At 39.9% G+C, this 72,089-nt stretch overlaps 3 protein-coding genes across 3 annotated transcripts; all 3 read left to right on the forward strand.

Moving 5' to 3' along the window:
• The first annotated feature begins 16,360 nt into the window (after positions 1–16,360).
• On the forward strand, positions 16,361–17,305 carry LOC101671241 (olfactory receptor 2W1-like). Its single transcript, XM_004779991.2, has one exon. The coding sequence runs from the start codon at positions 16,361–16,363 to the stop codon at positions 17,303–17,305; it is 945 nt and encodes a 314-aa protein (XP_004780048.2).
• Positions 17,306–42,028: 24,723 nt separating this feature from the next.
• Positions 42,029–42,973, forward strand: LOC101671538 (olfactory receptor 2W1-like). Its single transcript, XM_004779992.1, has one exon. The coding sequence runs from the start codon at positions 42,029–42,031 to the stop codon at positions 42,971–42,973; it is 945 nt and encodes a 314-aa protein (XP_004780049.1).
• A 13,014-nt stretch (positions 42,974–55,987) lies between these two features.
• LOC101671847 (olfactory receptor 2W1-like) lies at positions 55,988–56,970 on the forward strand. The gene has a single exon (XM_004779993.2). The coding sequence runs from the start codon at positions 56,026–56,028 to the stop codon at positions 56,968–56,970; it is 945 nt and encodes a 314-aa protein (XP_004780050.1). The 5' UTR covers positions 55,988–56,025.
• The last annotated feature ends 15,119 nt before the right edge of the window (positions 56,971–72,089 follow it).

Consider the following 72,089-nt stretch of genomic DNA (forward strand, 5'->3'; position numbering starts at 1 on the left):
CCTCCATGTTATTTGTTATGCTCCACAAATAAGTGAAACCATATGATACTTGACTCTCTGCTTGACTTATTTCACTCAGCATAATCTCTTCCAGTCCCGTCCATGTTTCTACAAAAGTTGGGGATTCATCCTTTCTGATGGAGGCTTAATACTCCATAGTGTATATGGACCACATCTTCCTTATCCATTCGTCCATGGAAGGGTATCTTGGTTCTTTCCACAGTTTGGCGACTATGGCCATTGCTGCTATAAACACTGGGGTACAGATGGCCCTTCTTTTCACTACGTCTGTATCTTTGGGGTAAAAACCCAGTAGCGCAATTGCAGGGTCATAGGTAAGCTCTATTTTTAATTTCTTGAGGAATCTCCACACTGTTCTCCAAAGAGGCTGAACCAACTTACATTCCCACCAGCAGTGGAAGAGGGTTCCCCTTTCTCCACATCCTCTCCTATACACGTTGTTTCCTGTCTTGCTAATTTTGGCCATTCTAACTGGTGTAAGGTGATATCTCAATGTGGTTTTAATTTGAATCTCCCTGATGGCTAGTGATCATGAACATTTTTTTATGTGTCTGATAGTCATTTGTATGTCTTCATTGGAGAAGTGTCTGTTGATGTTTTCTGCCCATTTTTTGACATGATTATCTGTTTTGTGTGTGTTGAGTTTGAGAAGTTCTTTATAGATCCTGGATACCAGCCTTTTGTCTGTACTGTCATTTGCAAATATCTTCTCCCATTCCATGGGTTGCCTCTTTGTTTTGACTGTTTCCTTTGCTGTGCAGAAGCTTCTGACCTATATTTTTAGATATATGCTTTACTATAGTCATAGAGCACATTAATAAAAGAAAAGGACAAGAACAATATGATCCTCTCAACTGATGCAGAAAAAGCATTCGACAAAATACAGCATTCTTTCCTGATTAAAACTATTCAAAATATAGGGATAGAGGTAACATACCTCAATATCATAAAAGCCATCCATGAAAAGCTCACATGAGTATAATTCTCAATGGGGAAAAGCTGAAAGCTTTTCCCTTAAGATCAGGAACACAACAAGGATGCCCACTCTCACCACTATTGCTCAACCTAGTACTAGAAGTCCTAGCCTCAGCAATCAGACAACAAAAAGAAATAAAAGGTATTCAAATTGGCAAAGAAGAAGTCAAACAATCTCTCTACACAGATAACATGATACTTTATGTGAAAAACCAAATGAATCCACCCCCAAATTACTAGAACTCATACAGCTATTTAGCAACATGGCAGGATACAAAATCAATGCACAGAAATCAGTTGCATTTCTATACACAAACAATATGACTGAAGAAAGAGAAATTAAGGAACCCATTCCATTTACAATAGCACAAAAACTATAAGATACCTAGGAATAAACCTAACCAAAGTGGTAAAGGATCTATACTCTACAAACTACGAACACTTATGAAAGAAATAGAGGAAGACACAAAGAGATGGTAAAACATTCCATATTCATGGACTGGAAGAATAAACTATATTCATGTATATTCATACAATTGTGAAAATGTCTATGCCACCCAGAGCTATTTACACTTTCAGTGCCATCAATATGAAAATACCATTGGCATTTTTCACAAAGCTATAACAAATAATCCTAAAACTTGTATGGAACCAGAACAAAACCTGAATCACTAGGGGAATGTTGAAAAAAGAGAAACAAAGCTGGAGGCATCATAATGCCTGACTTCATGTTCTATTACAAAGCTGTGGTCATCAAGACACTATGGTATTCACACAAAAATAAACACACAGACCAATGTAACAGAATAGAAAGCCCATATAGGTACCCCCAACTCTATGGTCAACTAATCTTTGACAAATCAGGAAAGAATACCCAATGGAAAAAAGTCTCTTCAGTAAATGGTGCTGGGGAAAATTGGAAACCCACATGCAGAAGAATGAAACTGGACTATTCTCTGACGCCATACATAAAAATAAACTCAAAATGGATGGAAGACCTCAATGTGAGACAAGAATCCATCAAAATCCTAGGGGAGAACACAGGCAGTAACTTCTTCAACATCGGCCACAGAAACTTCTTCCAAGACATGTCTCTAGAAGTGAGGGAAATGAAAGCAAAAATGAACTACTGTGTCATCACACACAGAAATAAGGTTCTCAGACAGCAATTTGAGTGGCCATGCAGAGCTGCCTCTGAAAGGGAGAGCAGCCACAGCTGAATCCTGCACATAGATTTTATTTTCTTTTTTATCAGAAAAACAAGGACAGATGCTTCCAAGTGTGGACAAGGAGTACAAAGGGATGGCAAATATCTTAAAGCAGGCTTGCATTATCCCCTACACATAGGCATGCAGGGAGTTAGTCATGGATAAGGGAGGAGCAGGATGTTTAGGCTAGTAATCACCAGGTTCAGAGAGGGAAGACTGAGGGTGCCTGGGTGGCTCAGTGGTTAAAGCCTCTGCCTTTGGCTCGGGTCATGATCACAGGGTACTGGGATTGAGCCCCTCATTGGGCTCTCTGCCCAGTGGAGACCCTGCTTCCCCACCCTCCCCCACTTCCACCTACTTGTGATCTTTGTCTGTCAAATAAATAAATAAAATCTTTAAAAAAGAGAGAGAGAAAAAGAAAGAAAGGGAAGACTGAGGGTTACATTCTTTCATACATACTAACATGTGCCCTGCCCCTGGGGATCGTGGGATTCTGTTCCTGCCAGCGCCATTGCATTCAACAGCCTGAGAAGAAGAACACTGCTGACATTTCAGCTGCTTCCACAGACAGTCCCTAGGGATTATGATATATTTCTAAGACTAACTTCACACTATTGAGACTTCATCAAGATAAAAAGCTTTGCACAGCAAAGGGAACAGTTAACAACACTAAGAGACAACCTATGGAATGGGAGAAGTTACTTGCAAAAAATTCATGGAAACAAATGAAAATGAAAGCACAACTGTTCAAAATCTTTGGGACACAGCAAAGGCCGTCCTGACAGAAAAGTATATAGCAATACAAACCCTTCCCAAGAAACAAGAAAGGTCTCAAGAATACAACCTAACCCTACACCTAAACGAGCTAGATAAAGAACAGCAAAGAAACCCTAAATCCAGCAGAAGAAGAGAAATCATAAAGATCAGAGCAAAAATCAATGAAATAGAAACCAAAAGAACAGTAGAACAAATCAATGAAACTAGGAGCTGGTTCTTTGAAGGAATTAATAAAATTGATAAACCCCTGGCCAGGCTTATCAAAAAGAAAAAAGGACCCAAATAAATAAAATCATGAATGAAAGAGGAGAGATCACAACCAACATCAAAGAAATACAAACAATTATAAGAACATATTACAAGCAACTATACGCCAGCAAATTTGACAATCTTGAAGAGATGGATGTATTCCTAGAGACATATAAGCTACCAAAACTGAACCAGGAAGAAAGAGAAAACCTGAACAGATCCATAACTAGTAAGGAGATTGAAGCAGTCATCAAAAATCTGCCAACAACTAAGAGCCCAGAGTGAGATGGTTTCCCAGGGGAATTCTACCAAGCATTTAGAGAAGAATTAATTCCTATTCTCCTGAAGCTGTTCCAAAAAAATAAGAATGGCTAATGATGATGAACATTTTTTCATGTGTCTGATAGCCATCTGTATGTCTTGATTGGAGAAGTGTCTGTCCATATCTTCTGTCCATTTTTTGATATGTTTGCCTGTTTTGTGTGTGTTGAGTTTGAGGAGTTCATTATAGATCCTGGATATCAACCTTTTCTCTGTACTGTCATTTGCAAAGATCTTCTCCCATTCTGTGGGTTGCCTCTTTGTTTTTTTTGACTGTTTCCTTTGCTGTGAAGAAGCTTTTGATTTTGATGAAGTCCCAAAAGTTTAATTTCGCTTTTGTTTCCTTTGCCTTTGGAGACATATCTTGAAAGAAGTTGCTGTGGCTGATATAGAAGAGATTACTGCCTATGGTCTCCTCTAGGATTCTGATGGATTCCTGTCTCATGTTGAGGTCTTTTATCCATTTTGAGTTTATCTTTGTGTACGGTGTAAGAGAATGGTCGAGTTTCATTCTTCTACATATAGCTGCCCAGTTTTCCCAGCACCATTTATTGAAGAGACTGTCTTTTTTCCACTGTATATTTTTTCCTGTTTTTTCGAAGATTAATTGACCATAGAGTTGAGGGTCCATATCTGGGCTCTCTACTCTGTTCCACTGGTCTATGTGTCTGTTTTTATGCCAGTACCATGCTGTCTTAGTGATCACAGCTTTGTAATAAAGATGCCCTTCAACGGACGAATGGATAAGGAAGATGTGGTCCATATACACTATGGAGTATTATGCCTCCATCAGAAAGGATGAATACCCAACTTTTGTAGCAACATGGACGGGACAGGAAGAGATTATGCTGAGTGAAATAAGTCAAGCAGAGAGAGTCAATTATCATATGGTTTCACTTATTTGTGGAGCATAACAAATATCATGGAGGACAAGGGGTGTTAGAGAGGAGAAGGGAGTTGGGGTAAATTGGAAGGGGAGGTGAATCACGAGAGACTATGGACTCTGAAAAACAATCTGAGGGGTTTGAAGTGGCAGGGGTTGGGAGTTTGGGGTACCAGGTGGTGTGTATTATAGAGGGCATGGATTGCATGGAGCACTGGGTGGGGAGAAAAAATAATGAATACTGTTTTTCTGAAAATAAATAAATTGAAAATTTAAAAAAAAATAGGAATGGAAGTAAAACTTCCAAACTCATTTTATAAGGCCAGCATCACCTTGATCCCAAAACCAGACAAAGACCCCATCAAAAAGGAGAATTACAAACCAATATCCTTGATGAACACAGATGCAAAATTCTCACCAAGATATTGGCCAATAGAAGCTGGTGCAACCACTCTGGAAAACAACATGGAGGTTCCTCAAAATGTTGAAAATAGAACTGCCCTATGACCCAGCAATTGCACTACTGGGTATTTACCCTAAAGATACAAATGTGGTGATCCAAAGGGGCACGTGCACCCAAATGTTTATAGCAGCAATGTCCACAATAGCCAAACTATGGAAAGAACCTAGATGTCCATCAACAGATGAATGGATCAAGAAGATGTGGTATATATACACAATGGAATACTATGCAGCCATCAAAAGAAATGAAATCTTGCCATTTGCGACAACATGGATGGAACTAGAGCGTATCATGCTTAGCAAAATAAGCCAAGCGGAGAAAGACAACTATCATATGATCTCCCTGATATGAGGAAGTGGTGATGCAACATGGGGGCTTAAGTGGGTAGAAGAATAAATGAAACAAGATGGAATCAGGAGGGAGACAAATCATAAGTGACTCAATCTCACAAAACAAACTGAGGGTTGCTGGGGGGAGGGGTGTTGGGAGAAGGGGGGTGGGGTTATGGACATTGGGGAGGGTATGTGCTTTGGTGAGTGCTGTGAAGTGTGTAAACCTGGCGATTCACAGACCTGTGCCCCTGGGGATAAAAATATATGTTTATAAAAAATAAAAATTTTTTTTAAAAAAGATATTGGCCAATAGGATCCAACAGTACTTTAAAAGGATTATTCACCACAACCAAGTGGGATTTATTCCTGGGCTGCAAGGTTGGTTCAACATCTGCAAATCAATGTGATACAATACATTAATAAAAAAAAGAACCACATGATACTCTCAATAGATGCTGAAAAACCATTTGACAAAGTACAGCATCTTTCTTGATTAAAACTCTTCACAGTGTAGGATAGAGGGTACATACCTCAATATCAAAAAAGCCATCCATGAAAAACCCACAGTGAATATCACCTTCAATGGGGGAAAAACTGAGAGCTTTTCCCTACAGTCAGGAACATGGCAGGGCTGTCCACTATCACCACTGCTATTCAACACAGTACTACAAGTCCTCGCCTCAACAATCAGACAACAAAAAGAAATAAAAGGCATCCAAATTGGCAGAGAAGAAATCAAACTCTGCTCTTTGCAGATGATATGATATTTAACATGGAAAACCCAAAAGACTTCACTCCAAAACTACTAGAACTCATAAAGAAATTCAGTAGTGTCAGGATATAAAATCAATGCACAGAAATCAGTTGCATTTCTCTATACCAACAGCAAGACAGAAGAAAGAGAAATTATGAACTCAATCCCATTTACAATTGCACCCAAAACCATAAGATACCTAGGAATAAACCTAACCAAAGAGGCAAAGAATCTGTACTCAGAAACTGTGAAGTACTCATGAAACAAATTAAGGAAGACAAAAAGAAATGGAAAAAAGTTCCATGTTCATGGATTGGAAGAACAAATATTGTAAAAATGTCTATTATACCTAAAGCAATCTACAAGTTTAATGCAATCCCTATCAAAAGGCCATCAATGTTTTTCAAAGAAATGAGACAAATAATCCTAAAATTTATAAGGAACCAGAAAAAAACCTCAAATAGTCAGAAGAATGTTGAAAAAGAAAGCCAAAGTTAGTAGCATCACAATTCCAGACTTCAAGCTCTATTACAAAGCTGTCATCATCAACACAGTATGGTAGTGGCACAAAAACAGACAAATAGATCAATGGAACAGAATAGAGAGCCCAGAAATAGACCCTCAACTCTATGATCAACTAATCTTTGACAAAGCAGGAAAGAATGTCCAATGGAAAAAAGACAGTCTCTTCAACAAGTGGTGTTGGGAAAATTGGACAGCCACATGCAGAAAAAATGAAACTGGATCATTTCCTTACACCACACACAAAAACAGACTCAAAATGGATGAAATACCTCAATGTGAGAAAGGAATCCATCAAAATTCTTGAGGAGAACACAGGCAGCAACCCCTTTGACCTCAACCACAGGAACTTCTTCCTAGAAACATCGCCAAAGGCAAGGGAAGCAAGAGCAAAAATGAACTACTGGGACTTCATCAAGATCAAAAGCTTTTACACAGCAAAGGAAACAGTCAACAAAACCAAAGACAACCAACATAATGGGAGAAGATATTTGCAAATAACATATCAGATAAAAGGCTAGTATCCAAAAACTACAAAGAATTTACCAAATTTAACACCCAAAGAACAAATAATCCAATCAAGAAATAGGCAGAAGGCATGAACAGATATTTTGGTAAAGAAGACAATCAAATGGCCAATAGACACATGAAAAAGTTCTCCAAAGCACTGAGCATCAGAGAAATACAAATCAAACCACAGTGAGAAACCACCTCACACTAGTCAGAATGGCTAAAATAAGCAAGTCAGGAAATCACAGACATTGGCAAGGATGCAGAGAAAGGGGAACCCACCTACACTGTTGGTGGGAATGCAAGCTGGTGTGGCCACTCTAGAAAACAGCCTGGAGGTTCCTCAAAAAGTTGAAAATAGAGCTACCCTATGACCCAGCAATGGCACTACCCAGTATTTACCTTAAAGATACAAACGTAGTGATCTGAAGGGACACATGCCCCCAAATGTTTATAGCAGCAATGTCCACAATAGCCAAACTATGGAAAGAACCTAGATCTCCATCAACAGATGAATGGATAGGAAGATGTGGTAATATATATACAATGGAATACTATGCAGCCATCAAAACAAATGAAATCTTGCCATTTGCAACGATGTCCATGGAACTAGAGGGTATTATACTAACCAAAATAAGTCAATCAGAAAAGACAATTATCATATGATCTCTCTGATATGAGGAACTTGAAATGCAGTCAGAGGTGAGGGGGTCAGGATGGAAAAAATGAAACAAGATGGGACCTGGGAGGGAGACAAACCATAAGAGACTCTTAATCTCAGGAAACAAACTGAGAGTTGCTGGGGGGTGGGAAAGGAGGGTTAGGGTGGCTGGGTTATGGACACTGGGAAGGGTAAGTGCTATGATGAGTGCTGTGAACTGTGTAAAATTGATTATTCACAGACCTGTGAAGCAAATAATACATTATATGTTAATTTAAAAAGAAAAGGGAAAGTATGGCCATTTGCGAGTGGAGAGATAAAATAATTGTAATATAGTCACACAAAAGAACATTATACAGCGGGAGGAATAAAGGAACCACACACACCTAGGCAAACAATATTGGATAATCTGACAAAATGTTAGGTGAAAAAAGGAAAGTCCCCAAAGCACATATAAGATATGATATCTTTTATGGGAGTTCAAATAAATTAAATTTTAAAATACATGGTATTTAGGCATTGACATATGTAGGTGAGTATGTTGATACAGAAATTATATTCTAATGTAAGTGTGTGATGAACACCAAATTCAAGATCACAAATTCCCTGGAGGTCAGGTAGGAACAAAAGAGAGTATAAAAGCATAGAGGTAGCTATAGGCTGGTAGTAAGATCCCAGTTCTTATGACAAGGATGCCCATTCTGGTCACTGTTGTTCAACACAGTACTAGAAGTCCCAGCAACAGCAATAAGAAAACAAAAAGAAATAAAAGGTATTCAAATTGTCAAAGAAGAAGTCAAACTCTCTCTCTTCACAGATGACATGATACCTTATATGAAAAACCCAAAAGTCTCCACCCCCAAACTACTAGAACTCATACAGTTCAGTAATGTGACAAGATACAAAATCAATGTACAGAAATCAGTTGCTTTCTTATACACTATCAATAAAAATACAGAAAGGAAATTTAGGGAAATTAGAAAATCAATTCCATTTACTATACCATCAAGAACCAGAAGATACCTGGGAATAAACCTAACCAAAGAGGTAAATGATCTGTACTTAAGGAAATACAGAACACTCATGAAAGAAATTGAAGAAGACACAAAAAGATGAAAAAGCATCTCCTGCTCATGGATCAGAAGAATAAACATTGTTAAAACGTTTATACTGCCTAGAGCAATCTATACTTTCAATGCCATCCCAATCAAAATTCCACCAGCATTTTTTCAAAGTGCTGGAATAAATCCTAAAATTTGTATGGAACCAGAAAAGATGCTGAATTGCTAAGGAACTGTTGAAAGTGGAAAAAGAAAAACAAAACTGGGGGCATCACATTGCCTGATTTCAAGTTTTACCACAAAGCTGTGATCACCATGGTACTGGCACAGACCAATGAAACAGAGAGCCCAGACATGGACCTGCAACTCTATGGTCAATTAATCTTCGCCAAAGCAGGATAAAATATCCAGTAGAAAAAAAGACAGTCTCTTCAATAAATGCTGCTGGGAAAATTGGACGGTTATGTTTAGAAGAATGAAACTTGGCCATTGTCTTATACCATACACAAAGATAAACTCAAAATGGATAAAGAACCTCAACATCAGGCAGGAACCTATCAAAAGCCCAGAGAAGAACATAGGCAGTAACTTCTTTGACATCAGCCACAGCAACTTCTTTCAAGACATGACTCCAAAGGCAAAAGAAACAAAAGCAAAAATGGACTTTTCGGATTTCATCAAGATCAAAAGCTTCTGCACAGCAAAGGAAACAGTCAACAAAATAAAGAGGCAACCCATGGAATGGGAGAAGATACTCAGAAATGACACTACAGACAAAGGGCTGATATTCAAGATCTATAAAGAATTCCTCAAACTCAACACTCAAAAGCATATAATCACATTTTTTAAAATGGGCAGAAGACATGAACAGACACTTCGCCAAAGAAAACATACAAATGGCTAACAGACACACGAAAAAATATTCATCATCATTAGCTATCAGAGAGATTTAAATCAAAACCACATTGAGATACCACCTTACCCCAGTTAGGATGGCCCAAATCAATAAGACAAGAAACAACAAGTGTTGGGGAGGGAAAGGAGAACCCACTTACACAGTTGGTGGGAATGCAAGTGGTGCAGCCACTTGGAAAAACAGTGTAGAGATTCCTTAAGAAATTAAAAATAGAGCTACCTCTGGAACTGACTACTGGATATTTACCCCAAAGATAGAGATGTAGTGAAAAGAAGGTCCATCTGTATCCCAATGTTTATAGCAGGCAAATGGCCACAGTCACCAAACTGTGGAAAGAGCCAAGATGCCCTTCAACAGATGAATGGATAAAGAAGATATGGATAGGGCGCCTGGGTGGCTCAGTGGGTTGGGCCGCTGCCTTCGGCTCGGGTCATGATCTCAGGGTCCTGGGATCGAGTCCCGCATCGGGCTTTCTGCTCAGCAGGGAGCCTGCTTCCCTCTCTCTCTCTCTCTCTCTCTGCCTGCTTCTCCATCTACTTGTGATTTCTCTCTGTCAAATAAATAAAATCTTTAAAAAAAAAAAAAAAAAAAAAAAAAAAAAAAGAAGATATGGATAAAAATATATGTTTATAAAAAATAAAAAATTAAAAAATAAAAATTAAAAAAAAAAAAGAAGAAGATATGGTCCATATATACAATGGAGTATTATGCCTCCATCAGAAAGGATGAATACCCAACTTTTGTATCAGCACGGATGGAACTGGAGGAGATCATGCTGAGCTAAAGAAGTCAAGCAGAAAGAGTCCATTAACATATGATTTCACCTACTTGTGGAGCATAAGGAATAACATGGAGGACAGTGGGAGAAGGAGAGGAGAAGTGAGTTGGGGGAAATTTGAGGTGAGATGAGAGACTATGGGCTATGAGAAACAAACTGAGGGTTTTGGAGGAGAGGGGTATAGGGAGTTGGGTGAGCCTGGTAGTGGGTATTAAGCACTGGGTGTGGTGCATAAACAATGAATCTTATAACACTGAAAAAATTAAATTACAATTAAAATAAAATAAAAACAAATTCCTAAATTAAAAAAAAAAATTCCCAGCTCTTGAGTTGAATGGTAGGCTAAAATATATCCACGGTACAATTTTTAATTTACTGAAAATGAAACAATGATGATATGGCTCTTAAAATACAAAATTATGATTATTTCATAATCTTTTAAAAAGCAAGTATTTTCTTTCCTGCAAAAATAATACCTACATAATCACCTATATTTCTACAATTTGACTGAAGTCTTACCCACTGGGGAAAAAAAAACAGTTCAATTAAATCTGTTAAATTTATAGACATGACTTAAATCATATTTTTTATCACCAACAACAAATTTAATACATAATAATAGTCATCTCTGAAATTAATTTTCATGGAGGAAAACTTTAAGAAAAATAAAGAATAAAAATCATGATAAAACCCAAAACTTTTTTATTACATTTTATTTTTTCAGTGTTCCAAGATTCATTGTAAAACCCAAATCTTAAGGGAAGCTTTCCTAAAATGGTTGTTTGGATAACCCTCTGACCACAGTGTAGGATCTGTTAATCACCTCTGTGGGGCACCAGTCCCCAGGGTCTGCACCATGTTAACACACTAGCCTTTACAGTCCTACATAAGCACTTCTTGGAGCACACAAAGACCAGGGGAGGGCTCTCCTGGTTTAACTGGGGAGAGACCCACCCACAAATGCGTCTAGCGGGAGTGCACATGAAAAGACTATACATATCCCATCAAAAATACATTTAACAAGCCAAATTCATCAAATTTTCCAACAGTCCCACAAAGAGTTTTTCTCCAGCATCCACGTTTAAACAGAGACGTCCCCGAGTCTTAGTTCAGCTACTGCATTTCAATGCAAATGTCATCGTGGTGTTAGGACAAGACAGCGGTGGCTAATCGCTATTTCCTAGACTCACTAACGAGCCAAACAAGAATCCCTCTGATTACCCACGCAATGAAGGCTCACCATCATGGGAACATGGATACCTCTGGACTACACAGGAACACAACAGCTGTGAATTCTTCCCTCTTGAAACGTAAATATGTTCTAATTTTCTCGTTTCCTCTCCGCATCATTCTGTACATGAAGTTATGTTTAAATATGTCTGCTTCACTTCTCTTACATTTCACTGAACAAAGTAACATGTAACTGGATTCCACATTGTGAAAAATGAAAAACTGTTTCAGTGACAACACTGATGCCGCTTTCTTAACATCTGTTCTTTCTGCTTGTGCTCTGTGGTTTTTATACCATGTCCACGCTTAAATTTAAATCACAATAACAGCTAAAGTTTGAGACCAAGGAAGTCCTATATTTGAATTCACAACATAAAATTACACAAAGTGTAATTTCAGGCTTCACCCTTCCAATAAGGATACCTGGGTTCTTATGAGACCCAAAGCTCCAGCTGAGCTGGTGATGTATTTCAGCTGGAAATACATGTAGTCCTAGTTACCATACATCTTTTTTAAATGTTTTATTGAGTTATGTTACTCACCATATAGGACATCAGCAGTTTTTTATGTAGTGTTACATACTCCATTGTTTGTGTATAACACCCAGTGCTCCATGCAATCCATGCCCTCCTTAATACCCACCACCAGGCTCACCCATGCCTCCACCCCTATCCCCTCCAAAACCCTCAGTTTGTGTCCCTAAGTCCATAGGCTCTCATGGTTCATCTCCCCCTCTGATTTCCCACTTTATTTTTCCCTTCCTTCTCTTAATGTCCTACATGCAGTTCCTTACATTCCACAAATAAGTGAAACTATATGATAATTGTCTTTCTCTGCTTGACTTATTTCACTCAGCATAATCTCCTCCAGTCCCATCCAACATATATTTTAGAAACTGCATGTGCATCATGGATATTCATAGCCTTCTTCAGTGGTACAGCACACTCTCAACTCATAATCAACGCATTTGATAAGCGATGGTGAGTTCAAGGACAGCAACCAGAAAAGCATGGTAGTTAAACATCACACAGTCTTAACAAGAGCTGACAACCATCAAGCACTTAGTCTGGGAACATAAAGCTAAGAGTATATTTAGGTTCTAGATAATAGGTTCTAATATTATAGGAAACTCAAAACAAATATAAAAATTTTAATGAGCCAAACTAAACAATATTGTCTAGAGAAGCACATTTGGGTAATCAAGCTATAAAAAACAAGGAGGTGATTACTATAAACATACTTTGAAGAAAAGAGAAGGGTAATGATAGGTTGAGACACAAAGAGAAGCTCCTGCAGTGCTTGGTAGGGTTCTATTTCTGGATCTGCTTGTTAGTTACAAGAATATTCAACTTAATTCATTGAGCTTTTGCTTTTCCCTTTATCTATGTTTTATTTTACAATAAAACTGTCTTTTTTCTTTATTAATTTCTTTTCAGTGAAACAGAGTTCATTGTTTATACACCACACCCAGTGCTCCATGCAATCTGTGCCCTCCATAATACCCACCACACCTGGCTCCCCCAACCTCCCATCCCCCCGCCCCTTCAAAACCCTCAGATTGTTTTTCAGAGTCCATAGTCTCTCATGGTTCACCTCCCCTTCCAATTTCCCTCAACCCCCTTCTCCTCTCCATCTCCGCATGTCCTCCATGTTATTTGTTATGCTCCACAAATAAGTGAAACCATATGATAATTGACTCTCTCTGCTTGACTTATTTCACTCAGCATAATCTCTTCCAGTCCCGTCCATGTTGCTACAAATGTTGGGGATTCATCCTTTCTGTTGGAGGCATAATACTCCATAGTGTATATGGACCACATCTTCCTTATCCATTCGTCCGTTGAAGGACATCTTGGTTCTTTCCACAATTTGGTGACTACGGCCATTGCTGTTATAAAACATTGGGGTACAGATGGCCCTTCTTTTCACTAAGTCTGTATCTTTGGGGTAAAAACCCAGTAGCGCAATTGCAGGGTCATAGGGAAGCTCTATTTTTAACTTCTTAAGGAATCTCCACACTGTTCTCCAAAGTGGCTGAACCAACTTGCATTCCCACCAACAGTGGAAGAGGGTTCCCCTTTCTCCACATCCTCTCCTACACACGTTGTTTCCTGTCTTGCTAATTTTGGCCATTCTAACAGGTGTAAGGTGGTATCTCAATGTGGTTTTAATTTGAATCTCCCTGATGGCTAGTGATGATGAACATTTTTTCATGTGTCTGATAGTCATTTGTATGTCTTCACTGGAGAAGTGTCTGTTGATGTTTTCTGCCCATTTTTTGACATGATTATCTGTTTTGTGTGTGTTGACTTTGAGAGGTTCTTTATAGATCCTGGATATCAGCCTTTTGTCTGTACTGTCATTTGCAAACATCTTCTCCCATTCCATGGGCTGCCTCTTTGTTTTGTTGACCGTTTCCTTTGCTGTGCAGAAAAACTGTCCTTTTTTTGAAGCCATGTTGAATTGACTTATTCCATGTTATTTCCAGAATACAGAAAAAGAGCCTGTATGTTAAGGAGGCATTTAGAAGCTCAACATGAGAGTAGGGATGAGGCACAAATTAAAGGTTCAGAGCTACAAAGCTCAGGAAACAGGAGTTGTGTGAACGTTCTGTGTAAGACCTCCTTCATAGGACAGAAGGCTGGATTGTGCTTTCTGAGTCTATTTCCACCCTAAAGTTCTATGACCTTTTAATTTCCAGCACTATCCCAACCTTATATGGTTAAAGAATGTCCAGTGCATTTTGTAATTTGGGCATTTTGGGAGCTAAGTCCTCTGTACTTTCCTGTCTCTGGGTTTATCAGTTCAGTACATGCATCACATTTGTGAGCACTTTTGTGTACATGAGTGTCTGTGCATAACAATGAATTCTGGAACACTGAAAAGAAATTTTAAAATAAATATTTTTTTAAAAAGTTATGCAAACATAAAATTTTAACCATTCCAAGTTTAGTTCTAGACCATTATGGTAAAATCACCAGTGTGAAAAATAAAGAGAGTGAGAAATGAATAATAATTTGTGGGTAGGTGATTTCAATTTTATTTTTGAGGATTAAATTTGAACCAAGCTTACTTCCTACTGCTTTCACAAATGCTAAACCTCACCAACTCCCTTGATGAATATTATTATCTTCAGTGAACTTAGAGAGAACCTGGTGTACATGAGAGTTACAAAACTGCTCAAGGACACATTACCTCCGAGTAGTGAAGCTGGGATTTGACACCAAGATCTGAGTCCATAATCTGTGCAATGAAGCACTATGCTTAACTTAACTGACCTCTTACCACATAAATACTTCACACTCATTATTTAAATTTCCATTTTGAATTGAGAAAAATTACATCCCAATCTCATGCTACTTGGTAGTAATAGTTCCTTCTTCATGATTATAACATTTCCATGTTATAGCAGAACTGCTTATAGCAATGATATACCATAGGTAAATTATTTTACTAGACTGCAGCAAATAAATTTATTATTCCTTGACCCCACTCTATGCATATAAAGCACCTTAGATCTGAAGTTTATGGTCAGAAATTATATCAACAAAAACTTTATAAACAACAAAAAAACTAAAAGATATTTACACACTAAGTCAGTCATTAACCAATCCACCTACATAATGATATACTAAAGTATTCACATTAGTGAAATATATATTTTTATCACCTTTCTGTATTCTTTTATCACCTTTCTGTATTCTTTTAGAATTGAAATGGGGTTTTACCTACAGAGTTCCAAAGCAACCAGAGGACTGACTCAGATACATGGTATATTCCATGCAGAAAAACAACTCACTGACTTTAATGAGCTGCTTTTTTTCCAGTTAACTCCATTGCTACTTTTACTGAATGGCCAGGTGAGTAACAGCTAACACAGGTTACTGTGTGTATGTGGTAACCAGAGGCTTCTGAAATTAGTTTAAATTCTGAAACAAATCAGTAAGGCTATTTAAATGCTGTGTTCACAGTCATGAATAGTATTCCGAGAAACACGGGGCCTCTGTACATGGCAATGAGAGTTAATAAGAAAGGTGAGTATTCCTGGCACCAAAACACATGCACAAAATGGGGCAATATAGTGGGGAACACCAAAACTGATACAGGGAACATCAGTGTCTACAATGTCGAATAGCAGGGAAAATATGAGGAGGAGGTTGGGGGTGATGTGATGATAATATCTGGAATGCACAAATTTGGAAATGAATTTAGCAAGTCGTGCTGCTACCAAATAGTGAAGCTTATCCCAAGAATATGGGTCATTTAACTTTTTACCTCCACCCCTTTGATAAGGGAAACATTTGTCATGATCAAGTGATACTTAGGTCACACGGTCAAGAAAGAAAAACTCCTCAAAATATACCCCACTCTTAAATTATATCACTAACACATGGATTTGTTACCTAACCAAAACACAACCATAGGTGTCATAGTATCATTAAACCCTCTCAATACTTTACAATTCAGTGTGATTGGATTTGCCATATTATTTTTAAAACCACTCTGGTTATGAGTAAACAGAGAGGCTTTGGGCAAGGAGCACAAGGAGAGTCTTAACAGAGGTGGTCCAAATGGGAGAGAGCACACAAACAACTGAACTGGGGATACTCATGATAAGCTACATGGCAAGCTATTTCTGCCTAGGGCTGATGCTATTGTGATTACCACGATCTTGTCTCCTAGACTTTCCTAAGGAGCCATGGACACAAACAATGGAAGTTCCACCACAGATTTCATCCTGCTGGGCTTTTCTGATCGGCCCCAATTTGAACCCATTATCTCTGGGGTGGTCTTCATCTTCTATATTGTGACTCTGGTAGGAAACACAACCATCATTCTGGTATCTTACCTAGACACCCAGCTCCATACGCCCATGTATTTCTTCTTATCCAATTTGTCTTTTTTGGATCTCTGCTATGCGACAAGCATTATCCCCCAGATGCTGGTAAATCTATGGGGCCCAACAAAGTCTATTACGTATGGAGGGTGTGTGCTCCAATTCTTCTTTGCCCTTGACCTGGGAGCCACTGAATGTCTTCTCTTGGCTGTGATGGCCTATGACCGCTATGCTGCTGTCTGCCAACCTCTTCACTACACAGTCATAATGCACCCTCAGCTTTGCCAGAATATGGTGCTCACTGCCTGGTTAGGTGGTCTTGGAAGTGCGTTAATTCTTTGCTCCCTGACTTTGAAATTACCAAGATGTGGCCACCGGGTGGTGGATAATTTTTTCTGTGAGATGCCAGCATTGATCAAGATGGCTTGTGTACACTCAAAAATAATGGAGATCATTGTCTTTGCTCTCGGGGTGATATTTCTTCTAGTACCTCTATCACTAATTCTCATCTCATATGGAGTTATCACTCAAGCAGTCGTGAGGATCAAGTCAGCAGCAAGGTGGAGTAAGGTCCTTAATACATGTGGCTCCCACCTCACAGTAGTAACTCTGTTTTATGGAACACTCATTTACATGTACATGAAGCCACAGAATAGCACATCCCAAGATGAGGGGAAGTTCCTTACTCTCTTTTACACAATCATCACACCCACTCTTAACCCTCTGATCTATACATTAAGAAACAAAGATGTAAAGAGCGCAGTAAAGAGAATACTGTCTGTGGAGAAATGGTCAACCAAGCCATGAGTTAGTTGGAAGAGAGCTAAGGAAATAATATTGACCTTTACCAAAAGATGTATTGATTCATTTATGCAAAGAGCATTTATTGGGTGTTTATTGGGTACCAAGAATTGTACTAGGTACTGGCTTTGTAAATCAGTAGAAGCAGACAGAAACTGTAAGGAGAGAGATGGTCAATTCATACACTTAAAAAGCTTCAAGACTAATCAGGGCTACAGATAAGTAAACATAACTATGAGATGTGATTAGGTACAGTAACAAATATTAAGAAAATATTTCACAGGGAAATTTATTTTAAGATTCACAGGACACTGATTACTTCTTCTAAGACTTAACACTTTTATGGAAAATAACACACCCTTGAGGCACCTGATACACCAGCAGGGCTTTGTGCTGGAGATCAGATAAGCACTGATACCCACTCTATCTTACGGCTTCTAGTTTTAACTAGGCACAAGGCCACCATATCACATTTCTGCCTACCACATTTCTGAACCTGGCTTCCCCCAATACAATGCCAGAGATTCAATGTGTGTAACTCCTGAGTTATCTTCTCAAACACGAAACCATTTATTCTCACTCTTCCCCCACCCCTTCCTCTTGGCTGGAATGTGAATGTGAAGAGTATCTAGCTTTACCAAACCCTAAGAGGGAATGAAATGATAAGATGGAAACAGAGCCACCCACCAAGAGAGGAATGCCTCCAGAATAATATAGGGGGAAGCTATATTGTTTAATATTAATTAAGCCACTCTGCTTTGGGATCTATTAGAGTAGCTTAACTTGAACCCTCCATGGCCTGATAAGGAGTTTGGTATTTCCATAAGGTACTATGATCCTTGGGCCAGCAGCAACACCACACTTGGTCCCGTATCAAAAATGCATACTCTTGGGCCCACCTCAGACCTACTGACCAGCTATCCAAGGATGGATCCAGCAACTGATTTTTTTGAGATTTTATCTATGTATTTATTTCATAGAGAGACAGTGAGAACGGGAACACAAGCAGGGGGAGTGGGAGAGGGAGAAGCAGGTTTCCCACTGGGCAGGGAGCCTCATGTGGGGCTCGATCCCAGGAACCTGGGATCATGACCTGATGTTTAATGACTGAGTCACACAGGTATGTCCCCACCCACCCACCTACCCCACCCCCAGCAGCAACTGATATTTTTAACAAACACTACAGGTGATCAGGATAAAGTCTGAGAACTACTATAATACAGAATAGGGAGATGTTGGGTTCTAAACAGAAAATTAACATAGTTTTATGGATTTTAATTGATTTCCTCCCCATACACCTGTGAAAGGGGGTGGATAATGGTTTTTCTAGGCTCTTATAAGAGAAATAAAGGAAATGAGGCGTTTCCTCTAAATGAAATCACTATAAAAGGGTGTTCTTTATTTAATACTATCCTCTTGCTATCTTGTTTAATAATATTCTTTGTTTTGTTGAATTATGGCGTCAGTAATGGTAATTTTCTGGTAAGGGACTTGATTTAACAAAATAAAAATTTAGCAATCTCATATTAGTTTCCCCATTTTTTTTACTTGTTTTTAGTGGTATATACATTCTAACTCTGAGAAGCTCTATGCTGAAGAGAAAACTATTCCCCCTCTCTACAAATCAACCATTTCAGAATTGGAAATTCTGTCTGCATGTGAGAGTCCTCACATTGTCGGTGACCTTGCTTTGTGATTACAAGGCCAAATAAGCCACAATCTACCTGGAGTGTGTGGGTGGGGTTCTGAGGTGTATAGGGGTTAATGTTCTTTTCTCTTCTATTCTCAATCTTTGTGGTTCCCACATTCCACAGGGAAAACACATTATAACTTTACTTTAAACATTTGATTCCTCATTGAACACTACATTAAAAACTAATGATATACTGTATGGTGGCTAACTGAACGTAATAAAAATGAAATAAAATAAAAATTTTAGGCTGCAAAAAAATTAAAAATTTTAAAATTTTAAAAATAAACATTCATTGTGTATATATACCACATCTTCTTGATCCATTCATCTGTTGATGGACATCTAGGTTCTTTCCATAGTTTGGCTATTGTGGACATTGCTGCTATAAACATTCGGGTGCATGTGTCCCTTTGGATCACTACATTTGTATCTTTAGGGTAAATACCCAATAGTGCACACAATGGAATACTATGCAGCCATCAAAAGAAATGAAATCTTGCCATTTGCGACAACATGGATGGAACTAGAGCGTATCATGCTTAGCGAAATAAGTCAAGCAGAGAAAGACAACTATCATATGATCTCCCTGATATGAGGAAGTGGTGATGCAACATGGGGGCTTAAGTGGGTAGAAGAATAAATGAAACAAGATGGGATTGGGAGGGAGACAAACCATAAGTGACTCTTAATCTCACAAAACAAACTGAGGGTTGCCGGGGGGAGGGGGTTTGGGAGAAGGGGGTGGGCTTATGGACATTGGGGAGGGTATGTGATTTGGTGAGTGCTGTGAAGTGTGTAAACCTGGTGATTCACAGACCTGTAGCCCTGGGGATAAAAATATATGTTTATAAAAAATAAAAAAATTAAAAAAAAAAATAAAAAATTAAAAAAATAATAAATAAAAAAAAAAAACTTAACTACAAAAAAAAAAATAAATAAAAATAAACATTCAATTCCTTTCTGCAGGTAACTTTAAAATAGCCAGGTGTGTAAGCCTTAATAATAATAAGGAATCTGAGAGAGGGTGATGATATCCAAAGACAGGAAGCCCTAGAGACAATGTAACATTTATGGTGTTGCAAGGACTTTCTTTGGAGAACATTTAGAATGGTGACACTGTGGACAATGGAAATGAGCATCAAGTTTTGTGAAAAAAGCTCACCCCCAGGGCGCCTGGGTGGCTCAGTGGGTTAAGCCGCTGCCTTCGGCTCAGGTCATGATCTCAGGGTCCTGGGATCGAGTCCCGCATCGGGCTCTCTGCTCTTCAGGGAACCTGCTTCTCTCTCTCTTTCTCTCTCTCTCTGCCTGCCTCTCCATCTACTTGTGATCTCTCTATGTCAAATAAAGAAATAAAAATCTTAAAAAAAAAAAAAAAGCTCACCCCCAATCTTAGTAAACTAGCGATGTATCACTTACAAACCTTTTACTCAACTCTTAAATCAGTTGCTATCTTACTTTAGGAGAGATATCCTTACAAATTTCATCAATCTATCTTGTGAATTCCCTTCAAAACCTACACTGGCATTATCCTTTTCTGTGCTAGAGGAAAAGGCACTAGTGAGCTTTTCAACAACATAGAACCTCTTATTCATGTGTGATTTTACCGTGTCTAATTTGGCTTCCTAAATGATTCCATATTCAGTAAATGTCTGGATAATGATTAAGTGAACAAAGAGGTTTTTTTAATAAATATACATGAAAATATTCTTATTCTACAGAATATGACAAATGTTCATTGGGTAATGAATACTGGAGCTGCACCTTCAGGCTTTTAACATTTAGGACATTTGCAATACCTGACACCTAAGAAAAGGGAAGTATAGTATAGTTTTTTCTTTTACCTGCATAATAATATAGAATCTATATAATAATATAGAATGAGTGTTTATCTGGGCATGACAAAAACAGAAAGAATAAAACAAAAAGTTTCTCATCATCTCATAATGTAGAAATCATGACTGCACACTTTTTAGTTAATTTCATTTTAAAATATTCCCTTCCATACTAAAGTTTGGGTCATGCTGAGTAGCTGATTTATTTCTCCCAATGTGTACATTTACATCAGATGACTCACACCCAAGGGAGAAAAACTTGACTCCTAGAAGAGTAGGAAAACATCTCAGTTGATTGGTGGCCCTCCAAAGACCACTGTATGTGAACAGACACACCATGTAACTGATGTGAGAAGGTCACTGGGAGAAAGATGCTGACAATGACAAGACTGGAAAAACAATGTCTTCGTGTTATAGCACATGCTTGTCCCTGTCTGCAAAGAGACTGAGCTCTCCCCAGGGACAAAATGATGGATGAGGAAACATACCCAGGCTCTAGCACCCGAGGAAGGTATGAATGGTCTTCTAGGTTAGTGACTAACACCTTGCATTCAATGATGGCCTCAGCTAATCAAGGTCAAATGTTAGAGACTCCTTGGTATTCTACATAAAAAGCTTGATAACATAATGTATTATCAAGAATTTGGGGAAACAGAAACCTCAGCTTTTCCTGATTGTGATAGTGATCTGCTGCCACTTAAGTACTCTCTAAAGAAATAAACTGCCCTGCTGCAAATGACAGACATAGGCTGAAAATCCCTTACCCACAATTCTGAATTTAACCAGTTTGGAAAACTGAAAATGTTCATAATGTTGTTGGAAGCAAATGTAGTAGATGAGTCCTAAATAGGTATGAGGCTACTTCTGCTCTTTCAGTTCTGGTGTTTTAAAAAGTCAGATTTTTTTTTTTTCCAAGGCAAGATGGCAGAGGAGTGAGGGGCTCCGTTTCGACTGGTCTCCTGAATTTAGCTGGATATCTTCCAAGCCAGTCTGAACTCCCATGAAATCAGCCTGACATGTAAGAATCTATGTCCTGGATCTCTACAGGGGCAGAGGATCTTCCATGCAGAGGTACAAAGAACAGAGTTGTGATTGCGGGGACAGATACCAGAGGCTAAACAGAAGGGGGAGGGGCCTTCAGAAGCTACCCATTGGAAGTAAAATAAATCCCCAGTGCAAAAACGTCCTGCACCTGGGAACAAACGGTGGGACCCAGGCAGCCGCTCATGTGGACCTATGCCTACAGACATGGGGGGTGCTGTTGCTGCAGCCGCCACCCACAGCCACTCATACCAGGATTGCTTGTGGTTTTGAGGCACAGGGGCAGAGACAAGCAGGGGCCTGGGTGAACCACTGAGAGATCACCGGGGGCAGGCGCCACCTGTGGGAGGCTGCAGTTTTCAGCGGCCCTTACAGAGGAGGAGACTGTATTCTGGAGGGTTCAGAGAGGAATAGACTGGGCTCCTCTCCTCTGGGGCAGAGGTCTGGGGCAGATATTTTCCTTTGTTCTGACCCTCTGAAAAGGTGCAAAAAAAACTGCCAGAGGACCAAAGCCCAAAAAACCGGTTTGCACAGAGCTCAGCCCCTGGACAGGGGGCAGGGAACTCACCCAAACAGGACCAGCTGAAAAACAAGGCAGCAGGTCCCTCCTGCAGAAGACAAGCTGAAAGAACAAGAAGACAACAACCACAGGGTCCCCATAAAACTGTAAAACTCCAACACCAGAGGAAAACAGTATATTAAGCTCCCAGGTTGCCTCACAGACTGTATATTTCTTAGATACAACTTTTTTTTAATTTTTTTTCAGTGTTACAAGATTCATTGTTTATGCACCAAACCCAGTGCCTCGTGCAATTCTTTCTCATGTTTTTTCTCCTTTTTACCTACTTACCATTTCAACTGATGTTTTTTTTTTTTTAATTTTTTATTTTTTATAAACATATATTTTTATCCCCAGGGGTACAGGTCTGTGAATCACCAGGTTTACACACTTCACAGCACTCACCAAAGCACATACCCTCCCCAATGTCCATAATCCCACCCCCTTCTCCCAAACCCCCTCCCCCCGGCAACCCTCAGTTTGTTTTGTGAGATTAAGAGTCACTTATGGTTTGTCTCCCTCCCAATCCCATCTTGTTTCATTTATTCTTCTTCTACCCACTTAAGCCTCCATGTTGCATCACCACTTCCTCATATCAGGGAGATCATATGATAGTTGTCTTTCTCTGCTTGACTTATTTCGCTAAGCATGATACGCTCTAGTTCCATCCATGTTGTTGCAAATGGCAAGATTTCATTTCTTTTGATGGCTGCATAGTATTCCATTGTGTATATATACCACATCTTCTTGATCCATTCATCTGTTGATGGACATCTAAGTTCTTTCCATAGTTTGGCTATTGTGGACATTGCTGCTATAAACATTCGGGTGCACGTGCCCCTTTGGATCACTACGTTTGTATCTTTAGGGTAAATACCCAGTAGTGCAATTGCTGGGTCATAGGGCAGTTCTATTTTCAACATTTTGAGGAACCTCCATGCTGTTTTCCAGAGCGGCTGCACCAGCTTGCATTCCCACCAACAGTGTAGGAGGGTTCCCCTTTCTCCGCATCCTCGCCAGCATCTGTCATTTCCTGACTTTCAACTGATGTTTAATATAACATATTCCATAGTAACTTTTTATTTTTTTCATAGTAACTTTTTAAGTCCTACTGTTGCACACATATCATTTTTCTTTTTCTTTTTTCTACATGTATAGATATAAGCTTCAATGTAGTCCTTCTTTCCCTTTTCAGTACTCCCTCTCTCTATATATACCAGTTTAATGTCCCTGTACCTCTGGGAAGTAGTGTTCTCTAACAAAGAGAACAAAATACATTCAGGAAGAACTGAAACACCCTATCTCACCCACATTAGGAGATTATAGCCTCCCCTCCCCCCACCCCTCTTTTTTCTTGTAATTAAACTTGATAAGTGTGGGAAGCCATGCAGAAGCTTGAGATATGAGCCAAACCAGGCCCTGACTTGCGCCTCCCTGACATTAAGGGGTTAAGCAACCTCAGCAATGGAAAGGTTGAGTAGTGCTGAGAAAGGGTCTGTGCTGTGAGTCCCATGATCGCCTACATGACTACCCATTGGGGTTTATCAGGAACAGGATAATGCAGGCCTAAGTCCTAAATCCATGACCGGACTTTGCTGTTCTTGCATGGGCCATAAAATGCACCTGGCGCCCTTCTTCAGTTCCTTCATCAATAGGGATCTTATCTATAAGTAAGCAACATGCTGGCATCAGGATGTCTGCCTGTTTAACCTAAGGGAACTGGTAAACAAGAGCCTGAAGAAACTATTTTTGGTATGTGGTGGGCGGTTAGTCTCCCCTAAGTGTTTCTACTTTCTATATATTCGTGCACACTTCGTAATAAAGTTGGCACTGTTTGGACATCATCCACTGTGTCCCTCCTGTCCCCATCTCTTTACATCTCATTTTTGTCTCACCATCGTCTTACGCTCTCAACCCTGGCCATGTTGTCATGCCAGCTGTGACAGATAAGTATTATTCTTGGAGAGGATGTGGAGAAAGGGGAACCCTCTTACACTGCTGGTGGGAAAGCAAGTTGGTTCAGCCACTTTGGAAAACAGTATGGCACTTCCTCAAGAAATTAAAAATAGAGCTTCCCTATGACCCTGCAATTGCACTACTGGGTATCTACCCCAAAGATACAGATGTAGTGAAAAGAAGGGCCATCTGTACCCCAATGTTCATAGCATCAATGGCCACGGTCACCAAACTGCGGAAAGAACCAAGATGCCCTTCAATGGATGAATGGATAAGGAAAATGTGGTCCATATACACTATGGAGTATTGTGTAAGAGGGTTCCCCTTTCTCCACATCCTCTCCAACACATGTTGTTTCCTGTTTTGTTAATTTTGGCCATTCTAACTGGTGTAAGGTGATATCTCAATGTGGTTTTAATTTGAATCTCCCTGAGGGCTAGTGATGATGAACATTTTTTCATGTGTCTGATAGCCATTTGTATGTCTTCATTGGAGAAGTATCTGTTCATATCTTCTGCCCATTTTTTGATGTTTGCCTGTTTTGTGTGTGTTGAGTTTGAGGAGTTCATTATAGATCCTGGATATCAACCTTTTGTCTGTACTGTCATTTGCAAAGATCTTCTCCCATTCTGTGGGTTGCCTCTTTGTTTTTTTGACTGTTTCCTTTGCTGTGCAGAAGTTTTTGATCTTGATGAAGTCCCAAAAGTTTATTTTCGCTTTTGTTTCCTTTGCCTTTGGAGACATACCTTGAAAGAAGTTGCTGTGGCTGATATAGAAGAGATTACTGCCTATGGTCTCCTCTAGGATTCTGATGGATTCCTGTCTCACGTTGAGGTCTTTTATCCATTTTGAGTTTATCTTTGTGTACGGTGTAAGAGAATGGTCGAGTTTCATTCTTCTACATATAGTTGTCCAGTTTTCCCAGCACCATTTATTGAAGAGACTGTCTTTTTTCCACTGTATATTTTTTCCTGTTTTGTCAAAGATTAATTGACCATAGAGTTGAGGGTCCATATCTGGGCTCTCTACTCTGTTCCACTGGTCTATGTGTCTGTTTTTATGCCAGTACCATGCTGTCTTGGTGATCACAGCTTTGTAATAAAGCTTGAAATCAGGTAACGTGATGCCCCCAGCTTTATTTTTGTTTTTAAAAATTTCCTCAGTGATTCGGGGTCTCTTCTGATTCCATACAAATTTTAGGATTATTTGCTCCAGCTCTTTGAAGAATGCCGGTGGAATTTTTATCGGAATGGCATTAAAAGTATATATTGCTCAAGGCAGTATAGACATTTTAACAATGTTTATTCTTCCAATCCAAGAGCATGGAATGGTCTTCCATCTATTTGTGTCTTCTTCAATTTCTTTCATGAGTGTTCTGTAGTTCCTCGAGCACAGATCCTTTACCTCTTTGGTTAGGTTTATTCCCAGGTATCTTATGGTTCTTGGTGCTATAGTAAATGGAATCGATTCTCTAATTCCCCTTTCTGTATTTTCATTGTTAGTGTATAAGAAAGCCACTGATTTATGCACATTGACTTTGTATCCTGCCACATTACTGAATTGCTGTATGAGTTCTAGTAGTTTGGGGGTGGAGTCTTTTGGGTTTTCCATATAAAGAATCATGTCTTCTGTGAAGAGAGTGAGTTTGACTTCTTCATTACCAATTTGGATACCTTTTATTTCTCTTTGTTGTCTGATTGCTATTGCTAGGACTTCTAATACTATGTTGAACAAGAGTGGTGAAAGTGAGCATCCTTGTCTTGTTCCTGATCTCAACGGGAAGGCTGCAAGCTTTTTCCCATTGAGGATGATATTTGCTGTAGGTCTTTCATAGATAGATTTGATGAGGTTCAGGAATGTTCCCTCTACCCCTATACTTTGAAGCGTTTTAATCAGGAACGGATGTTGGATTTTGTCAAATGCTTTTTCTGCATCAATTGAGAGGACCATGTGGTTCTTCTCTCCTCTCATATTGTGCCTCCATCAGAAAGGATGAATACCCAACTTTTGTAGCAACATGGACGGGACTGGAAGAGATTATGCTGAGTGAAATAAGTCAAGCAGAGAGTCAAGTATCATATGGTTTCATTTATTTGTGGAGCATAACAAATAGCATGGAGGACAAAGGGAGATGGAAGAGAAGGGAGTTGAGGGAAACTGGAAGAGGAGGTGAACCATGAGAGACTATGGACTCTGAAAAACAACCTGAGGGTCTTGAAGGGGGCGGGGGGTGGGAAGTTGGGGGAACCAGGTGGTGAGTATTAGAGGGGGAACGGATTGCATGGAGCACTGGGTGTGGTGCAACAACAATGAATACTGTTACACTGAAAAGAAATAAAAAAATTTTTTTTAAAAGTATTACTCTTGGGTTTCATTTTGGCTGGGTTTTCTTGGTGGTGGCTTCTAATCACTCTGAATTTTCCCAGGGTGCACTTTGTCTGGATTGTGGTTGATTTTTTTTTTTGCACTTTTTTTTTCATTTATTTATTTTCAGCATAACAGTATCATTATTTTTTCATTTTTGACTCTGTATGTTCCCTTACCCACCCCTCAAAAGAATGACTAGGAGGAAGAACTCCCAACAAAGAAAAGAACCAGATACAATGGCCTCCCCACACACTTAATGGACATGGATATAAGCAAGACAGCAGAAACAACAGGGTAACAGTTATGAAGACAATAGCTAGGATGGAGAAAACCATTAACGGCAACATAGATTCTCTAAGGACACAAATGAGAGATGATCAGGCTGAACTTAAAAATGCTATGAATGAGATGCAATCTAAACTAGATACTCTAACAGCTAGGGTAGAAGAACAAATTAGTGATCTAAAAGACAAACTGACAGAAAGGAAAGAACAGGAGGAGGCCTGGAAAAACCAGCTTAAAATCTGTGAAAACAGAATTAGAGAAATAAATGGCACCATGAAACATTCCAATGTCAAAATTATTGGGATCCCTGACAGGGTGGGGAAAGAAGTCTAGAAAATATATTTGAGCAAACTGTAGCAGCAAACTTCCCCAATCTGGGGAATGAAACAAGCATTCATGTTCTAGAGACAGAGAGGACTCCTCACAAGAAGATCAAAAAGAAATACCAATGCCCCAGCATGTAATAGTTAAACTCACAAATCTTAGAACAAGGAAGCCATCTTTTTTTTTTAAGATTTTATTTATTTATTTGACAGACAGAGATCACAAGTAGGCAAAGAGGCAGGCATAGAGAGAGAGAGGGAAGCAGGCTCCCTGCTGAGCAGAGAGCCCGATGCGGGACTTGATCCCAGGACCCTCAGATCATGACCTGAGCCGAAGGCAGCAGCTTAACCCACTGAGTCACCCAGGCGCCCACAAGGAAGCCATCTTAAGGGCAGTTAGAGGGAAGAGAACTCTTCCATAGAGAGGGAAGAATATCAGAATAATGTCAGACCTGTCCACAGAGACCTGGCAAGCCAGAAAGGTCAGACAAGACATATTCAGGGTACTAAATGAGAATAACATGCAGCCAAGAATACTTTATCTGGCAAGGCTGCCATTCAGCATGGATGAGAGATAAAGAGCTTCCAGGACGGGCAGAAACCAAAAGAATATGTGACCACTAAGTCAGACCCTTAAGAACTATTAAGGGAAGGGGGGCTTCTATAAAAGGAGAAAAACCCCAAGAGTGATATGAAACAGAAATTTACAGAGACAATCTATAGAAAAAAAGACTTCTCAAGCAACATGATGACAATAAAATCATATCTTTCAATAATCACTCTCAATGTGAATGGCTAAATGCTCCTGTAAAACAGCACAGGGTTGCAGATTGAATAAAAAGACAGCTGTCCATATGCTGTCTATGAGAGACTTATTTTGAACCTACAGATACATCTGGACTGAAAGTGAAGGGATGGAGAACCATCTTTCATGCCAACAGATCTCAAAAGAAAGTTGAGGGAGCAATTCTCATCAGACAAAGTAGATTTTAAGCTAAAGATACAGAAGGACACTGTATCATTATTAAAGGATCTATCCAACAAGAGGATCTAAAAATTGTAAATATCTGTAAATACCCCACAACAAAGGACCAGCCAACTACATAAGACAACTGTTAACCAAAATAAAGACGTTGATATTGGTAATAATACATTAATGTAGGAGACCTAAACACTCCACTCTCAGCAATGGACAGATCATCTAAGCAGAAAAACAACAAAGAAGCAAGAGCTTTGAATGACACACTCGACCAGATGGATCTCATAGATATAACAATAACACCCTGAACAACATAATACTTATTCTTCTCAAGCACACATGCAACTTTCTCCAGAACAGACCACATACTGGGTCACAAATCAGGACTCAAACAATACCAAAAGATTAAGAATATTCCCTGCATATTCTCAAACCACAGTGCTTTGAAACTGGAACTCAATCACAATAAGAAGTTTGGAAGGAATTCAAACACTTGGAAGTTAAGACCATCCTGCTCAAGAATGTTTGGATCAACCATGAAATCAAAGAAGAAGTTAAACAATTCATGGAAACCAATGAGAACAAAAACACATCGGTCTGAAACCTATGGGATACTGCAAAGGCTGTCCAAAGGGGGAAATACACTGCCATCCAAGCCTCATTCAAAAAAATTGAAAAAATCCCAAATACACAAAGTATTTTTACACCTTAAAAAACTGGAGAAAGAACAACAAATAAAGCCTAAGCCATATATTAGAAGAGAAAAAATTAAAATGAGAGCAAACATCAATGAATTAGAAACCAGAAATACAGTAGAGCAGATTAACAAAACTAGAAGCTGGTTCTTTAAAAGAATTAATAAGATCAATAAGCCACTGGCCAGACTTCTCCCAAAGAAAAGAGAAAGGACCTAAATTAATAAAATTATGAGTGAAAGGGTACAGATGATGATTAACACCAAGGAAATAATGATTATTAGAAGTTATTATCAATTACTTTATGGCAATAAATTCAACAACCTGGAAGAAATAGATTCCTTCCTGGTGAAACAGAAAGAAACTGACAAACTGAATAGACCAATAACTGGTAACAAGATTGAAGCAGTGATCAAAAACCTCCCAAAAAACAAGAGTCCAGGACCTGAAGGATTCCCTGGGGAATTCTACAAAACATGCAAAGAAGAAATAATACCTATTCTCCTCAAGATGTTTCAAAAAATAGAAACAGAAGGAAAACTTCCAAACTCATTCTATGAGGTCAGCATTACCTTGATCCCAAAACCAGGCAAAGACCCCACCAAAAAAGGAGAAATTTCAGACCAATATCCCTGATGAATATGGATGCCAAAAATTCTCAACAAGATCCTAGGTAATAGGATCAAACAGTACATGAAAAGGATTATCCATCATGTCCAGGTGGGATTTATCCCTGGGATGCAAGGGTAATTCAACAATTGCAAATCAATCAATGTGATAGAACACATTAATAAGAGGAGGGAGAAGAATCAGTGTTCTCAATTGATGCAGAAAATGCATTTGACAAAATACAGCCTCCTTTCCTGATTAAAACTCTCCAGAGTGTAGGGATAGAGGGAACATTCCTCAATTTCATAAAGACCATCTATGAAAAGCCCACAGTGAGTATCATTCTCAATGGGGAAAAGCTGAGAGTCTTTTCCTTAATATCACGAATACAACAAGGATGCCCACCATTGTCACTATTGTTCAGCATAGTACTAGAAGTCCTATCATCAGGAATCAGAAAACAAAAAGAAATAAAAGGTATCAAATTGGCAAAGAAGTCAAACTCTCTCTCTTCACAGATGATATGATACTTTATATAGAAAACCCAAAAGACTCCATACCCCAATTACTAGAACTCATACAGAAATTCAGTAATGTGGCAGGATACAAAATCAATGCACAGAAATCAGTTGCTTTCTTATACACTAACAATGAAAGTATAGAAAGGGAAATTAGAGAATCTATTCCATTTACTGTAGCACTGGGAACCATAAGATACCTTGGAATAAAGCTGACCAAGGAGGTAAAGTATCTGTACTCAAGGAACTACAGAACACTCATGAAAGAACTCATACAGAAATTCAGTAATGTGGCAGGATACAAAATCAATGCACAGAAATCAGTTGCTTTTTCTATACATTAACAATGTAACTGTAGAAAGAGAAATTACGTGGTGCCTGGGTGGCTCAGATGATTAAACATCTGCTTTGGGCTCAGGTCATGATCCCAGGGTCCTGGGATTGAGTCCCACATAGGGCTCCCTTCTCAGCAGAAAGCCTGCTTCCCCCTCTGTCTCTCTCTCTGCCTTTCATTGATAATTAAATGAAATCTTTGAGAGAGAGAGAGAGAGAAATTGGGGAATTGATTCCATTTACAATAGCACCAAAACCATAAGATACCTTGGAATAAACCTATCCAAAAAGGTAAAGGATCTAGAACCTACAGAACACTTATGAAAGAAACTGAAGAAGACACAAAAACCTGGGAAAACATTCCATTCTCATAGATCAGAAGAATAAACTTTGTTAAAATGTCCATGCTGCCCAGAGCAATCTACACTTTCAATGCCGTCCTGATCAAAATACCAATGGCAGTTTTCAAAGTGCTGGAACAATCCTAACTTGTATGGAACCAGAAAAGACCCTGAATCACCAAGGAAGTGTTAATAAGAAAAACAAATCTTGGGGGCATCAGGTTGCCTGATTTTAAGCTTTACTACAAAGCTGTGATCACCAAGACAATCTGGTACTGGCACAAAAGCAGACACATAGATCAATGGAAGAGAATAGAGAGCCCAGATATGGACCCACAACTCTACAGTCTGACAAAACAGGAAAAAATATCCAATGGAAAAAGGACAGCTTTTTCAATAAATGGTACTGGGAAAATTGGACAGCTATATACAGAAGAATGAAATTCAACCATTCTCTTACACCATACACAAGGATAAACACAAAATGGATAAAGGACCTCAATGTGAGAAGGAATCCATCAGAATCATAGAGGAGAACACAGGCAGTAACCTCTTTGATACTGACCACAGCAACTTCTTTAATGACACATCTCCAAAGGGAAGGGAAACAAAAGCAAAAATGAACTTTCAGGACATCATCAAGATAAAAAGCTTCTGCACAGCAAAGGAAACAGTCAACAAAACTAAGAGGCAACCCACAGAATGAGTGAAGGTATTTGCAAATGACACTACTTCCCAAACTCAACATCCAAAAAACAAATAACCCAGTTAAAAAATGGGAAAAGACATGAACAGACACTTCTCCAAAGAAGACATTCAAATGGCTAACTGACACATGAAAAAATGTTCCACATCACTAGCCATCAGGGAAATACAACTCAAAACCACAATGAGATACTATCTTACACCAGTTAGAATGGCAAAAATTAACAAGACAGGAAACAACAAATATTGCTGAGGATGCGAAGAAAGGGGAATCTTCTTACACTGTTGGTGGGAAACCATGCTGGTAAAGCCACTTTGGATAACAGTATAGAGGTTCCTCAAGATATTAAAAATAGAGCTACCCTATGAGCCAGAATTCCACTACTAGGTATTTACCCCCAAAGATACAGATTTAGTGAAAAAAGGAGCACATGCACCCCATGTTTATAGCAGCCATGTCCACAATAGCCAAACTGTGGAAGGAGCTGAGATGTCCTTCAACAGATGAATAGATAAAGAAGATGTGGTCCATATATACAATGAAATATTACTCAGCCATCAGACAGTATGAATACCCAACTTTTCATTAACTTGGATGGGACTGGAGGGGATTATGCTAAGTGAAATAAGCCAAGCAGAGAACGACAATTATTATAAGGTTTCACTCAAATGTGGAACATAAGCAATAGCACAGAGGACCATAGGGGAAGGGAGGGAAATCTGAAGGGGGAGAAATAAGAGAGGGAGAAGAACCATGAGACACTGTGGACCCCAGGGAAAAAACTGAGTGTTTCAGAGGGAAGGGGGCTGATGGATGAGGTTGACGGGTACTAAGGAGGGCATGTGTTGTGATGAGCACTGGGTGTTATACACAACTAAAGAATCACTGAACACCACATCAAAAACTAATGATGTACTATACAGTGGCTAACTGAACATAATAAAAGATAAAAATGCAAAAAAAAAAGCTGAAAAATATATAATAGAGAAAAGAGGGGCACCTGGGTGGTTCACTGGGTAGGCCACTGCCTTTGGCTCAGGTCATGTTCTGTGGGTCCTGGGATCAAGCCCCACATTGGACTCTGCTCGGCGGGGAGCCTGCTTCCTCCTCTCTCTCTCCGCCTGCCTCTCTGCCTACTTGCGATCTCTGTCAAATAAATAAATAAAATCTTTTTAAAAAATAAAAAATTAAGAGAAAAGAGAAAAGAATATCGTCCCAGGTAACATCATTTCACTGTGCTCTTCATCTTTGTACCCTCAGCAGCTGGCACAGAGAAGGCACTATACACACTTTGTTTGATATGAAGAAGTGCATACCTAGCAAAGTGCCATCTAGTACTGTGGTTTTGCATTTTCCCATAACTGACTCAATAAATATTTATTAAATAATGGGAAAAAAAGTACATGGATAAAGGGGAACCCTCTCACACTGCTGGTGGGAATGCAAGCTGGTACAGCCACTTTGGAAAACAGTCTGGAGGCTCCTCAAAAAGTTGAATACAGAGGTACCCTATGACCCAGCAGTTACACTACTAGGTATTTACCCCAAAGATACAGATTTAGTGAAAAGAAGGGGCACATGCACCCCAATGTTCATAGCAGCAATGTCCACAATAGCTGAACTGTGGAAGGATCCAAGACGTCCTTCAACAGATGAATGAATAAAGATGAGGTTCATATATACAATAGAACACTACTCAGCCATCAGAAAGGATGAACACCCACCATTTCTATCAACATGGATGGGACTGGAGGATTATGCAAAGTGAAATAAGTCAGGCAGAGAAAGACAATTATCATCTGGTTTCACTCCTATGTGGAATATAAGGAACATCGCAGCGGACCACAGGGAAAGAGAAGGAAAATTGAATGAGAGGAAATCAGAGAAGGAGTCCACTCATGAGAGACTCTGTCCTCCAGGAATACAACTGAGAGTTACAGAAGAGAAGGTGGGGGGATGGGCTAACTGGGTGACGGGTACTAAGGAGGGCACATATGGTGATGACCACTGGGTGTTGTACACAACTAATGAATTGCTTAAAACTACATTAAAATATAATGATCTGCTATATATTGGCTAATGAACATAATAAAAGATAAACTTTAAAAATAGCAACTGTATTCTTTCCTGCAAAAATAACACCTACACAATCACCTATATTTCTACAACCCGACTGATGGCTTACCCACTGGGGAAACACACACACACACACACACACTTCAATTAAATCTGTTAAATTTATAGATATGGTTTAAATCATATTTTTAATCTTCAACAATAAATTTAATATATAATAATAGTCATCTCTGAAATTAATTTTCATGGAGGAAATCTTTAAGGAAAAGAAAGAATAAAAGTTAAGATGAAACCCAAATAAGGGAAGCTTTCCTAAAATGGTTGTTTGGATAACCCTCTGACCACAGTGTAGGATCTGTTAATCACCTCTGTGGGGCACCAGTCCCCAGGGTCTGCACCATGTTAACACACTAGCCTTTCCAGTCCTACATAAGCACTTCTTGGAGCACACAAAGACCAGGGGAGGGCTCTCCTGGTTTAACTGGGGAGAGACCCACCCACAAATGCGTCTAGCGGGAGCGCACATGAAAAGACTACACATATCCCATCAAAAATACATTTAACAAGCCAAATTCATCAAATTTTCCAACAGTCCCACAAAGAGTTTTTCTCCAGCATCCACGTTAAACAGAGACGTCCCCGAATCTTAGTTCAGCTACTGCATTTCAATGCAAATGTTATTGTGGCTAATTGGTATTAGACAGCGGTGGCTAATCGCTATTTCCTAGACTCACTAACTGGCCAAACAATCCCTCCGATTACCCATGCAATGAAGGCTCACCATCATGGGAACACGGATACCTCTGGACTACACAGGAACACAACAGCTGTGAATTCTTCCCTCTTGAAACGTAAATATGTTCTAATTTTCTTTCTCGTTTCCTCTCCACATCATCCTGTACATGAAGTTATGTTTAAATATGTCTGCTTCACTTCTCTTACATTTCACTGAACAAAGTAACATGTAACTGGATTCCACATTGTAAAAATGAAAAACTGTTTCAGTGACAACACTGATGCCGCTTTCTTAACATCTGTTCTTTCTGCTTGTGCTCTGTGGTTTTTATACCATGTCCACGCTTAAATTTAAATCACAATAACAGCTAAAGTTTGAGACCAAGGCTTTGAAAAATCCTATATTTGAATTCACAACATAAAATTACACAACGTGTAATTTCAGGCTTCACCCTTCCAATAAGGATACCTGGGTTCTTATGAGACCCAAAGCTCCAGCTGAGCTGGTGATGTATTTCAGCTGCTAACCCTAGCTAAAATATTTTAGAAACCGCATGTGCATCATGGATGCTCACAGCCTTCTTCAGTGCTACCGCACACCTACAGTACTATGTTGATCTCTCAACCCACTAATGGAAGGCACTCAATAAACCATGGTGGGTCCAAGGACAGCAACCAGAAAAGCATGGTAATTAAATATCACACAGTCTTAGCAAGAGCTGACAACCATCAAGCACTTAACCTGGGAACATAATGCTAAGTGTATATTTCATAATAGGTTCTAATATTAAAGGAAACTCAAAAGACATAAAAAATTTTTAAAGAGTCAAACTGAGCAATGTTGTCTAGAGATGCACTTAGGAGTAGTAAAGTTTAAAATACAGGAGATTACTATAAATATCAGGATAGTGGATACTTCGGGCGACAGGAAGGGTAATGATCAGACAAGTCATGAACAGAAACTCTTGCAGCGCTTGCTAGGATTCTATTTCTTTTTTAAAGATTTTATTTATTTATTTGAGAGAGAGAGAGATCACAAGTAGTCAGAGAGGCAGACAGAGAGAGAGAGGAGGAAGCAGGCTCCCCGCAGAGCAGAGACCGATGTGGGACTCAATTCCAGGACCCTGGGACCGTGACCTGAGCTGAAGGCAGAGGCCTTAACCCACTGAGCCACCCAGGCGCCCGGTAGGATTCTATTTCTTAAAAGGAAAGCCACTTTCACTTCTTTTTTTTTAAGATTTCTTTTTTTGATGTGACTCATAAAGCCTTTTTATTTTTTTTAATTTTTATTTTTTTAATTTCTTTTCAGCGTTCCAGAATTCATTGTTTATGCACCACACCCAGTGCTCCATGCAATACCTGCCATACTTAATAACCACCACCAGCTCACCCAACCTCCCACCCCCCACCCCTCCAAAACCCTCAGATTGTTTTTCAGAGTCCACGGTCTCTCATGGTTCATCTCTCCCTCCAATTTCCCCCAACTCCCTTCTCCTCTCCATCTCCCCATGTCCTCCGTGTTATCTCTTATGCTCCACAAATAAGTGAAACCATATGATAAGATTTTTTAACTTATTTGACAGATGGAGATCACAAGTGGGCAGAGAGGCAGGCAGAGAGAGGGGGAAGCAGGCTCCCCGCTGAGCAGAGAGCCCGATGAAGGGCTGGATCCCAGCACCCTGGGATCATGACCTGACCCAAAAGCAGAGGCTTTACCCACTGAGCCACCCAGGCGCCCTTGTAGGATTCTATTTCTTGACATAGGAGACATGTCTTGAAAGAGGATGTTGTGGCCGATGTCAAAGAGGTTACTGCCTATGTTCTCCTCTAGGATTCTGATGGATTCCTGTCTCACGTTGAGGTCTTTTATCCATTTCAAGTTTATCTTTGTGTACGGTGTAAGAGAATGGTTGAATTTCATTTTTCTACATATAGCTGTCCAATTTTCCCAGCACCATTTATTGAAGAGCCTGTTCTTTTTCCACTGTATGTTTTTTCCTGCTTTGTCGAAGATTATTTGATGATAGAGTTGAGGGTCCGTATCTGGGCTCTCTACTCTGTTCCACTGGTCTATGTGTCTGTTTTTGTGCCAGTACCATGCTGTCTTGGTGATCACAGTAAAGCTTGAAATCAGGCAATATGATGTCCCCAGTTTTTTCTTTTTCAACATTTCCTTAGCAATTCGGGGTCTTTCCTGGTTCCACACAAATTTTAGGATTCTTTGTTCCAGCACTTTGAAAAATGCTGGTGGAATTTAGATCAGGATGGCATTGAAAGTGTAGATTGCTCTAGGCAGTATGGACATTTTAACAATGTTTATTCTTCCGATCCATGAGCATGGATTGCTTTTCCATCTTTTTGTGTCTTCTTCAATTTCTTTCACAAGTGTTCTATAGTTCCTCAAGTACAGATCATTTACCTCTTTGGTTAGGTCTATTCCAAGGTATCTTATGTTTCTTGGTGCTATTTTAAATGGAATCAATTCTCTAATTTCCCTTTCTTTTTTAATAAAGATTTTTATTTATTTATTTGACAGCGAGATCTCAAGTAGGCAGAGAGGCAGGCAGAGGAAGAGGGAGAAGCAGGCTCCCTGCTGAGCAGAGAGCCCGATGTGGGGCTCAATCCCAGGACCCTGAGACCATGACCTGAACCAGAGGTAGAGGCTTAACCCACTGAGCCACCCAGGTGCCCCAATTTCCCTTTCTATATTTTCGTTGTTAGTGTATAAGAAAGCAACTGATGTCTGTGCATTGATTTTATATGCAGCCACATTACTGAATTGCTATATGAGTTCTAGAAAATTGGGGGTGGAGTCTTTTGAATTTTCCATATAAAGTATTATGTCATCAGCGAAGAGAAAGGATTTGACTTCTTCTTTGCCAATTTGAAAAAATTTTATTTCTTTTTGTTGTCTGATTGCTTTTGCTAGGACTTCTAGTACTATATTGAACAACAGTGGTGAGAGTGGGCATCCTTGCCGTGTTCCTGATCTCAAAGGGAAGGCTGTCAGCTTTTCCCCATTGAGAATCATACTCACTGTGGGTTTTTTATAGATAGATTTTATGAAGTTGAGGAATGCTCCCTCTGAAGAGTTTTAATCAGGAACGGATGTTGTATCTCGTCAAATGCTTTTTCTGCATCTCTCTTCTCTTATTGATTTGTTCTATCACATTGATTGATTTGCAATTGTTGAACCACCCTTGTATCCCAGGGATAAATCTCATCTGAGAGTTAGTTACAAGAATATTCACCTTAACTCATCAAGCTCTTGCTTTTGTCTGTATCTATCTTTTATTCTGTAACAAAACTTTTCATAGTGAAGCCATGTTGAATTGACTTATAAAATGTTATTTCCAGAATAAAGAAAAAGAGCCAGTGCTCTGTTAAAGAGGCAACTCTGAGCTCAACATAAGGAATGGGATGCAAAGATTAAAGAACAGCTATGAAGCTCTGAAAACTGGAGTCTGTGAGTATTCCGTGGAAGACCTCCATCCTAAAGCAGAATGCTGGATCATACTTTCTGACTCTATTTCAACTCTAATATTTTATGGCCTTTTAATTCCCATAACAATCCCAATCCTACATTTTTAAAGAACGCCCAGTGCATTTTGAAATTCAGGCATGTTGGAAGCTAAGTCCTCTGTCCTCTCCTGCCTCTCGGTTTATCAGTTCAGTATACACATCGTGCTCATGTTCACTTTTGTATATGAGAGTCTGTGCATTTGAAAAGTTATGCAAACATAAAATTTTAATCATTCCAAGTTTAGTTTCAGACCATCAAAGTGGCATCACTGGTGTGAAAAATGAGGAGAATAAGGAGCAGAATAATAATGATTTGTGGGTTGATGCATACAAATTTTAGACACCAAGCTCTGAGTCCAGAATCTGCACTACACCCCACTTAGCTGACATCCAACCATAGAAACTTCACAATCACTAATCAAACTAAACTTTCATTTTTGGAAATGGAAATATCCATGAAAGTTTTGGAAATGGAAATTACCTCATACTACTTGGTAGCAATACTTCTTCTTCATGATTGTAACGTTTTCATGTTTTAACTGAACTGTTTACAACAATGACATCTTGTAAATAATTTATCTTATTTACTATAACTGCAGCAAATAAATTTATTATTTCTTGGCTCCAAACCCACCATGGATATAAAGAACTCTAGTTCTGAAGTTCATGGTCAGAAATTATATGAAAAAAATTACACACCAAAAAAAAGAAACTAAAAAATTAAAACTAATTCAGTAACAAAATATTCCATCTATTTAATGATAAAGATTCAGAAGTAGTGAAATATGTTTTATCTCTTTGCAGTAATCTTTCAGAAGTGAAATAAGATTTTATCAATAGGGTTCCAAAGCAACCAGAGGATTGAGTCCTATGATTGTTAATTTCCACGTGGAGAAATCATGCACTAAATCATTTAAGAAGCTGCTTTTTGTTCGAGTAAACTGCCTTGCTACTTTTGCTGAATGGCCAGGTGAGGAGGATCTAACACAGATGGTTGCTGTGGGTACATGATATCCAAATCTAGAACTAACAGTTCAATTTTTTTACATTTTTTTATTATGTGATGTTAGTCACTATGCAGTACGTCATTAGTTTTTTAGGTAGTGTTCCAAGATTCACTGTTTATGCATCACACCCAGTGCTCTATGCAATACATGCCCTCCTTAATACCCATCACTGGGCCAACCCGTCCTCCGACTCCCCTCCCCTATAAAACCCTCAGTTTGTTTCTCAGAGTCCGCAGTCTCTCATGGTTCGTCTCCACTCTGATCTGCCCCCTTCATCTTTCCCTCCCTTCTCCTAATATCGTCCATGCTGTCCTTATGTTCCACAAGGGAAACCATATGATCATTGACTCATTGCACTCAGCATACAGTTCAATGTTTTCTTCTGTGACAAGACAGTAAGGCTATTTACTTAAATGGTGTAACAGCAGTCATGAAAGGTATTCAAAGAAATACATGGCCGCTGTACATGGAAATGAAGGTCAATAGGAAAAATTATATTTCCTGGCCCCCAAAACTTATGCAACAAAAAAGGACAGTATAGTGAAGAACACTAAAATTGACAGAGGAACATCAGGGTCTGCAAAAATGAACAGAAGGGGCAACACTGAGGAGGAGGTTGGAGGTGATGAAGACTACAATAGCTGGAATGCACACATCTGGGAGTGAAGGTGAAGGTGATCCTACTGCCAAATGGTGAAGTTTATCTCAAGAAAATGGATCATTTAACTTTTGACCCCAAACTCCACTCCTTTGATAAGGGAAAAAATTGTCATGACAGAGTGATGCTTATGTCTACAATTAAGGACAACTCCTCAAAATATACCCTGCTCCTAAATTATATCATTAACACATGTATTTATTAGCTTTTCAGGTACATAGAACTATAGGTGTCATGGCTTATTAAGCTCTTTCAATGATTTACAACTCAGTGTGATGCATTTACCATATTTTTAGATCACTCTGGTTATGAGTAAATATGGAGAGAGAAATATTGGGCAATTAACCCAGGGAAAGTGTTAACAGAGGTGTTCCAAATGGGAGTGAACACACAAACAATTGAGTTTGGGATACTCCTGGAAAACTACAGAGATTTCTTTTAAATTTTTATTTAATTTCTTTTCAGTGTACCAGAATTCATTGTTTATCCACTACACCCAGGGCTCCATACAATACGTGCCCTCCATAATACCCACCCCAAGGCTCATTCAACCTCCCACCTCCCTCCCCTACAAAATCCTGATTGTTTTTCAGAGTCCACAGTTTCTCATGGTTTGTCTCCCCCTCCTTCCTTCTCCTCTCCATCTCCCCATGTACTCCATGTTATTCCTTAGACTCCACAAATAAGCATAACTATATGATAATGGACTCTCTCTGCTTGAATTATTTCACTCAGCATAATCTCTTCCAGTCCTGTCCATGTTGACACAAAAGTTGTGTATTCACCCTTTCTGATGGAGGCATAATACTCCACAGTACATACGGACCATATCTTCCTTATCCATGTGTCCGTTGAAGGGCATCTTGGTTCTTTCCACAGTTTGGCAACTATGAACACTGGGGTACAGATAGCCCTTGTCTTCCCTACATCTGTTGGGGTATTGCAGGGTCATAGGGAAGCTCTATTTTTAATTTTTTAAGGAAGCTCCTTAAGAAATTAAGGAGCGGCTTAAAGTGGCTGCACCAACTTGCATTCCCACCAACAGTGTAAGAGGGTTCCACTTTCTCCACATCCTCTCCAACATTTGTTGTTTACTGTCTTGTTAATTTTGGACATTCTAACTGGTGTAATGTGGTATCTCAATGTGGTTTTGATTTGAATCTCCCCGATGGCTAGTGATCATGAACATTTTTTCATGTGTCTGTTAGCCATTTGTATGTCTTCACTGGAGAAGTGTCTGTTCATGTCTTCTGCCCATTTTTTTGACATGATTATCTGTTTTGTGTGTGTTGAATTTGAGGAGTTCTTTATAGATCCTGGATATCAGCCCTTTGTCTATAGTGTCATTTCTGAGCATCTTCTCCCATTCCATGGGTTGCTTCTTTTTTTTTTTTTTAATTTTTTATTTTTTATAAACATATATTTTTATCCCCAGGGGTACAGGTCTGTGAATCATCACAATTCCGGACTTCAAGCTCTATTACAAAGCTGTCATCATCAAGACAGCATGGTACTGGCACAAAAACAGACACATAGATCAATGGAACAGAATAGAGAGCCCAGAAATAGACCCTCAAATCTATGGTCAACTAATCTTCGACAAAGCAGGAAAGAATGTCCAATGGAAAAAAGACAGCCTGTTCAATAAATGGTGCTGGGAAAATTGGACAGCCACATGCAGAAAAATGAAATTGGACCATTTCCTTACACCACACACAAAAATAGACTCAAAATGGATGAAGGACCTCAATGTACGAAAGGAATCCATCAAAATCCTTGAGGAGAACACGGGCAGCAACCTCTTCGACCTCTGCCGCAGCAACATCTTCCTAGGAACAACGCAAAAGGCAAGGGAAGCAAGGGAAAAAATGAACTACTGGGATTTCATCAAGATCAAAAGCTTTCGCACAGCAAAGGAAACAGTTAACAAAATCAAAAGACAACTCACAGAATGGGAGAAGATATTTGCAAACGACATATCAGATAAAGGACTAGTGTCCAGAATCTATAAAGAACTTTGCTTCTTTGTTTTGTTGACTATTTCCTTTGCTGTTCAGAAGCTTTTGATCTTGATGAAATCTGAAAAGTTCACTTTCGCTTTTGTTTCCTTTGCCTTTGGAGACATATCTTGAAAGTTGTTGTGGCCAATGTCGAAGAGGTTACTGCCTATATTCTCCTCTAAGATTCTGATGGATTCCTGCCTCATATTGAGGTCTTTTAGCCATCTCGAGTTTATCTTTGTGTATGGTGTAAAAGAATGGTCGAGTTTTCTTCTTCTACACACAGCTGTCCAATTTTCCCAGCACCATTTATTGAAGAGACTGTTATTTTTGCTACTGGATATTTTTTCCCACTTTGCTGAAGATTAGTTGACCTTAAAGTTGAGGGTCCATATTTGGGCTCACTACTCTAACTACAGAGATTTTTATTTCTTCCTGGGGTATACGCTATTTATTATAACTCTGGTTTGTCTCCTAGAATTTCCTGAAGAGCCATGGACACAAACAATGGAAGTTCCACCACAGATTTCATCCTGCTGGGCTTTTCTGACCGGCCCCAATTAGAACCCATCATCTCTGGGGTGGTCTTCATCTTCTATATTGTGACTCTGATAGGAAACACAACCATCATTCTTGTATCCTACCTAGACACCCAGCTCCATACACCCATGTATTTCTTCTTAGCCAATTTGTCTTTCTTGGATCTCTGCTATGCAACTAGCATTATCCCCCAGATGCTGGTAAATCTATGGGGTCCGACAAAGTCTATTACCTATGGAGGGTGTGTGCTCCAATTCTTCTTTGCCCTTGACCTGGGATCCACTGAATGTCTTCTCTTGGCTGTGATGGCCTATGACCGCTATGCTGCTGTCTGTCAACCTCTTCACTACATGGTCATAATGAACCCTCAGCTTTGCCAAAATATGGTGCTCACTGCCTGGTTAGGTGGTCTTGGAAGTGCCTTAATTGTTTGCTCTTTGACTTTGAAATTGCCCAGATGTGGGAACAGGGAAGTGAATAATTTTTTCTGTGAGATGCCAGCATTAATCAAGATGGCTTGTGTCTATTCAAAAGTAATTGAGATCACTGTCTTTGCTCTTGGGGTGGTATTTCTTCTAGCACCTATATCACTAATTCTCATCTCATATGGAATTATCACTCAAGCTGTCATGAGGGTCAAGTCAAAGGCAAGATGGCGTAAGGTCCTTAATACATGTGGTTCCCACCTCACAGTAGTAACTCTGTTTTACGGAACAATCATTTACATGTACATGAAGCCACAGAATAGCAGCTCCCAAGATGAGGGGAAGTTCCTTTCTCTCTTTTACACAATCATCACACCCACCCTTAACCCTCTGATCTATACTTTAAGAAACAAAGATGTAAAGAGCGCAGTAAAGAGAATACTGTGTGTAGAAAGATGGTCAGCCAAGTCGTGAGTTAGATGGAAGAGAGCTAGGAAATAATACAGACCTTTACCAACAGAAGATGAATCAACTCAGTTATCCAAAGAGTATTTATTGGGTGTTTAACATGTACCAAAAATTGTACTAGGTACTGACTTTATAAATAAGTAGAAAGAAGAAAGAAATTATGAGATAAAGATACAGATACATAAAAAAAAAACTTTGATTCATACACTTAGAAAACTTCAAGATTAATCAGAGATTGGGGCACCGATGTGGTTCAGTCGATTACTGTCTGCTTTTGGCTCAGGTTAAGATCACAGGTTCCTGGGATCAAGCCCCAAGTGGGGCTTCTTGCCCAGCAGGGAGCCCGCTTCTCCCTCTCCTTCCCACTCAAGCTCTCTCTCATTATCTCTGTCTCTCTCAAATAAATAAATTTTTTTAACAATTAATCAAGAGCCACACAAAAGTAAACACATAATTATGAAATGTGATTAAGTACAGTAATAGAGATATGTACAACATATTAAGAAAATATTTCAGGGGCACCTGGGTGGCTCGGTGGGTTAAGCCTCTGCCTTCGGCTTAGGTCATGGTCACAGGATCCCGGGATTGAGCCCCGCATTGGGCTCTCTGCTCAGCAGGGAGCCTGCTTCTCCCTCTCCCTCTGTCTGCCTCTCTGTCTACTTATGAGCTCGCTCTCTCTCTCTCTCTCTCTCTCTCTCTCTCTTTCTGTGTAAAATAAATAAATAAAATCTTTAAAAAATTTTTCAGAAGAAACTTATTTTAACGTAGGACTGCACTGGACACACCCTGATTTCTTTCTTCCTAAAGTGCCCCTTTCATAGGAAACACTCCCTTTCATGCACCTGATACTGCCAACAGGTTCTTTTTGCTGAAGACCAACTACCCACCAATATTTGTTCCACATTCAGCTTCTAGTTTTAACTAGGCACAGGATCCCATGCTGTATATCACATTTCTGAACCTGGCCTCCACCAACACACTGCCAGGGAAGCAATGTGGGCAAGTCCTGGGGAGTCTTCTCAGATATGAAGCCATTTTCTCTCACCCTTCTCCCTCCCCTTCCTGTTGGCTGGAATGTGAATGTGGAGGGCCCCTAACTTTACCAAAAACCCTAAACCTGCACAGTAATGCCTCTCCACTACTACAGGAGAAAAAGCTTCTATATCATTTAATATTATTAAAGTCACTCTATTTTTTAAATTTTATTTATTTGCCAGAGAGAGAGAAAGGACACAAGCAGGGGGATTGAAAGAGGGAGAAGCAGACTCCCCACTGAGCAGGAAGCCCAATGTGGGACTTGATCCCAGGACCTGAGATCATGACCTGAGCTGAAGGCAGAGGTTTAGCCGACTGAGCCACCCAGGTGTCCCTGAGGTCTGTTCGAGTAGATTAACTTTTACCCTTCATGGCCTGATAAGGAGTTTGAGCTTTTTCCTGGAAGGTAGTGTCGATCTTCAATCAGCAGCAACCACATCATTTGGCACCATATCAGAAAAGCACACTCTTGGGCCCACCTCAGACCTACTGAACCAACCACCTGCAGATGGACTCAGTAACTGATGTTTTTAGCAAGCACTACAGCTGATCAGGCTGAAGTTTGAGAACTGCTGCTACCGAGAATAGGGAGATACTAAGTCTCTAAACAGAAAATTAACATGGCTTTATAGATTTTAATTAATTCCCTCCTATACACCTGTGAAAGAAGGGTAAGTGTTTCTCAAGACTCTGAGATAAGAGAAATGAAGGAAATGAGGAGTTTTGATGAAATGAAATAAAATACAAAAGAGTATTCAATTATTTATTTATTTTTAACTTAATACTATCTTCTTGCTCTTTGGTTTTATAACGTTCATTCTTTTATTGATTTATGATGGTAATAGATGGTAATTTTTTGGACAAAACCTTGACGATCTTATTTCACAAAACAAAAAATTTAGCAATTTCATGTCTGCTCCCCATATATTTTTACTTCGTTGTACTGGTAAATATATTCCAACTCTGGGAATCTCTACGCTGGAGAGGAAAGAACTCCCCTTCTCTACAAGACAACCATGTCAGAGCCTGGCATCCCTCTCCGCATGTGAGAGTCCTCACATCAAGGGTGCCCCTGCTCTGCGATCTCAAGTCCTAGCAAGCCACCAGCACCTGGAGGATCTGGGTGGAGTATGGGGGTTGTAAGGGTTGATGGTCTTTTCTCTCCCATCTTCAAACCCGGTGGCTCTCAGTATTCCACAGGGAAAACACTATACTTTTATTTTACTTATTTTTTCTTGGCAATATAGAGATTTATTTCTTTTTCATGTTTTTTTTTGTTGTTGTTGTTGGGTTTTTTTTTTTTTAAAGATTTTATTTATTTTTTTTTTTTGACAGAGAAATCACAAGTAGGCAGAGAGACAAGCAGAGAGAGAGGGGGGAGGAAGCAGGCTCCCTGCTGAGCAGAGAGCCCGACGCAGGGCTCGATCCCACAACCTGAGCAGAAGGCAGAGGCCTTAACCCACTGAGCCACCCAGGTGCCCCGACTTCTCTTTCATGTTAAAGAAGTCTGGAAGAAGGCAAATTAGGACCAGAACTCAATGCACCATTTCTCTTCTATCCCATCCTTTGTATTTAGATTCCAACTTTTGAGGTTGCCTCAAACTTTTGAGGTGCAAAGTGGCAGCTGGGGTTTCAGACATTTTTTTTTTTTTTAAATTTTTTATTTTTTATAAACATATATTTTTATCCCCAGGGGTACAGGTCTGTGAATCACCAGGTTTACACACTTCACAGCACTCACCAAATCACATACCCTCCCCAATGTCCATAATCCCACCCCCTTCTCCCAAACCCCCTCCCCCCAGCAACCCTCAGTTTGTTTTGTGAGATTAAGAGTCACTTATGGTTTGTCTCCCTCCCAATCCCATCTTGTTTCATTTATTCTTCTACCCACTTAAGCCTCCATGTTGCATCACCACTTCCTCATATCAGGGAGATCATATGATAGTTGTCTTTCTCTGCTTGACTTATTTCGCTAAGCATGATACACTCTAGTTCCATCCATGTTGTTGCAAATGGCAAGATTTCATTTCTTTTGATGGCTGCATAGTATTCCATTGTGTATATATACCACATCTTCTTGATCCATTCATCTGTTGATGGACATCTAGGTTCTTTCCATGGTTGGGCTATTGTGGACATTGCTGCTATAAACATTCGGGTGCATGTGTCCCTTTGGATCACTACATTTGTATCTTTAGGGTAAATACCCAATAGTGCAATTGCTGGGTCATAGGGCAGTTCTATTTTCAACATTTTGAGGAACCTCCATGCTGTTTTCCAGAGTGGCTGCACCAGCTTGCATTCCCACCAACAGTGTAGGAGGGTTCCCCTTTCTCCGCATCCTCGCCAGCATCTGTCATTTCCTGACTTGTTGATTTTTAGCCATTCTGACTGGTGTGAGGTGATATCTCATTGTGGTTTTGATTTGTATTTCCCTGATGCCGAGTGATATGGAGCACTTTTTCATGTGTCTGTTGGCCATCTGGATGTCTTCTTTGCAGAAATGTCTGTTCATGTCTTCTGCCCATTTCTTGATTGGATTATTTGTTCTTTGGGTGTTGAGTTTGCTAAGTTCTTTATAGATTCTGGTTTCAGACATTTTGTTCAAGTTTTTTTTTTTCAGTGTTCCAAGATTCTTTTATTTTAAAGTTTTTATTCCTTTCTGCAGGTAACTTTAACATTCCAGGTGTGTGGGCCTTGGGAATAATAAGGAACCAGAGAGGGTGATGATATCCAAAGACGGGAAGGCCTAGAGACAATAGAAACTTCATGGTGTTGTAAGGACTTTGGGAGGAGAACATACAGAATGATGAAAAGTGTGACCCCTGGAAGTGAATTATCAACTGTTCTTTGTGAGAAAAGCTTATCCCAAACCTTGAGAAACCAGTGATTTATCACTTACAAATCTCTTACTCAACATCTACATTCAGTTGAGATCTCTCTTCTGAAAATTCCTTACAACTCCCACCAATCTACCCTGTGAATTCCCTCCAAAATTTGTCCCTGTCACTATTTTGGCATTATCTCATTTTACATATTTGTATGTATGCTTGAGGAAAGGCATCAGTGAGCTTTTCGACAACATAGAACCTCTATTCATGTGTGATTTTCTTGTGTCTAAATTGGCTTCTGACATGAACTAGATATTCAGTAAACATCTAGAGAATGATTAAGTGAATGAAGAGTTTAATAAATATACATTAAAATATTCTTATTTTATAGAATATGGTGAATGTTCATTAAGCAATGAATGCAGGAACAACATCTTCAGGCTTTTAACATCCAGGACATTTTCAACACTTGACACCTGGTGGAAGGGAAACACCTGCATAATACTATAAAATCCTTGTAAGTGTATCTGGACATAATACTTTCACCTGCATAATACTATAAAATCCTTGTAAGTTTGTATCTGGACATAATACTTTCACCTGCATAATACTATAAAATCCTTATAAGTTTGTATCTGGACATAATACCTTCACCTGCATAATACTATAAAATCCTTATAAGTTTGTATCTGGACATGAGAAAAACAGGAGGAATAAAAGAAAAAGTTTCTCATTATCTCATAACCTAGAAATAATAACTGCTAATGTCTTAGCTGATTCCTTTTAAATTATTTCCTTCCATACTAAACTGAGTCACACCAAGTAGCTGATTTATTTATCCCAATCTAGGCATTCACATCAGTTGGATCACTCCCATGGGAGAAAAACTTGGCTCCTGGAGGAGTTGTAATATTCTCAGCTCATACAGTGATTGGTGACCTTCCTAAGAGCCACTGTACTTGAACAGACACAGAGTGTAACTGTGATGTGAAAATGTCATCAGTAGGGAAAGGCTGCTAATGACAAGATTAGAAAAACAGTATCTCAGTGTTTTATTACATGTTTGTCCCTGTTGGAATGATATCTGTGAACTCCGCCCCACCAAGGGCCAAACCGATTCATGGGGTGCACATACTTGGGCTCTAGCACCTGAGGAAGGCATGAAGGTTTTCTAGGTTGGTGACTGACACCTTGGACCCAATGAGCGCCTCAGCTAATCAGGTTAAAATAATGGTGATTCCCTGAAATACTATAAAAAAGAAGGTTGATAACACAATATACTATCAGGAATTGGAGAAAATAGACACCTTGGGCATTCCTGGCTGTGTTATCTGCTGCAATGTAAACATTTTTTAAAGATACAAGCAGGAATGCTACAAATAACAGGCAGAGTTTGAAAATCCCTTCTCCACAATGCCGAATCTAAACAGGGTGGAAAACTGAAAAGGTTCATAACTCCGTTGGCAGTAAGCCTGTCCTAAACAGATGGAAGGGTATCTCTGCTATTCGCTTTCAGTTCTGTTTAAGAAAGGCAGCTAAGTGTTGAAAGAAAACAATTCCTTTCTGAGAGGATAATATTAGCTGTCATTTGTCAGAACAGCAGATACTTCCTAAGGAGGACACTCACTACTATCACTGCTTTAGAGAACCATATATTTTCACTGGAGTTCAGGACAAAGAGAAATTAGACTCTGCTTTAGGATGCAGTGATGGCATAAAAGGAAATACTGACAAAAAATAATCTGCACTGATTTTTTTTAAGATTTTATTTACTTATCTGACAGAGAGAGAGAGAGAGATCACAAGTAGGCAGAGAGGCAGGCAGAGAGAAAGAGAGGGAAGCAGGCTTCCCGCTGAGCAGAGAGCCCGATGCAGGATTCAATCCCAGGACCCTGAGATCATGACCTGAGCCAAAGGCAGCAGCTTAACCCACTGAGCCCAGGCGCCCTGATTTTTAATCTGAGATCTTATTTTACTTTTTTTAATCTACAATTTTAAGTACACATTTATAGTAGCCATGGGAAAACATGGATCATGTTTTATGTTCTTCTTAGCCAATGAAAATATTTTTAAAATGTTTCTGTCCTTTGTATCATTGTATCTTGCTGGCAGGAAATGTTCCATGTAGAACAAATAATCCTAAAATTTATATGGAACCAGAAAAGACCTCAAATAGCCAGAGGGAGGAGAACATACAGAATGTTCTTTTCTTGAAAAAGAAAGCCAAAGTTGGTGGCATCACAATTCCGGACTTCAAGCTCTATTACAAAGCTGTCATCATCAACACAGTATGGTACTGACACAAAAACAGACACATAGATCAATGGAACAGAATAGAGAGCCCAGAAATAGACCCTCAACTCTATGGTCAACTAATCTTTGACAAAGCAGGAAAGAATGTCCAATGGAAAAAAGACAGTCTCTTCAACAAGTGGTGCTGGGAAAATTGGACAGCCATGTGCAGAAGAATGAAACTAGGCCATTTCCTATACCATACATAAAAATAGATTTAAAATGGATGAAAGACCTCAATGTGAGAAAGGAATCCATCAAAATCCTTGAGGAGAACACAGGCAGCAACCTCTTTGACCTCAACCACAGGAACTTCTTCCTAGAAATATTGCCAAAGGCAAGGGAAGCAAGGGCAAAAATGAACTATTGGGACTTCATCAAGATCAAAAGCTTTCGCACAGCAAAGGAAACAGTCAACAAAACCAAAGACAGCCAACAGAATGGGAGAAGATATTTGCAAATAACATATCAGATAAAAGGCTAGTATCCAAAATCTACAAAGAACTTACCAAATTTAAAACCCAAAAAACAAATAATCCAATCAAGAAATAGGCAGAAGGCATGAACAGATATTTTGGTAAAGAAGACAATCAAATGGCCAATAGACACATGAAAAAGTGCTCCACATCACTCAGCATCAGGGAAATACAAATCAAACCATAGTGGGATACCACTTCACACCAGTCAGAATGGCTAAAATAAGCAAGTCAGGAAATCACAGACATTGGCAAAGATGCAGAGAAAGGAGAACCCCCCTACACTGTTGGTGGGGATGCAAGCTGGTGCAACCACTCTGGAAAACAGCATGGAGGTTCCTCAAAAAGATGAAAATAGAGCTACCCTATAACCCATCGATCGCACTACTGGGTATTTACCCTAAAGATAAAAATGTAATGATCCAAAGGGGCACATGCACCCAAATGTTTATAGCAGCAATGTCCACAATAGCCAAACTATGGAAAGAACCTAGATCTCCATCAACAGATGAATGGATAGGAAGATGTGGTATATAGATACAATGGAATACTATGCAGTCATCAAAACAAATGAAATCTTGCCATTTGCAACAACGTGGATGGAACTAGAGGGTATGATGCTAAACAAAACAAGTCAATCAGAAAAGACAATTATCATATGATCTCTGATATAAGAAATTTGAAATGCAGGTCAGAGGTGAGGGGGTCAGGATGGAAAAAATGAAACAAGAGGGAGACAAACCTTAAGAGACTCAATCTCAGGAAACAAACTGAGGGTTGCTGTGGGTTAGGGGAGGAGGGGTAGGGTGGCTGAGTTATGGACACTGGGGAGGGCATATGCTATGGTGAGTTTGGTGAATTATGTAAGACTGATGATTCACAGGCCTGTACCCCTGAAGAAAATAATACATTATATGTTAATTTTAATAATAATAATAATAATAAACTAATGATGTATTATATGGTACCTAACATAACACAATAAAAATGTAAAAAAATTTTAAATGACTCCCCATGCCAAAAAAATAAATTTAATTAGAAAAAAAGAAACAATGCCAAAAGATAATTATCAGAATGAACAAATGGGTTTTTCATAGACAATTATACATAGCAATAAGTGTATGAAGATGTACTAAACCTTGTTAGTTATTAGGGAACTGACAGTTGAGGCCACAGCTTGATAACTTTTATGATCTCTCAGTGGGCATGATTCAAAAGTCCACAAGACTAGACACTGGAGAAAATATAGATCAATGGAATAATTTATACAAAACTAGGGTAGGATAAACTGATAGAACCACTTTGGGAGATAATTCCTTATAAAATTCGCTTATTCTATAAACAGCAATTCCTGTCCTAGGCATACACCCAAAAGACCTTCCTGTATGCACACCTCAAGAGACATAAAAAAATTGTTCATCCTAATGCTAGGAGCCAAGAATATGAGCCAAGAATTATAATCAGCAAAAATAGCCATCAGGGAGTGAAGAGACAAAATGATTCTTTTTTTTTTTCCATGACTCTAAGATAGCCACACAATGGAGTATTATACAGTAGTGGAACTAAATGAACCACAGTGACACAAAAAATACTGGATAATCTCAGTGACAAAATGTTATCTGAAAAGGGAAAGTCCCCACAGTACATATAAGATAATGATACCTTTTGTATTTACTTCATCAAAAGTGGAACAATGATGATATGGTTCATAAACCACAGAATTATGATTATTCCATAATTTTTTTAAAAGCAAGTATTTTCTTTCCTGCAAACACACACCTCGTTAATATTCTCTTGTAATATAATATTCTCCTATTCTGCCTATATTTCTCCAACGTGACTGATGTCTTACCCAAAGAAAAAGTTCAATTAAATGTGTTAATTTTTATAGATATGGTTTACATATTTAAAATCTTCAACAATAAATTTCACACCTAAATAAATTCATCTCTGGAATTAATTTTCATGGAGGATAGCTAATAAGAAAAAGAAAGATGAAATCAATGTCTTTTTTTTTATTTATTGTGTTATGTTAGTCACCATACAGAAACCAACGTCTTAAGGGAGTCTTCCCTGTAATACTTCTTTGGATAAGCCTCTGACCATAGTGTAAGATCTGTTAATCTCCTCTGTGGGGCACCAGTCCCCATGGCCTACATCACATTAACATACTAGCCTTTAGTCCTACATAAACACTTCTTGCAGCACGCATAGATCAGTAGAAGGCTCTCCTGGTTTAACTGGACAAAGAACCACCCACAAATGTGTCCAACAGGAGCACACATGAAAAGACTACATATATCCCACCAAAAATACATTTAACAAACCAAATTCATCAACTTTTCCACCAACCCCACAAATAGTTTTTCTCCTCCATTCACATAAAATAGAGACCTACTGAATCTTAGTTCAGTTACTGCATTTCAATGCAAATGTGATTGTCGTGCCGGTACAAGAAAGTGGGAGCTAATCAGTATTTCATGGACTCAGTAACTTGCCAAACAAGAATCCTCTGAGTACCCATGAAATGAAGGTCCATCATCATGGGAACACGGGTGTCAGTGGACTACGTGAGAAACCAAGAGCTGTGAATTCTTCCCTCCTGAAACGTAAATATGTTCTGGTTTTGTTTCTAGTTTTCTCTCCACATCATTGTGTACATTGAAATTATGTTTAAATGTGTTTGCTTCATTTGTCTTACATTTCAGTGAACAAAGTCAAATGTATAATCTGTGCTATGCTATTAGAAACTGAAGTCCACATCATGAAAAATGAAAACATTTTCAGTGAACATCACATGCCTCTTTTTTAACATTTCTTTGTTCTGCTTGTGCTCTCTTGTTTTTAATATCCCATTCACTTATAAATTTAAATTACAATAATATAGTTAAAAATTGAGACCCAAGGCTTAAATCCATATGAAAAATGACTATAAGCATCAAATTTCTATACTTGGATTCACAACATAAAATTACATAAAGTGTAATTTCAGGTTTGACACTTTCAATATGGATATGTGGGTTCTTATGCAACCCAAAGCTTAAACTGAACAGTAATATATTTCATCTGCTAACACTAACATATATTTCAGAAAGTGTACATGCATTATGGATGCCACAGCCTTCTTCAGTGGCATACCACACCTGCAGTACACAGTCACTTCTCAACTCACTAATCAAAGGCATTCGATATGCCATGGGGAGTCCAAGGACCAGAAAAGCATGGTAGTTAAACTTCATACAGCGTTAGGAAGTGCTGATAACTCTATGCATGTAGTCTAAGACTGTATTTGATAATAGGTCCTAATATGAAAGGAAACTCAAAAGACTATAAACAATTTTTAATGAGCTGAACTAAACAATATTGTCTAGAGAAGCACATTTGGGTAATCAAGCAATTAAAATACAAGGAAGTGATTACTATAAACATCAGGATAGTAGATACTTGGGTGACAGGGAAAGGTAATAATTGGTTGAGACATAAAGAGAAGCTCCTGGCATGCTTGTCAAGGTTCTATTTCTTGACCTATTAGTTAAATAATATTCACCTGAACTCATTGAGCTTTTGCTTTTTTCTGTATCTCTGTTTCATTATATAATAAAAATGCTGGCGCCCTGTTGAATTGACATATTCTCTGTTATTTCCAGAATAAAGAAAAAGCATCAGTGCTTGGATGTTAAGGAGGCATCTCTGGGCTCAACACAAGGAGCAGGGATCAGGCACGGGTTAATGGCACAGAGCTACGAAGCTCTGAAAACAGGAGTTGTGTGAACGTCCTGTGGAAGACCTCCTTCGGGGGCAGAAGGCTGGATCTTGGTTTTTGAGTCTATCTCAACTCTAAAATTCTATGGCCTTTTAATTCTCGGTGCTATCCCAATGTCATGTGGTCAAAGAATACTGAGGGCATTTTGTAATCAAGGCATGTTGGGAGCGAAGTCCTCTGTCTTCCTCTCCTCTGGGTTTATCAGTTCAGTATATACGTCGTGCTGTGGGCACTTTTGTGTATGTAACATGAGTGTGTGTGTGCATTTAAAAAGTTATGTAAACATGAAGTTTCAAGCACTCCCGGTTAGTTCTAGACCACCATGATAAAACCACCAGCGTGAAAAATAAAGACAGAAAGGGTGAATAGAATAATAGCTTGTGGGCGGATGAATACAATTTTAATTTTAAGAATTAAATGTGATGAATAAAAGCACGGTTCCTAGTATTTTCACAAACACTAACACCCACCACCTACTTTTCAGGAAATTAGTATCATCACTGAACATATAGAGAACCTGGTGTGCAAACAGTTTACGTTAACTACTCAAGGACACACTACCTCCGAGCCGTGAAGCTGGGATTTGATAACAAGCTCTGAGAATCTGTGTGCTTAGGCACTACGTTCAACTTAGCTGATATCCAACCACATAAAAATGTCATACTCATTACTAAATTAAATTTCCATGTTGTAATGAGGAAAAACTATATCCCAATCTCATACAACTTGATAATAACAGTTTCTTCTTCATGATTGTAAGATTTTCACGCTCTAACTAAACTGCTTATAGCAATGATATACTACAAGTAAGCTAACCATATTTTATTGAAACTGCAACAAAATTTTTATTTCTTGGCCCCAGACAAACTGTGAATATAAAACACCTTAGGTCTGAATTTCATGGCCAGATTATACGCATAAAACATTTAAACTAAAAAAATTAAAACTAAAAAATATTATAAATTAATTCAGCCATTAACCATTCCATCTACTTTAATGATATGGTAAGTAATCAGAAATAAGTCAAGCAGAAAGAGTCAGTTATCATATGGTTTCACTTACTGGTGGAGCGTAACAAATAACACGGAGGACATGGGGAGATGGAGAGAAGGGAGTTGGGGGAAATCAGAGGGGGAGATGAACCATGAGAAACTGTGGACTCTGAGAAACAAACTGAGGGTTTTGGAGGGGGGTGAGGGGTTCAGGGAGCCTGGTGGTGGCTATTAAGGAGGGCATGGATTGCATGGAGCACTGGGTGTGGGGCAAAAAAACAAAGAATCCTGGAACACTGAAAAAATAAAATTTAAAAAAAGAAATAGTGAAATTTATGTGTTCTTAATCTCTTTTCTGTAATCTTTCAGAATTGAAATGAGCCTTGCATACAGAGCTCTGAAGCAAGCAGAGGATTGACTCATATAACTGGCAAATTCCAGGGGAAGAAACATCTCATTGACACTTTACTGAGCTGCTTCTTGTTCGTTACCTACCTTGCTACTTATGCTGAATGGCCAGGTGAGTAAGAACTAAGAGAGGTGTTTGCTATATGTACGTTTATGTATATGTATCTGGTAACCACATGTTTCTGGAATTAGTTCAGTCTTTAACTCAGCAACAAGTCAGTAGTCTATTTAAATGGTGTAATTCCAGGGGCGCCTGGGTGGCTCAGTGGATTAAAGCCTCTGCCTTTGCCTCAGGTCATGATCCCAGGGTCCTGGGATGGAGCCCTGCATCGGGGCTCTCTGCTTAGCAGGGAGTCTGCTTCCCTTCCTCTCTCTCTCTCTGCCTGCCTCTCTGCCTACTCATAATCTCTGTCTGTCAAATAAATAAAATCTTTAAAAAAAATAAATGGTAGACCTGTACCCCTGGGGATAAAAATATATGTTTATAAAAAATAAAAAATTAAAAAAAAAATAAATAAATGGTGTAATTTCAGTCATGAAAGGTATTCCAGGAAACTCATGACATTCATACATGGAAATGAAGGTTAATAAGAAAGATCATTTTTCCTGGCACCAAAAACACATGCACAGAAAAAGATGAGTAGAGTGGGGAGCACCAGGACTGATACAGGAACAGAGGTGTCTGCAATGCTGCATAGGAGGGGAACGGGGAGGAGGTAGGTGATGACGGAAATTACAGTGGCGGAACGCACACACTTTGAAATAAATATGGCAAGTGATCCTGCCACCAAATGAGGGAACTCATCCCATTTAAATGGGTCATTTAACCTTTTATCTCAAACTCCACTGCTTTGATAAGGGAAAATCTGTCATGATCAAGTATGCTTACATTATAATTTCAACAAGGAAAAAATCAAAATATCCCACTCTTCAATTACATCATCAACTTCATGATTTATTACTTAATCAAAATACACAGAACCATAGGGGTCATGACAAGTTAATCCCTTTCAATACAATTCAGTGTGACTGGATTTGCCATATTATTTTTAGAACCACTCTGGTTATGAGTAAACACAGAGAGGCTTTGGGCAAGGAGCACAAGGAGAGTGTTAACAGAGGTGGTCCAAATGGGAGAGAGCACACAAACAACTGAACTGGGGGTACTCATGGTAAGCTACATGGCAAGCTATTTCTGCCTAGGGCTGATGCTATTGTGATTACCACGATCTTGTCTCCTAGACTTTCCTAAGGAGCCATGGACACAAACAATGGAAGTTCCACCACAGATTTCATCCTGCTGGGCTTTTCTGATCGGCCCCAATTAGAACCCATTATCTCTGGGGTGGTCTTCATCTTCTATATTGTGACTCTGGTAGGAAACACAACCATCATTCTTGTATCTTACCTAGACACCCAGCTCCATACGCCCATGTATTTCTTCTTAACCAATTTGTCTTTTTTGGATCTCTGTTATACATCTAGCATTATCCCCCAGATGCTGGTAAATCTATGGGGTCCAACAAAGTCTATTACGTATGGAGGGTGTGTGCTCCAATTCTTCTTTGCCCTTGACCTGGGATCCACTGAATGTCTTCTCTTGGCTGTGATGGCCTATGACCGCTATGCTGCTGTCTGTCAACCTCTTCACTATACGGTCATAATGAACCCTCAGCTTTGCCAGAAGATGGTACTCACCGCCTGGTTAGGCGGTTTTGGCAGTGCCTTAATTCTTTGCTCCTTGACTTTGAATTTGCCAAGATGTGGTCACCGGAAGGTAGATAATTTTTTCTGTGAGATGCCAGCATTGCTCAAGATGGTTTGTGTCTATTCAAAAATAATGGAGATCACTGTCTTTGCTCTTGGAGTAATATTACTTCTAGTACCTCTATCACTAATTCTCATCTCATATGGAGTTATCACTCAAGCTGTCATGAGGGTCAAGTCAGAGGCAAGATGGCGTAAGGTCCTTAACACATATGGTTCCCACCTCACAGTAGTAACTCTGTTTTATGGAACAATCATTTACATGTACATGAAGCCACAGAATAGCACATTCCAAGATGAGGGGAAGTTCTTTACTTTCTTTTACACGATCATCACACCCACCCTTAACCCTCTGATCTACACTTTAAGAAACAAAGATGTAAAGAGCGCAGTAAAGAGAATCCTACATGTAGAAAAATGGTCAGCCAAGTCGTGAGTTAGATGGAAGAGAGCTAGGAAATAATACAGACCTTTACCAACAGAAGATGAACTGATCCATTTATGCAAAGAGTATTTAATTGGTGTTTACCATGTACCAAAAATTGTACTTGGCACTGACTTTGTAAATAAGTAGGAAGTAGAAATTACAAGGAGGGCACGTATTGCATGGAGCACTGGGGGTTCTATGCAAAGAATGAATCATGGAACACTACATCAAAAACTAATGATGTACTGTATGGTGACTAACATAAATTTTTAAAAATTATAAGGAGAAAGAGATACAGACACATAAAAAACTTCAATTCATAGCCTTAAAAAGCTTCAAGACAGTGGACTCTTAGAAACAAACTGAAGGGGTCGCCTTGGTGGCTCAGCCGTTAACGGTCTGCCTTTGGCTCAGGTCATCCTGGGATCAAGCCCTGCATCAGACTCCCTGCTCAGCAGGAAGTCTGCTTCTCTCTCCCCAACTCTCCCTGCTTGTGTTCCCTCTCTTGCTGTGTCTCTCTCTGTCAAATAAATAAATAAAATCTTAAAAAAAAAAAAAAAGAAACAAACAAACAAACTGAGGATTTTGGAGGGTAGGGGGATGGGAGGTTGGGGGAGCCTAGTGGTGGGTATTAAGGAGGGCACGGATTGCACGGAGCACTGGGTGTGGTGCATAAACAATGAATCCTGGAACACTGAAAATACAAAATAAAAAATAAATAAAAAGCTTCAAGACCAATTAGGGGCTATACTCAAGTAAACATATAATTATGAAATGTGATTAAGTACACTAATGGAGATATGTACAAATCATTAAGATATTTCATAAGGAATGGGGTGCCTGGGTGGCTCAGTGGGTTAAGCCTCTGCCTTCAGCTCAGGTCATGATCTCAGGGTCCTGGGATGAAGCCCCGCATCGGGCTCCTGCTCATTGGGGAGCCTGCTTCCTCCTCTCTCTCTGCCTCTCTGCCTGCCTCTCTGCCTACTTGTGATCTCTGTCAAATAAATAAATAAAATCTTTTTAAAAAAAAAAAAAGATATTTCACAGGAAAATTTAGTTTATGTAGGATTACACTAGACTCTGATTTCTTTCTTCCCAGATTACCATTTTCATGAGAAATAACACTCCCTTTTAGGCAAATGATACTTGCTAGCAGGGTCTTTGTGGGGGAGAACAACTGCCCACCGATACCAGTTCCACATTCTACCTCAAGTTTTAACTGGGCACCAGGCCACCATGCTGCATACCATAATTCTGAACCTGGCCTCCACCAACACACTGCCAGGGAAGCAATGTGTGCAACTCCTGAGTTATCTTCTCAAATATGAAGACTTTGCTCTCACACTTCACTCTCCCCTTCCTCTTGGCTAGAATGTGAATATGGAGAGTACCTAGATCCGCAAAAAAAAAAAAAAAAACAAAACCCTAAGCAGGAACAGAACACTAAGACGGTAACAGATTCACCCCTGCAGCAGAGTAACGCCTCCACACTATTACAGGAGAAAAAATTTCTACATCATTTAAAATTAAACCACTCTATTTTGGGGTCTCTCTGTTAGAGTAGCTTCACTTTTACCTCCACGGCCTGATAAGGAGTTTGGGCTTTTTTGCTGAAGGTAGTGTGGTCCTTCAACAAGCAGCAACAGCATCACCTGGCCCCTTATCAGAAATGGACACCGTTGGGCCCATCTCAGACCTACTGAGCCAACCATCTGAGCATGGACCTAGCAACTGACATTTTTTAACAAACACTACAGGTGATTAGACAACAGTTTGAGAACCACTGTTAGAGAGAATAGAAGTTTTGTGTTTTTTTTAAGATTATTTATTTATTTATTTGTCAGAGAGAGAGCGAGCACAGGCAGAGAGGCAGGCAGAGTCAGAGGGAGAGGCAGGCTCCCTGCGGGGCAATGAGCCCGATGTGGGACTCGATCCCAGGACGCCGGGATCATGACCCGAGCCGAAGGCAGCTGCTCAACCAACTGAGCCACCCAGGCGTCCCGAGAATAGGAAGATTTTAAGTCTCCAAACAGAGTAACATGGTTTTAGGAATCTTAGTTAATTTCCTTTCTATACACCTGTGAAAGGAGGTGGGTAACAGTTTCTCAAGTCTCTTAAATAAGAGAAAGGAAGGAAATGAAGAGCTTTGCCCAAAAGAATTCAATATAAAATAAGTTATTTGTTATTTAATACTACCTTTTGGCTTGCTAAGTTTTTAATTCTTTATTTAAATTCAATGTAGTGAATCTTGGAATGCTGAAAAAATGAAATTAAATTAAAAAATAAATTCAAGGGGCGCCTCGGTGGCTCAGTGGGTTAAGCCTCTGCCTTCGGCTCGGGTCATGATCTCAGGGTCCTGGGATCGAGTCCCGCATCGGGCTCTCTGCTCAGCGGGGAGCCTGCTTCCTCCTCTCTCTCTGCCTGCCTCTCTGCCTACTTGTGATCTCTCTCTCTGTCAAATAAATAAATAAATAAATCTTTATAAATAAATAAATAAATTCGATTGAGTTAATATATATTGTATGATTAGCTTCAGAGGTAGAATTCAGTGATTCAACAATTGCATTTAACACCCAGGGCTCATTACACCAAGTGCCCTCCTCTTAGTTCTTCAGTTTTATAATGTTCATTCTCTTATGGATTATGGCGGTAGTAATGGTAATATCTGAAAGGGGCTTGATGCTCTTGTTTGACAAAACAAAATCTGGCAATCTCGTGTGTGTTTCCCCCAATTTTCTTTCTTTGTTTTACTGGTAAATACATTCCAACTCTGAGAATCTCTGTGCTGGAGAAAAAACTACTCCCTTTTTCTATAAGATGACCATTTCAAAATGGCTATCAGACACGTGAAAAATGTTCATCATCACTAGCCATCAGGGAGATTCAAATCAGAACCACAGTGAGATACCACCTTACATAAAGCTCTGCGTGTGGTGCATAAACAATGAATTCAAGTACACTGAAAAGTAGTAAAAAATAAAAATTAAAAATTTAATTAAAATAAAAAGATGACCGTTTCAGAGACTGGGATCCCTCTCCGCATGTGAGAGTCCTCACATCAACGGTGCCCCTGCTCTGTGATCTCAATTCCAAACAAGCCACCAACCACCTGGAGTATTTGGGTGGGGTTCTGGGGGATGTCGGGGTTGATGGTCTTTTCTCTCCCATCCTCAGACCCTGTGGCTCCTGGCATTCCACAGAGAAAACACTATACATTTTTATTCCTTTCTGCAGGTAATGTTAACATTCCAGGTGTATAGGCCTTGGGAATAATAAGGAACCAGAGAGGGTGATGATGATATTCAAAGACAGGAAGGCCTAGAGACAATATAAACTTTATGGTGTTGTAAGGACTTTGGGAGGAGAACATACAGAATGATGAAAAGTGTGACCCCTGGAAATGAGTATCCACTGTTCTTTGTGAAAAAAGCTCTCCTCCAGTCTTGAAAAACTAGTGATTTATTACCTACAAAGTTTTACTTGATTCCTAAACTCGGTTGATATCTTACCCATGAGAGAGGTAAGATCATCAATATATCCTTTGAATTCCTTCCAAATCTCATCAATATATCCTTTGAATTCCTTCCAAAACCTGTCCCCGTCACTATTTTGGCATTATCTCACTTTATATATTTGTTTGTATGTATGTTTGAGGAAAGGCATTGGGGAGCTTTTCAACATAGAAACTCTTATTCATGTGTGATTTTGCTGTGTCTATACTGGCTTCTGACATGAATCAGAGATTCAGTAAATATCTGGAGAATGATTAAGTGAATGGACAGTTTAATAAAAACATATGAAAATATTCTTATTTTATAGAATATGACAAATGCTCACTGGCAATAAATACAGGAACAATGTATTCAGGCTTTTAGAATTTAGGACATTTGCAACACCAGACACCTAGGAGAAGGGAAAGATACCACAGGGTTTCTTTCACCTGCATAATGGTATAGAATCTTTTTTTTTTTTAATTTTATTTTTCCAGTGTTCCAAGATTCATAGTTTATGCATCACACTCAGTGCTCCATGCAATACGTGCCCCCCTTAATACCCACCACCAGGCTCCCCCAACCCCTCATCCCCCTCCCCTCCAAAACCCTCAATTTGTTTCTCAGAGTCCATAGTCTCTCATGGTTCATCTCCCCCTCTGATTTCTCCCAACTCACTTCTCCTTTCCTTCTCCTAATGTCCTCTGTGTTATTCCCTATGCTCCACAAATAAGTGAAACCATATGATAACTGACTCTCTCTGCTTGACTTATTTCACTCAGCAGAATCTCTTCCAGTCCCGTCCATGTTGCTACAAAAGTTGGGTATTCATTCTTTCTGATGGAGGCATCATACTCCATCGTGTATATGGACCACATCTTCCTTATCCATTCGTCTGTTGAAGAGTATCTTGGTTCTTTCCACAGTTTGGCGACCGTGGCCATTGCTGCTATAAACATTGGGGTACAGATGGCCCTTCTTTTCACTACATCTGTATCTTTGGGGTAAATACCCAGTAGTGCAATGGCAGGGTCATAGGGAAGTTCTTTCACTTATTTGTGGAGCATAACAAATAGCATGAAGGACATGGGGAGTTAGAGAGGAGAGGGAGTTGGGGGAAATTGGAAGGGGAGGTGAACCATGAGAGACTATGGACTCTGAAAAACAATCTGAGGGTTTTGAAGGGGTGGGGGGTGGGAAGTTGGGTGAGCCTGGTGGTGAGTATTATGGAGGGCACAGATTGCATGGAGCACTGGGTGTGGTGAATAAACAATGAATTCTGGTACACTGAAAAGAAATTTTAAAAAATTTAAAACTAAAATAAAATTTTTAATAAATAAATAAGAAATGTCTCATGAACTCTGAGTACAAATATGGCCTCTTGATTTTCTTTATTATCATTATTTCCCAATTTATGCATCAGCCCCCAACTGCAGTACTGCCATACAACCTGTGTCTGCATTTTGGGCTTCCCAACCATGAACGACCTCCAAATATCAAATTCCAAAACTAGCTGCCTATCAGGGAGCGTGCCAACCAATAAATTTACCCTGTATTACGTGCCCTACTGCCATGTCGACTCAGTGCCACAGGTGCCGTGGCTCCCATTAGGGGATGAGGCCACAGGAGCTAGAGGCACTTTGGGAGGTGATCAAGTACAGGCCCCGACCGCCCCTGTCATAAGGAGGGCTAGTATTCGAGATCTCGGCCTCGGGAGGCACAATCCCCTCTCTGCTTTCTCATGACAGATGGGCCGCTGTGAGCCCTGCGTTCAATCTCCGAGTTGGTTGATACCACAACATTTTTTTTTAACATGTTAGTTAGTTAGCGAGTTAGTTAGTTAGTTAGTCAGTTGAGAGAAAAGGGGAGAGAGAGAGTACGCATGAGTCAGAGGGAGGGTCAGAGGGAGAGAGATAAGCAGGCTCCCCACTGAGCAGGGAGCCTGACACAGGGCTTGATTCCAGCACCCTGAGATCCCAACTTGAGCTGAAGTCAGACACTTAAACCAACTGAGCCACCGAGGCACCCCAACACCACAGCATTTAAAGGCCTATGTTATAAGCACACAGCAGGCATCATATTCGCTGGCGGCTGTCCCTCCTTGCCACTTCAATTCAGCACAGCACTAAAAGTCCTGACCGGAGCAACTGGGCAAGAGAAAGAAATAAAGGCATCGAAATCAAAAAGAAGAAATAAAAAATGTCTGTATATGCAGATGTCATGATATCATATATAGAAAATCCTGAGGGAGGAGCCAAGGTGGCAGAGTACTAGGATGACCCTAGGCTTCCTTTCCCTTGAATACAGATGGATAAATATCAAATCAATTAGAATAACCAAGAAATCTATCTGGTGACTGACAGAACAAACTGCACAACTAGAGGGAGAAAAGAGGCCATATCTTCGGCATTGGGGGTCATGAGTACCGTGAGGGGTACTGTGAGGGGATCATGGGTACCGTGAGGTACTGCGGGTACCATGGGGGGTACTGTGAGAGGATCGTGGGTACCGTGAGAAGAAGGAGGCCCAGTCACAGAGAGAGGTGAGAGACAGAGAGACCGCACAAGTAAAACACTTGCCCCTAAAACAAAGACTTTTGTGAGTTTTTACAAGAAGTGGGGCTGCGAGACTGGAGTTTTAGAGTCTGTGGCATGCCTGGTGTGGACCCCTGAGGGTGCTGACGTGCTCCTGTGGAGGACAGCAGACAGGTCAGCAGACAGCAGAGAGCCTGGGAGCAAACTATGCGACCTGAGGATCCCCTGGGACAAACTGGGAGAGACAGTCGCCCCTCTCCATCAAGTGCATCTGGAAGACTTGGCAAAGTCTCACCAGGGACAAAAAAGCTGGTGGGTGCCCTTACCTCCCCACCCCCCACGGCATAAGCATGAGGACACCTGCTGAGGGGGCTAAGCTGGACACTGACCCTTGGCTGGGCTTTACTCCATGCTCCAAACACCTGTACTCGGGTGCAAACATGGGCAGTGAGACCCACCCCTCAGAGGACCAGTATGGGTCCAGCCATGCCAGATCCCTGACGTCTGGAGTTTTAAAACTCAGCCAGGCTGCCTGAGAGAGACAAGTGCACTGCGCTGCCAAGTGGGCGGAAGGCCGGGACACAGACAGGGTGAAGGTATGGATCTGAGGGGTGCCTGCGACACAAAAGGGGAGACTGCTCACTCCTCTGGGAGGGTTTCCCGGATATCGGTGCATGTGAAATCACCTCTCCAGGACAAGGGAAGGGGCTGGCACTACTTTTCTGCCGTGCCCCGAGCATAAACTGACTTCAGTAAGCAGCAAGCAGCACAGCGCCATGAGGAGTGGCCCAAACCACTTCAATCAAACTTGGCCGCCCTGAACTCTGCAGGTGCTGCTTTTCCCAGGCAAGTGTGCCTGAGAACCACAGAAGTGGGCCACCCCCCACCCCTGGATTCCAGCACAAATCCCCTGCATGCACCGCTTCTACTGACCAGGGCTCTACAAAGCTTCAGCTCTAGAGGAAATAGCACCAGATCTCTTTTAAGCAGATCAGAGCAGACATACTTAAAATGTGCCACACTCTAGCCAAAGTCCAAATGCTCCCCACTGCAGGCAAGGAGAAGCTCTGCAGGTGACTGACCTGAGGGAAAGAACAGCCGAAACACAGCAGCAGAGTGTGTGCGGCACACACCACACACTTCCCGAAGTGCCAGGCCCTGGACAGTACATGACCTCTTCTTACCAAGCCATTACTCTCGGGAGCAGGAAACATAACATATCTCTCTTCATAACAGAGAAGCCTCTGTTCCTTTCCACAGAGAGGAAAACAGAGACCTAGACAAAGTACGAAGACGGGAATTCTACACACACACACACACACACAACGAAAAAGAGAAGGCCACAGCCAGGGATCTCACAGGACCAGCTGTAAGCAATAAGCTGATACAGAATTTACAGCAACAATCATAAGGATACGAGCTGGGCTTGAGAAAAGTATAGAAGACATCAGGGAGTCCCTTATCCCAAAGATAAAAGACATAAAAACTAGTTAGGCCAAAGAAAAAACGCCACAACCGAGACTCTGAGCTGACTGGATGCACTGACCGCAAGGCTGGAAGAAGGACAGGAATGAGTGAGGGAATTCAGATAAAATCATGGAAAATAATGACGCTGAAAATAAACGGGAAAAAGGTATTGGATCATGAATGTAGACTTAGGAGAGTCAGTTACTCCATAGACCAAAATAACATTCTAATCACAGGAGTCCTGGAAGAAGAGAAGGAAAAGGGGATAGAAGCTTTACTCAAGGAAGTTATAGCTGAAAACTTTCCTAATCTGGGGAAAGAAACAGACATCCGAATCCAGGAGGCACAGAGATCTCCCAACAAAACAGCAAAAGCAAGCCACCAGCGGAGACTTATTATAAGTCAAAAGGTGAAATATAGAGATTTTAAAAACCCTAACAGCAGCAAAATATCAGCCCCAATGGAGAAAAGGTGAGAGTTTCTTCTATGGTCAGGAACAAGACAGGGCTGTCCTCTGTCACCATTGCTAGTTCAGAGTACTGAAAGTCCCAGCCTCAGCAATCAGACAACAAAGAGAAATAAAAGGCATTCCAATTGTCAAGGAAGTAGTCAAACTTTAATTATTCACAGACAACATGATACTCTATGTAGAAAATACAAGAGATGGGGCACTTGGGTGGCTGTCAATTAAGCATCTGCCTTCAGCTCAGGTCATGATCCCAGAGTCCTGGTATTGAACACCACATGGGGCTCTCTGCTGAGCAGGGAGCCTGCTTCTCCTCTCCCCCTGCTTCCAGCTCTGCCTACTTGTGATCTATCTATCCAATGAAATTTTTTTAAGGAACAAAGGGAGGAAGAGAGAGAGAGAGAGGAAAGAAGGAAGGAAGAAAGGGAGAGGGAAAAAAGAAGGGAAAAGAAAACACAAAAGACTCCACCAAAAACTTGGTAGAACTGATAAAATGAATAACACTACAGTTTGCAACATCAAACTAGAGAAATCTATTGCACTGGGTGTGGTGCATAAATAATCTTGAAACACTGAAAAAATAAAATAAAAGAAATCTATTGCATTTCTATGTAGCAAAATTAAGCAGCAGAAAGAAAAATCAGGGAAATTCAACTCAAAACCACATTGAAATACCACCTTACACCAGTTAGAATGGAAACAAATAATTTTGGAGAAGTTGTGGAGAAAGGGGACCCCTCTTACACTGCTGATGGGAATGCAAGTTGGTGCAAGTGCTTTGGAAAACAATGTGGAGGTTCCTCAAAACATTTTTAAAAAAGAGCTACCCTAGGACCCAGCAATTGTGCTATGGGGTATTTACCCCAAAGATACATATATAGTGAAAAGTAGGGGCATCTGCATTCCCATGTTCATAGCAGCAATGGCCACAGTCGCCAAACTGTGGAAGAAGCCAAGGTGTCCTTCAACAGACGAATGGATAAAGAAGATGTGGTCCATGTATACAATGGAATACTACTCAGCCATCAGAAAGGATGAATACCTACCATTTGCATTAGACATGGATGGAACTGGAGGGGATTATGCTGAGTGAAATAAGTCAAGCAGAGAAAGACAATTATCATCTGGTTTCACTTATATGTGGAGCATAAGGAATAGCACAGAGGACATTAGGAGAAGGAAGTGAAAAGTGAAGGGGGGGAGTCAGAGGGGGAGACGAACCATGAGAGACTATGGACTATGGGAAACAAGCTGAGGATTTCAGAGGGGAGGGGGTAAGGGGATTGGTTAATCCGGTGGTGGGTATTAAGGAGGGCACGGATTGCATGGAGCACTGGGTGTAATGTGCAAACAATGAATCATGGAACACAACATCAAAAACTAATGATGTAAAAAAAAAAAAAAAAAACCTAATGATGTACTGTATGGCGACTAACATAACAATCAAATTTTAAAAATTAAAAAGAAAATGGTTCCATTTACTGTACATTAAAAAAAAAAAACATAAGACTGCTAGAAATAAGCCTAACCAAGGGGTAAATGATCTGAAAACTATACACTTATGAGAGAAATTGAAGATGACACAAAGAAACGGAAAAACATCCCATGCTTGTGTTCTGGAAGAACACATATGGTTAAAAGGACTATACTGCCATAAGCAATCTACACATTTAATGCAATCCTGATCAAAATACCACTAGCATTTTATAGAGCGTTAGAATGAACAATCCTAAAATTTGTATGTGATCACTAAAGATCCCAAATAACCAAAGCAAAATTTTGGAAAAGAAAATCACAATTCTGAACTTCGAGCCACATTACAGAGCTGTGGAGATCAAGATAGTAGGGTACCAGCACAAAAACAGACATATAGATCAATAGAATAGAATAGAGAACCCAGAAATGAATGCACAACTCTGTAGCTAAGTACTCTTTGACAAGGCAGGAACATCCAATGAAAAAGGAGACTCTTGTCGAAAAATAGTGTTGGAAGAACTGGACAGCAGCAGGCAGAAACTGGATGACTTCTTACACCACATACAAAGATAAACTCAAAATAGATGAAAGACCTCAGTGTGAGACAGGAATCCATCAAAATCTTGGAGAACACAGGCAATAACCTCTTTGACCTAAGCTGCAGCAACTTCTAGCAAGACACATCTCTAAAGGGGAGAGAAACAAAAGCAAAAACGAACTTTTGGGACTTCATCAAGATAAAAAGGCTCTGCACAGTAAAGGAAACAGTCAACAAAACTAAAGGGCAACCTTAGGAATGGGTGAAGAGTTTTGCTTTTGAGATATATAAAAGGGTTAGTATCCAAAATATATAAAGAACTTGTCAAAAGGATGAATCCCCAACTTTTGTAGCAACATGGACGGGACTGGAGGAGATTATGCTGAGTGAAATCAGTCAAGCAGAGAGAGTCAATTATCATATGGTTTCACTTATTTGTGGAGCATAACAAATAGCATGAAGGACATGGGGAGTTAGAGAGGAGAAGGTAGTTGGGGGAAATTGGAAGGGGAGGTGAACCATGAGAGACTATGGACTCTGAAAAACAATCTGAGGGTTTTGAAGGGGTGGGGGGTGGGAGGTTGGGGTACCAGGTGGTGGGTATTATAGAGGGCACGGATTGCATGGAGCACTGGGTGTGGTGCAAAAATAATGAAAAAATATTTATTCTGAAAATAAATAAATTAATTTTTTTAAAAATCAACACCCAAAAATAAATAATCTACTTAAGAAATGGGGAGAAGACATGAATGGACATTTTTCCAAAGAAGACATCCAGATGGCCAAAGACACTTGAAAAGATGCTCCACATCACTCAGCATCAGGAAAATACAAATCAAAACCGCAATGAGACACCACCTCACACCAGTCAGAACTGCTAAAATGAAGAAGTCAGAAAACCACAGATGCTGGCGAGGATGCGGAGAAAGGGAACCCTCCTACACTCTTAGTGGGAGTGCAAGCTGGTGCAGCCGCTCTGGAAAACGGTATGGATGTTCCTCCAAAAGTCAACAACAGAACACAGCAATTGTGTTACTGAGTATTTGTCCAACAGATACAAAAAGACTAATTCAAAGGCGTACATGCACCTTGATGTTTACAGCAGCATTAGCTGCTATATTTAATTTAGATACAATAGCTAAATTATGGGAAGAGTCTAAACATCCATTAGCTGAATAGTAATAACCCATAAAAAAGAATCTTACCATTTACAATGACACAAAAGGAGGTAGAGCATATTGTGATAAGCAAAATAAGGCAGTCAGAGAAAGACAAATACCACATGAGTCGATTCATACGTGGAGAGAGGAAGCAAACCAGATGAGCATAAGGGGGAAAGGGGAGAGAGAGGCAAACCAAGAAACAGAATCTTGACTACAGAGAACACACTAACGGCTACTATAGTAGCGGTGGTGGGAGGACAGATTAAATCAGAATATTAAGGAGGGCACTTGTGATGAAACACACTTGATGTGTGTTGTACGGAAGTGTTGAATCACTAAACTGTACACCTGAAACTTACTGCAGTCTAAGTTAATTAGATGAAATTTAAATACAAATTTTTTTGAAGAAAGAAATAAAGGGGAAGAGGCAAGATGGCAGAGGAGTAGAGGACCTCATTTCAACCGGTCCCAGAGTTTAGCTGGATATCTACCGAACCAGTTTGAACACCAACAAAATCATCCTGAGATGCAAGAATACATATCTGGATCTCTACAAGCAGAAAAGCGATTGTGTTTTGCAAGGTAGGATGTGCAGAGTCGTGAATCTGCAGGGAGATATGGGAAGATAAACAGAAGAGGGAGGGAGCCTCCATAAGCCGGCTCCTGGAAAGTGACACAACACCGGAGTGCAAAATCAGAACCCATAGACATCTGCTCTAGGAGAGACCTCCCTCTCTGAAAGGGGCTCTGGAAATGAAAAAGCAAAATTCTAGGTAGGGCACTGTGGTCTCAGGATACGAGAAGCCACAGAGTGGAAGGTGGTGTCTGAACCAGTGCACTGCCCCAGCAGAGGAGCCAGGAAGCTGGTTGTCGTCAGTGAGCCCAGGAGGGGGCTGTCAGCTCAGATGGCCATAAACCTCGAGCTGCTGCGCTGGTGGATAATCGCTCTTTTCCTGAACAGGCTGAAAAAGTCTAGAACCTGTGCCCAACCAGGCAATAGCTACCAGATGGTAGCAGCCCAGACAGGACATTAGAGAGGCACCCAGACATGACCCAGGAGTCTAAGGTGCCCATGCACGCAAGCCCACTGCCACTCATGGTTTCAGAGTCACAAAAGGCAATGGCACTCCCAGGACCCTGGGACTACCTCCGAGGGAGTTGCAGTGGGCACGCACCACAAGAGGCTATGCTTTGGGGCACCTACAGACGTGGAGACTGTTGGCAGACAGAATTTTCGGCTCTGGGCCGGTGGTTTGGGTGTGGCCACCCTTGCTCTGATCTCTAAAGAGGCTCAGAAAGCCGCCAGGGAACAAAAGCCACCCAGAGGACAGGTTTCCACTGAGCCCATCCCCCTGACACGGTGTGGGGCAACCCTGCCCAGGCAGGGATACCTGAGAAAGAGCGAGGCAGGCCCCTCTCCCAGAAGACAGGTGGGAAGAAAGGTTGACAACAATCCAATGGATCCCATAAGACTGTAAAATTCCAACACCATGGGAAAATAGTATATTGAGCTCCAGGTCTTGCCTCATGACTCAATTTATTTTTCAGATAAAAGTCTTCTATTCTTTTTTTTTCTTTTGGTTACCCTTTTTCTTTTTCATTTTTACTTTTCTCTCATTTCAACTATTTCTCATTTTGATACTTATTATACCAAGTTATATTTCACAGTAGCTTTTTAATTTGTATTTTCTCACACCTACATTTTTATAGATATATGCTTCATTAGTCCTTTCTTCACTCTATCGAATTTTATCCATATATATATATAAGTTTTACTTTCCTTGCAATTTTGGGATGTAGTGACTTCTGACACACAGACCCAAATTCGCCCAGGAACAAGGGGAACACCTCCTTTGTTCCACTGTGAGTTATAGTCCTTCTTCCCCTCCTTTTTAAAAATGTTATTCTTGTGTTTCACTTTGGCTTTATTATTCTGTAATGGCTTCCGGCTACTCTAGATTTTGCTAGGGTGCATCTTGCTTGGGTCATGGTTAATATATTGGACTCATTCACCCACCCATCATTCTCTGGACAGAATAACAAGAGGGAGGAGCTCACACCAAAAAAGAACCAGAGGCAGTGTTCTCCGCCACAAAGCTAATTGATATGGATACAAGCAAATATCAGGGAAAGAATTCAGGAGAGCAATCACAAAGTCAATAGCTAGGCTTGAAAAAAGCATTAGTGACAATACATAATCTCTAATGGCACAAATGAGATCTAATCAGGCCAAACCTAATAACTCTACGAATGACCTGGTTACCCAGAGTCTCTCACGGTTTGTCTCCTTCTCTGACTTCTTCCCATTCAGTTTTCTTTCTGTTCCACATATAAGTGAGAGCATATGATAATTGTCTTCACTGGCTGACTTATTTCACTCAGCATAATCCCATCCAGTTCCATCCATACTGATGCAAATGGTGGGTATCCATCCTTTCCGATGGCTGTGTGATACTCCACTGTATATATGGACCACATCTTCTTCATCAATTTGTCTCTTAAAAAACATCTCGCCTCCTTCCCCCATTTGGTGATTATGGACATTGCTGCTATGAACATTGGGGTGCATGTGCCTCTTCCTTTTACTACATCTGTGCCTCTGGGGTAAATACCCAGTAGTACAATTGCTGGGTCATATGGTAGCTCTATTTTTAAATTTTTTTTAATTATGTTCAGTTAGCCACGATATAACACATCATTAGTTTTTGATGCAGTATTCAACAATTCTTTCGTTATGTATAACACCCAGTGCACACATTTTTTAACTTTTTGAGGACCCTCCATGCTGTTTTCCAGAGTGGCTACACTAGCTTGCATTCCCACCAACAGTGTAAAACGGCTCCCCTTTCTCCGCATCTTCGCCAATATTTGTTATTTCCTGTCTTGTTAATTTTTGCCATTCTGACTGGTGTAAGGTGGGATCTCATAGTTGTTTTGAATTGTATTTCCCTGATGGCTAGTGATATTGAACATTTTTCAATATGTCTGTTATCCATTTGAATGTCTTCTTTGGAGAAATGTCTGTTCATGTCTTCTGCCCATTTCTTGACTGGATTATTTGTTTTTTAAGTGTTAATTTGAGTTCTTTATAGATCTTGGATACCAGTCCTTAATCTGTTATGTCATTTGCAAATATCTTCTCCCTTTCCGTGGGTTGTCTCTTAGTTTTGCTGACTGTTCCCTTTGCTGTGCAGAAGCTTTTTATCTTGATGAACTCCTAAAAGTTCATTTTTGCTTTTGTTTCCCTTGCCTCTAGAGATGTGTCTTGAAAGAAGTTGCTGTGGCTGATGTCAAAGAGGTTACTTCTATCTGATGAGCACTGGGTATTATATGCAACTACTGAATCATTGAACACTTTATCAGAAATTAATGGTGTAGCAACATGGACGGGACTGGAAGAGATTATGCCGAGTGAAATAAGTCAAGCAGAGAGACTCAATTATCATATGGTCTCACTTATTTGTGGAGCATAACAAATAGCATGGAGGACATTGGGAGTTAGAGAGGAGAATGGAGTTGGAAGAAATTGGAAGGGGAGGTGAACCATGAGAGGATATGGACTCCGAAAAACAATCTGGGGGATTTGAAGTGGCGGGGGGGTGGGAGGTTGGGGAACCAGGTGGTGGGTATTATGGAGGGCATGGATTGCATGGAGAACTGGGTGTGGTGAAAAAAAAATGAATACTATTTTTCTGAAAATAAATAAATTAATTTATTTTTAAAAAACCAATTAAACGAATATATCCCCCCCCAAAAAAAGAAATTAATGGTGTACTGTATGTTGGCTAATCAAACATAATAATAAAAAAGAAAGTTATAAACTGTCTAAAAAATTTAATTAATCAGTTAATTATATTTTTTAAAAGGAAAAAAAATAGAAAAATGTTCTATGTTTATGGATTAGAAGAACAAATTTGGTTAAATGTCTATACTATCCAAAGCAATCTACACATTCAATGCAACCTCTATCAAAATATCATCGACATTTTTCAG

The sequence above is a fragment of the Mustela putorius genome, unplaced genomic scaffold, assembly GCF_011764305.1.
Source record: "Mustela putorius furo isolate JIRA1106 unplaced genomic scaffold, ASM1176430v1.1 tig00537295_pilon_pilon_pilon, whole genome shotgun sequence".
In the NCBI taxonomy this organism is placed as follows: domain Eukaryota; kingdom Metazoa; phylum Chordata; class Mammalia; order Carnivora; family Mustelidae; genus Mustela; species Mustela putorius.

What these genes read in the sequence shown, in the direction of transcription:
- LOC101671538 (XM_004779992.1), top strand. Translation starts at nt 42,029, where the DNA reads ATGGACACAAACAATGGAAGTTCCACCACAGATTTCATCCTGCTGGGC.
- LOC101671241 (XM_004779991.2), top strand. Translation starts at nt 16,361, where the DNA reads ATGGACACAAACAATGGAAGTTCCACCACAGATTTCATCCTGCTGGGC.
- LOC101671847 (XM_004779993.2), top strand. Translation starts at nt 56,026, where the DNA reads ATGGACACAAACAATGGAAGTTCCACCACAGATTTCATCCTGCTGGGC.